Here is a 72,089-nt window from a genome sequence, read left to right on the forward strand (position 1 = left end):
GGTACTGGAAACCCTGGGCTGGAAAGACTCTGGTACTGATTAGTTGGGTAATATTGTTATTCTCTGTATTGTTGTTTCCAAACTGTGCATATCGGGAGCATAACTTCTTTGTTTCACTTGCACACCATGTTGCTACTTTAACAAACCAGACTGATTGCTGGGTGTGTGCTCTGACTCCACTGTCCCCCAAGACAGGGATGCCCCTTGTCATGCTGCCCTTGACCCTAGTAGAATTAGCTGCCACCAAAGATCAGGAAAATAAAAACCAAACGGACTTGCCGTTCTGGAATAAGACCTCTTTGCAGCAAGCCATCTACCAGGATCAGGAGTATTCAGTTGCAGTGTTAACTGAGGGAGTATTTTGTTTTACCCGAAACCAATCTGATCACTATGGGCATCCTGTGGGAAAGAGCTCCTGTGTTATTACACAGTGGGCTGATGGGTATTGGATAAAGACCAAGAGGAGAGGTCATCAGTGTGGGTGTAATGGTTCCTCCCCTTTTGGGGAAACTCTTATGAATAATCTTACCACAAAAGGAGGGTCTGGAAATATAAATTGTCGTCCAGTTAATACCTCCGATGTAGCAGGCCAATGGTGGGTTTGTAGCGGTCCCTATGGCGAGTGTAATTTGAACGGCACAACTAGAAACACCCCCACTTATAACCAATCAGGAGGATGGGAAGCCCCCCTACGGGCATATGAGCTGTTTGGAAAAGCAGCCTTAAATATCCCAGGAATCCCCCTAAGAAACAGTCCTTACTGGGCCCTACAGGGTCACTATTTTGTATGTGGCCAAAAGGCTTATAAGGTGCTGCCAGCCAACTGGACAGGTAGCTGTTATATAGCTCATGGAGTTCCTCATCTTTCAATAACTACCACACTGCCCAAAGGAAAGATTAGAAATGCCCGAGATACCTCTGTTGAGTCACGAGAAGAGACCCTGCACCGACTAACTGCAGCATTAGAGGGCAATGTAAAGAATCCCCTCACAGCTGGAAAGCTTGTAGGGTGCTCTATACTGGGAATAGCGCCACTGTTTACCGGGCCGGCCATGGCATGCATATGCCGCTATACTGTAAGACTTCAAATGGTACTTGAGAAAGTTGCCTTAGAGTTAGAGAACTCGATTAGTGATTTAGGGTCGGCAGTGAAAACATTAAATCAGAGGTACAGCAGCTCAGAACGTATTCCCTCTAAAACAGGCTGGCTTTGGACTATCTCTCGGCATCCCAAGGAGGGGTTTGTGCCTTCGTCGGGTCCCGATGTTGTGTATATGTAAATGATAGCAGTTATGAGGTCTATGACAAGGTGGTACAGGCTGAGGCCCATGCCCGGGCTGGAGCACAGGCTGCCTACACTGCCCCCGAGAGCGATTGGTTGCAAACCTTATTTTCAGGATGGGGGTTGTCTTTTTGGCTTAGTGGTTTATTTAGCCTGTTATTAAAAATTTCCCTTTCTGTATTAAGTGTATTGGTTTTAGGCTGTGCAGTTTCATGTGTTAAGGCCCTTTTGAAAAATTTAGTAAGTCATTCTCTTCAGGGCTATCACAAAGTACTTATGCAAAGTCCCATTGTAAAAAGATAAGTAGCCCAAGTGAGAAAACTCAGAGCCAAGGCTGTTGAGTATTCTCAAAGGAGGGAGTTGTTGGGGACACTGGGCATGGCTGCTAGGTAACTCGAGGGGCTGGAAGACCACGAGTGTCAATGAAGCCCCCTCGCACTGGGCCCAGGTGACCTCAGCTGCCCCCCCCATCCCCCTCTCGGTCTCTCGCCACAGTCATGCTGAGGATTTTGCAACAATTTGTTGCAAACGCACAAAAGCACACTGTCTGAAACTAAATTGGGCCAGATAAGACAGAACAGAAAAATGCTGCACAAACAACTCCATGGGAAACAGATGGTGGGAAGAAAAAGGGGAACTAGCCGGTATACTGAAATGGTTACATGGATACTCAGGGCAGCTTGCTATTGGATAAGTATGCTACAGAACAGAAGTATAAATCTCTGTGTAACTGCCTGCTCTGGTGTACAGGATTTGAGACTGGTGTCTCCCTGTATCTTGAAGCTTCAAATAAACTTCTTTTTGCTTCTCCACCCCGTTGTGATTATTGGGTGACGCACACCGGGCAATGAATCCCGCTGTTGCTTGCCTCGGGCACTCTGTGCCGGCAACATGGATAACAAGCAAATTAGATCAGGTAAAAATCATGACAGTAAATAATCAAATCATCAGTATTTATGCAGCAGGTGAAAGTGATTGCAGTAAAGTTAGGCATTGACTGTCACAACTCCTTTAAAGCAATTATAAATAATTTTTGAAAACAGGAATTACTGTAATATTCACTCATGTTTTTATAGCCACTTTCATCCTGAAGGTTTCAGAGTAGCAGCCGTGTTAGTCTGTATTCGCAAAAAGAAAAGGAGTACTTGTGGCACCTTAGAGACTAACCAATTTATTTGAGCATAAGCTTTCGTGAGCTACAGCTCACTTCATCCTGAAGGATCCTTAGAAATGTTACTAACTGAGATAGGCCAAATAATGCCATGCACATAGAGGGGAGGAAACCCAGAAAAGTATCAGCCAAAATGGCAGTATGTAACATTCCACTTGTGACCACACATTTCTTAGATGCACTGACTGCCCTCCTTGGCTGCTCTCCACAGCACCCCCCATGCCCAGGGGCAGCAGGCAATCACAAAGGGAGTAGCCAATAGCACCATGACTTCTAGGCACTATTGCCATGGATGAGAGGGGTATGTTGGGCAGAGAGCAGGGCAGAGGGAAAGACCATTCACAGGGATGGAGTGGGTTTCCCTTGGATTCTCAGTGTATGTTGGGTGTATGGGGATTCCCTTTGAATCCTCAGGGTCTGTTTGGTTTGCTGGCTGCATCCTTCCCTTCCATATTACGTTACGCTGCAAATCTCTCTCCTTGGTGTTTCTGAAGTACTTTCCTCCTCCTACATGTTTCCCCATAAAAAGAAAAGGAGTACTTGTGGCACCTTAGAGACTAACCAATTTATTTGAGCATGAGCTTTCGTGAGCTACAGCTCACTTCATCGGATGCATGCCGTGGAAACTGCAGCAGACTTTATATACACACAGAGAATATGAAACAATACCTCCTCCCACCCCACTGTCCTGCTGGTAATAGCTTATCTAAAGTGATCATCAAGTTGGGCCATTTCCAGCACAAATCCAGATTTTCTCACCCTCCACCCCCCCACACAAATTCACTCTCCTGCTGGTGATAGCCCATCCAAAGTGACAACTCTCTACACAATGTGCATAATAATCAAGTTGGGCCATAACATAAATGTTCTGGTTTAACTTGGATTTAAACTTGGAAAGTGGTCAGTTTGGATGAGCTATTACCAGCAGGAGAGTGAGTTTGTGTGTGTATGGGGGTGGGTGAGAGAACCTGGATTTGTGCAGGAAATGGCCCAACTTGATTATCATGCACATTGTGTAGAGAGCTGTCACTTTGGATGGGCTATCACCAGCAGGAGAGTGAATTTGTGTGTGGGGGGGTGGAGGGTGAGAAAACCTGGATTTGTGCTGGAAATGGTCCAACTTGATGATCACTTTAGATAAGCTATTACCAGCAGGACAGTGGGGTGGGAGGAGGTATTGTTTCATATTCTCTGTGTGTATATAAAGTCTGCTGCAGTTTCCACGGTATGCATCCGATGAAGTGAGCTGTAGCTCACGAAAGCTCATGCTCAAATAAATTGGTTAGTCTCTAAGGTTGCCACAAGTCCTCCTTTTCTTTTTGCGAATACAGACTAACACGGCTATTACTCTGAAACCTGTCATGTTTCCCCATGGAAGTCAAGCATCAGGGCCAGGCTGTTTGGTGTCAGATTAGCCACAGTACAGGCTATTGATACTTTAAGTAGCGGAAGTGGATGCTTGGTGTTTGGGATCTCTTTGGAGGGAACACGCATCTGGGAGAAGTTTGCAGGTCACTTGATGGTCCCACTGCACCAGCAAAATGCAGTGGTGAGGACAGACTTGGGGTTTGGGTCATTTGTTCCTTAAGAAAAAGATACAGAAATTCCATGTTTGAGTCTTTCCCTCATCTTTAATTGTGCCATAAATAGTTATGTGATGTAAAATGTGAAAAAGCAGCGTTAATTTATCTGTTTGAAAGCTGCAAACTGTGCCTGATATTCTAAGACAAACAAAATTACATATTTAGAAGATATGGGATTTTCTTCACATGCCACATGTAAAGAAAATTAATTCCTGTAACTTTCCACTAACAGAGTTTCTCAGCCTGTTTCTAGCTTCTTGCAAAAGTTTCCTTTAGGCTCTCCAGTGCCTGCTCTTTGGTGATATTACCCCAGTCCTCAGGGAGATCGGCAGGGAGAGCATCAAACTCCTTAGCAAACTGGTGATTGAATTCCTTGAAAACAAACTTCCAGTAATCGGAAGCCGTGATGCTGGGATCTGGCTGGATGCACCAGTCTGGAAAAAATTTGCGATAATCTTTATAAGGATGAGGTTCCCATTTTGTCTCTGAACATGTGAATGTGCCATTGGAAACCATTGCAGAAGAGCATATGTCATAGGTAAGTATCTCTTTTTTGTTAGCCTGGCATTCCCCTAATCCTATAGGTCGATGCATTGAGGCAAAATGCTCCTTGTGTGCAGGGGCTCCTGCATCACAGGGGACTTTACAGAGTGGACACTGCTTCCCACAGCCAAACACTCGCTTGAAGATCTCATCCTGGGGTTTCACTGCAAGTTTGGAGAGATTTGACTCAATGTCCAGATTTTCAAAAGTGGATAAAACTTGTTTTTCCAGGTCAGGAATAAAATGTAATATAAAAGCTGAAAATTGGTCTCCAGTTGCTGTGTTTTTAAATTGTATCACTTCAAAACTGTCCCTGGGAATGACTAGATCCTGCTGCAGCTTTTCACAAAAGTTTTGTAGAAAGACAGAGACGGTCTTAGTCTTCTCACCTATGGAGTTTTTCAGAACATTGTTGAGTTTATTAATTACTGGGGATAAAATCCTTTTCTCCAAACCTCCCAAAGTTGCCTTCTCTCTGTAGTGTGTTAACAAGTGTTTCTCTATCCGGCTCTTGATTAAATCAGCATAATTCCTTGTGTATTGCAAATAACTGTTAAAGTCATTTTCTTCCAACAGCTTCTCCAGAACAAAGAATTGGAAGAAGTTCCGTGTGCTGTACTCAATAGACTGTTCACTGCTGAGAAAGTCATCCACGATTTCTGTCCCAAGTCTCTTGTTCATGTAGTCCACCAGAGCAGGTCTGAGACACTGATCACAGAAATTCCAGGCACTGTCTTGACACACATCCTTCTCTAAGTAAAGAGCTGTGAATGTGGAGAGATACTGAGGGTTCAGTTTCCTCAGACATTGCAGAGGATCATTTTCTTTAATGAATTCTTCATGCATCTTCTGAAATGCACGAGCTGCATCCCCCAAAATGTGAAGCTTTAGGTCAACTTCAAAGCATGCACTGGTGTCAGGGTTTTGAACATTCGCCTGCTGAAGCTGCTCATTAATCATCCGCAACAACTCTCTGCAATAAGTTTCATCATAATCTGCTTTGCCTTTTACCTTTTCTTCAGTGTAACTATTGCACTTCTCTATTAAGGATTTAGCTAGAGTATTTGTTTTATGCAAGTGTTCTTGTGTAATGAATTCTTTCACACCTTTGAACACATTGGCGAATAAGTATTCCTTTTGCATTCTGAAACATTGTGTTTTATAAGTAAGCAAGCTTTTGGCTTCCTCTAATCTCTGCCTTGCTGCACTCCCCCTATTCGCTAGGTCTCTTCTCAGATGAAACTCCATATCTTCACATATTTTGCGTTTCTGCAAAGGAATGAGTGATAATTCAGACAATGTTTCTCTCCACATGTTCTCAAATTCTTTCTTCAGTTCATTATTATTTAGTTTGCATTTGCTTTTCCTGCACTGGTTCAGAAGCCTATCAACTTGCTCTTCAATTTTTCTCTTGTACTCTGACATAATAGCATCTGTTTTGTGCCTTCCTTTTTTAATTTGAATTGTTTCTTGCCACTTGCTCAATGAATAATACTCCAGTTCATTCCTGAGACTATTTACACTTCTACAAAAATCTTCTTTGTACTTTTCTATCAGGTGCAGATTTGCTGCTCCACTTTCAAAATATTGTTTTAAATTATCCAAAATCTTCTCTGCTTCTTGCCTCAGTTTCTCCTGTGCCTCATTCCTTAGTTTGGTTAGGATGTCTTTATCTGATGGCAGATTTTGAATGAAAGTTTCTTTTTCAGATACCCAGAGATGCATCTCCTTCCGGAAACCCCACTCCCACTCTGCATACTTCACAGACAGCTGGTTATAGGCTTCAGCGATGAGGCTGTTTTTAAAGCTGAAGATGAAGTTCTCGTGTTTTACAGCATTCCACAGTCTCCTCACCCATTTGATGAATTGAGGAATGTCCTTGGTGGATCTCTTTTGTGAACAGCCTTTCAGAAATGCAAACACATTTTTCTTTAATTCATAAACCTCTTCACTGTATCCTACATTCACTGGAGCCGTGGGAGGGACTCCAAGCCACAGGCCAGGGATGTACCAATTGTGGTGTTCCAGATCATAATCCATAATATCAGAAAATTTAATCTCCTTGAATTTCTTTTCCATGTTTACTGCAGCTTTGGTCATTTCATCCAGCTGCTCCAGGAGGTGTTTCCTGTCCCTCATGTTTTGTTCATGCGCAGACACATCACTGACATTCTGATGCACAAACTGGCAGTTCGGTTTTTGCCCGATTTCCTCCATTCTGAGAAAAGCATGGACCACAATTTGCAGAATATCCTGCATTTCACTGGCATTCTCCATGGCCATGTTAACGATGGTTATGTCACTCAATCCAACCACCAGTGTGGCCAGCTCATTGTCATGTTGATAACTGTCCTCTAATTTGGCCAGTTCAGGGGCTTTCAGGCCTTCTGTGTCTATCACTAGGATGAAATCACAGCCCAGTTCCTGCTGAAAGTTCTTTGCCACTTTAATGAGTGACATGAAGGCTCCTTTTGTACATCGGCCACTGCTCACTGCAAACTGCAGGCCGAACATGGTGTTGAGGAGGGTGGATTTCCCAGTGCTCTGCACTCCCAGCACCGTTATAACCAGCATTCTGGACCTTCCCCCCAGCTTGGCATGGAGCTCAGTCAGAACATCTGTCACCCACTGCAATGGGATGTTGGATACATCTCCATCAATCAGCTCCATGGGAAACCTTTCCAACATCAGGTCAGCTACGATGCTTGGGAGATGGATGAACCGTCTTTTGCTTTCTGCTAGTTTACCTTCTTTCACCATTGCGTGTTCAGCCTCATATAATTGCCCCAACTCACGCATGAAATGCTCCACCCCTAAGGAACTGGCAGAGATTAATTTGTCTAGTTCTGCCAACTTTTGGGGGTCATGTTTTGAGTTTTTGCATGTCTCTTTATATTGATCCTGTAATTTAGAAAGATTCTCCCGAGCAATGTGATCCAGGTAAAACTTCATCCATTTCAGGAAATAATGTTTCTTTATGGGCGGCGGTTGTCCTATTGTCTTGATAAATGTACTCACACCATCTGTAGGGTGATTTTTATTCTGCTGAGTACGTAACTCTAATAATTTCTCTTTCAGTTGAAATTTGTATTTCTCAAGAGGGATGTCTCCTTGCCTTCTCATTTGGCACAGCTCTCTTTCCACTTCAGCCAACTTTTTCCATGGTTCCCCCTGCAGTCTCAGATTTTCCCTCTTGTACTCTACCACATCTTTTATTTGTACAGTGATTTTCTTTGCATATTTGCAGGTGCTCTGACATTCCTTACTATCCTCATCTACCTGGATGCCTAACTGATGTGCTGTCTCAGCCATGGCTTCTATACTCACTGTCTTGGGAGAAGAATTCATTATAGCTGCTACTGCAGACTGCAGATGTTTTATAAATGCTGCCTTATTTGTGGCCCTTCCTTTCTGCAGCACCTGTGAGTTGTTCAGTTTCAGCACTGGGGCTAACTTTTTCAGGAAACCCAGTGTGTCCTTGGCTTTCCCAGACTGACTGTTAAGGATGAAATAGTATTTAGTGGCTGATCCCTGCAGAGATGATAACCGCGCGTATTGTGTCTCATTGATGCTCTCAGTAACTATGAACACTGCTGAGGAGATCCCTGTTAAAAAGGTGAACTGCAGCCAATGCGACTCAATGTCTCCGCGCAGGTTTGTAACCGCGACCGGCTCTGGGAAAAGATCTGAACTCTCCCTTCCACCGGGGAAATACCAGGAAATCTCGACCAGCCCAGCTGCGATTTCCCGAGGGATATTTCCGAACTCCATGTCCTGATGGACAAAGAAATTGTGCCTCTGCTGGTAGGGGCTCAGAATGTCATTGAGGAGTTTGGACTTGGAGAAGCTGCAGCTCCCCATCCGCACAAAGGAAATGGTTGGCATTTTGGTGAGCACCAGGCTCTCCTCCCTGAACCCTCTGCTCTCTGTCAGGGAGTGCGGCCTCCACTTCCTCACAATATCTCTCATGGCCCACAGCAGTAGGGTGCACTTGGGGGTGTTGAGGGCAGGTAACAGCAGAGGGAGGGCAAACTGGCACGTGGACATTTTGCACAGGATTTCCTGCTGTAGGAAACTGTTTGAGCAAAGCAGAACAGCACAAATAACATCGAGGGGGTGCAGAGAATCATTGGTGACAGTGCCACTAAGAAAAAAACAATCTTCATTAATATCCAGCTCCTCTTTGTCCACAGTTAGTGTTTGATCAATGGGTGCCCTGTGCTCAAGGCTTGTGCTTCTGGCTGTCCCATTCAGAGCCAGGAGCTTCCTCAGGAAATGCCAAGGTAAATCATCTGTTGTCTGAGGAGGGCAGTCCTTTAGACACTCTGGGGTGATTTCCAGGACATCTCTCAGCTTTAGTTTCCTGCTTCTGTATTTCTTCATTTTTAGCTTTGATTCGATGTACTGAAGGGCTTTTGGTCTCTCTGCAGAAAGGTGATACAACATGAACACAGTTTGTTAAACTGAAAAAGTTCTCAGATATAATTGTTACTTTGGTATTAGGGTTGTAATGTGAAGGGAATTGTAATTACTGAACAAAAATCATGGAGGCCCGCATGTTCCTTTTAAGTGACAGCTACTTAAAAGAATCGTGTAGCTGCTATTCCCAAGCACCATTCATTTGGAGCAACTGTCACAGATTGGATCCACTTGTCACACACACGGTCATCCTAACTGAAATGTCACACTTAAGTAAAGCTGGGCAAATTCTTTCAGACAGGTTGTGTATTCAGTGAAAAATGTGGTTTCGGTTGGCCTGAAGCTATTGCAAATTTGCCACGACTAGTTTCAGCCATTCATAAGATGCCCAGAGGAGAAAGAGGAGGTGCTGTTGCTCTTCCCTCCCACCCCATAACATGTAGCCCAGTGGATGTGGGAAAGCAAGGTTTGAATTCCCACTCTGGAAAAGGCTCCAAGTTAACTTTTTAAGTCATCAAAAAGTTAAAAAAAAATTGGATTTGGTTTAATGCAAACCAAATTTTATTTTTGGAACTGCCACAAAACCAAAACCTCAATTATTCATCCAGCTCTGCTCATACTTAGTCTTTCAGAGAGTGAACAAATTCTTCCTTCTTCCCACCTCTGTTTACTACTCCATTAGATTGTTTCCATGCCCCCACCTTTTTTCTCAGTGCATCCTATTGGGGCAGGAAGTGAGGACTGAATAAGAAGTCAACAGTTAAGCTTCTTGGCCCATAGTAGCACTACATTTTACCCAGAAGACATGACTTCCAAACTTCAGTAGAATAGGACTGTAGCTTGGAAAACAGTGACTCTACCCACAGCTGAAGATGAGCTCGCAGGGCAATGCAGTAAAAGGGCTAATGCAATCCTGATATTAATGAACCGTGGAGTGGAGAGTATGCATAGGGAGGTGATTTTATCACTGTATAAAGCATTGGTGAAATTGATACTGGAATATTGTGTCCAGTTCTGATGACTGTTGGGGTCACCAAACTGTTCATTTGGGGCGGAGGGAGGAAATCCAAATCTTTTGTTTCAACATTTTTAAAATCAAACATTTTGATGCTTCAATTCAAGATGACTTTTCTTTTAGAAATTTTGTTTTTGTTTTTATTAAATACAATTCAAAATGGTAGAAATTGCTCCAAATCTAAATGAAACGTCATTTCAGGGGGAACAAAACACTTTGACATGAAACAATTTTTTCTTACTTAGATTTGCCAAATGCTATGCAAAACTTAATTTTCAGTTGTACTTGAAATGATTTCCCTCTCATTTTTCTGCATTGCCAGCAAACCAAAAAATCCATTAATCACACAGCTTTGCTGCTGGGCCCTTCAATTCGTGGAGATAAAGACTCCCCTGGGAGGATGCTCTTTAAAATACATTGAAACAAGTGTGAAATGTGCTAGCACTCACCAGGCAGGGAATATTCAGAAAGCAGATTCAAGCACTGATGTCCATGTTGTAGATAGTTTAAAGTCTCCAGGAAATGCAGACATGTTTCCTCTCCCTGCTGAAGTACTTTTTCTATCACGCGTCTGACTCTCTCCTCTGGCTTGTTAATTCTCCTCCAGGCATTGTGTTTCTTCTCAGAGATAATGTCCTGGGACCATAACTCTCTCAGGAGAGCATCTGGCTCTTGTTGAAGAATCTCAATTAATCTTTCCTGCTCCTTGAAGAGAATCTCTGAGCACTTGGCCCCAGTGGCCATTACTGCAGTATCAGCAGGGCCTAGCACTGTACAAAACAAGAACCCAGAAAGGTTTGTTGGGAAGGAACAAGAAGAAAGACTTAACATGCAAAGGGAAGTTGCTGTGTATGCGGTAGTGCAAAGGGCCTCTGCACTTAGGGCCTTGAGTAGGGAGGAGCAGATGAGGGGGACACCTCACCACATAGATAAGGTTGAGTTGACTGTTGCACCTAAAGCACGGATACAACCTGTTTGTTATGTGTGATAAATACAGCGTATCCCCCGCAGAATTACACCACCTACTCTTTGGGCACTGAAGGAATTTTCAGAGAATTTATAAGTAAATCTGGACATTAATTGAAGAATTAAAATTAAATAAAATATGAGCCCTTTAAGTAATTTATCACACAGAAGTAGAAACCTTCCCCCCCCCCTTTTTGCCCCTAATTTTCACGGTAGCAGAATAATACAGACTCTTCACACTTCCCATATGATTAATCCTTATTGGACTGTTGTTCATGGACTACATTCAAATATGTTTTAGTATGAATGTTAGTTGTTGTTTTTTTAATTCTTCATAATGAAATTTTTTCTTGTGAAGCAAAGGCTGAAGTGTGTAATAGTCTACAGCAGAGAATTCCACTGACAACTACCCTCTATCAAAATGGTTTCCCTCTTTCTTGTACTCCATGGGACAGAAGCCATAACTGCACTCAGTTATTGGCTACTTTTGAAAGGGTTTCTTTCACAGTGCTCTCCAGAGGACTGACTGCCTCCACCTCCTCACAACAGAGGAGACCACCATCTACTTTGAATGCTGCTGTGGCATCAGTCCCATTGAGAAGAGTGGAAGATGGTGGCCATTTGGGAAGGAGGAAATTATCTCTGATAGAAATGTTCAGATATCAAAAACAATGACCATTAATCCCTAATATCTTTTTGAAAGCTACTTCTGGCACCAGAAGTACTCAACAAGTGTGCCATGATAGAAGGGGCAACTATGGTGAATATATTTGCAGGCTAATGTATGGAGGTGCTGAGGAAGGAGAACATAAGAATGGCCATACTGGGTCAGACCAAAGGTCCATCTAGCCCAGTATCCTGTCTTCTGACAGGGGCCAGTGCTAGATTCCCCAGAGGGAATGAACAGAACAGGTAATCATCAAGTGATCCATCCCCTGTTGCTCATTCCCAGCTTCTGGCAAACAGAGTCTAGGGACACCATCCCTGCCCATCCTGCTTAATAGCCATTGATAGACCTATCCTTCATGAATTTATCTAGTTCTTTTTTGAACCCTGTTAAAGTCTTGGCCTTCACACCATCCTCTGGCAAGGAGTTCCACAGGTTGACTGTGTGTTGTGTGAAGAAATACTTCCTTTTATTTGTTTTAAACCTGCTTCCTATTAATTTCATTTGGTGACCCCTAATTCTTGTGGTATGAGAAGTAGTAAACAACACTTCCTTATCTACTTTCTCTACACTAGTCATGATTTTATAGACCTCAATCACATCTCCCCTTAGCCGTCTTTTTTCCAAGCTGAAAAGCCCCAGTCTTATTAATCTATCCTCATGCGGAAGCCATTCCATACCCCTAATCATTTTTGTTGCCCTTTTCTGAACCTTTTCCCACTCCAATATCTCTTTTTTGAGATGGGGTGACTACATTTGCACACAGTATTCAAGATGTAGGCATACCATGGATTTATATAGAGGCAAGATGATGTTTTCTGTCCTATTAGCTATCCCTTTCTTAATTATTCCCAGCATTCTGTTCGCTTTTTTGACTGCCGCTGCACACTGAGTGGATGTTTTTAGAGAATTAGCCACAATGACTCCAAGATCTCTTTCTTGAGTGGTAACAGCTAATTTAGACCCCATCATTTTATATGTATAGTTGGGATTATGCTTTCCAATGTGCATTACTTTGCATTTATCAACATTCAATTTCATCTACCATTTTGTTGCCCAGTCACCCAGTTTTGAGAGATCCTTTTGTAGCTTTTCGCAATCTGCCTGGGATTTAACTATCTTGAGTAGTTTTGTATCATCTGCAAATTTTGCCACCTCACTGTTTACCCCTTTTTCCAGATCATTTATGAATATGTTGAATAGGACTGGTCCCAGAACAGACCCTGGGGGACACCACTATTTACCTCTCTCCATTCTGAAAACTGACCATTTATACCTGCCCTTTGTTTCCTATCTTTTAACCAGTTACCAATCAATGAGAGCACCTTCCGTCTTATCTCGTGGCAGCTTACTTTGCTTAAGAGCCTTTGGGGAGGAACCTTATCAAAGGCTTTCTGAAAATCTAAGTATACTATATCCACTGCATCTCCTTTGTCCACATGCTTGTTGACCCCTCAGAGAATTCTAGTAGATTGGTGAGGCATGATTTCCCTTTACTAAAACCATGTTGACTCTTCCCCAACAAATGATGTTCCTCTATATGTCTGACAATATTGTTCTTTATTATAGTTTCAACCAGTTTGCCTGGTACTGAAGTCAGGCCTACAGGCCTCTAATTGCCGGGATCACTTTGAGAGCCCTTTTTAAAAATTACACATTAGCTATCCTCCAGTCATCTGGTACAGAAGCTGATTTAAATGATAGGGTTGTAGACTACAGTTAGTAGTTCTACAATTTCACATTTCAGTTCCTTCAGAACTCTTGGGTGAATACCATCTGGTCCTGGTGACTTATTGCTGTTTAATTTATCAATTTGTTGCAAAATGTCCTTGTGACAGGTTCAGTCACAGAGAGTCCCCTCGAGACTGTCACTCGATGAGCTGGGACACCACTGAGAACAACCCTCCTGCCAGAACAGGCGCCCCTCCACTCTTGTCTTGCTGCTGCAGACACTCGAGTCAGCTCTAGCACAGACCCAGAGGTTGGGTACGCCTCTCTGCAGTTCACTGTAACTGAGATTCACTCATCCCAGGGGCTTCTCAGCTAACAGGGACTTTCCTAGCACCCAGTGTTCAACCTTTCTGGGAGCCTGAACCCCAGATAAATCTGTTTTACTCTGTATAAAGCTTGTACAGGATAAATTCATAAATTGTCCACCCTCTAGAACACTGATAGAGAGATATGCACAGCTGCTCCCCCCCCCCCAGTACACTTACTCTGGGTTTATTAATAAACAAAAGTGATTTAATTACATATAAAAAGTAGGATTTAAGTGGTTTCAAGAAATAACAGACAGAAAAAAGTAAGTCATGAAGCAAATTAAAGCAAAAAACACGCAAGTCTAAGCCTAATACATTAAGAAACTGATTACAGATATTGTCTCACCCTTAAAGATGTTCCAGTAAGCTCCTTTCACAGACTAGACACCTTCCTAACCTGGGGTCAATCCTTTCCCCGGTACAGTCTTTGTTATATCCAGCAGAAATCTCATAAGAACATAAGAATGGCCCTACTGGGTCAGACCAAGGGTCCATCTAGCCCAGTATTCTGTCTTCCGACCAGTGCCAGTTGCCCCAGAGGGAATGAACAGAAGAGTTAATCATCAAGTGATCTCATTCCCATCTGCTGGCAAACAGAGGCTAGGGACACCGGGTGGTAAGCAGGGGTTTTCTCATGACCGGCAGCCTCCTTTGTCCTGATCCACTCCCTTTTATAGCTTTGGCACAAGGTAGGAGTCTTTTGTCTGTCTTTGGCCCCCACCCCTCCTTCTAAATGGAAAAATACAAGATTTAAAATGGATTTCAGTATCAGGTGACATGGTCACATGTTTCTGTGATCTCACTGCCCATTCTCCATGGGCTGGCCTACATGTACAAAGAAATGGTTTCAGGTAAATAAATCATTTACAACCAATATTCCTGGTCAATGGGAGCCCTCAAGTTGCTAATGCTCCATTGACGGCCCTCAGTTGGTGTGATTGCAACAGTAATAGAAATAAAAGATATGAACTTCTAACTTCAGATATAAGAATGAGACATGCACACAAATAGGATGAACACACTCAGTAGATCATAAGCTTTCTAATGATACCATACAAGTGGAATTTAGTGTAAAGCACATTCCAGTTACATCATATTCATATTCATAAGCATATTTCCATAAAACATATGGAGTGCAACATCACACTCCTCTAATGATACCTCAGTCTGGGACAGTTCCTCAGATCTGTCACCTAAAAAGAATGGCTCAGGTTTGGGAGTCTCCCTCGCATCCTCAGCTGTGAAGACGGATGCAAACAATTCATTTAGTTTCTCCGCAATGGCCTTATCGTCCTTGAGTGCTCCTTTAGCACCTCAATCATCCAGTGGCTCCACTGGTTGTTTAGCAGGCTTCCTGCTTCTGAGGTACTTTAAAAAAAATTTGCTATTACTTTTTGAGTCTTTGGCTAACTGTTTCTCAGATTCTTTTTTGGCCTTCCTAGTTATATTTTTACACTTCATTTGCCAGTGTTTATGCTCCTTTCTATTTTCCTCACTAGGATTTAACTTCCACTTTTTAAAGGATGCCCTTTTGCCTCTCACTGCTTCTTTTACCTCGCTGTTTAGCCACGGTGGCTCTTTTTTCGTTCTCTTACTAGGTGTCTTTAAAAAGTTCCCATGCAGCTTGCAGAAATTCCACTTTTGGCACTGTACCCTTTAATTCCTGTTTAACTAGCCTCATTTATGTGTAGTTCCCCTTTGTGAAATGAAATGCTACAGTGCTGGGCTGCTGTGGTATTTTTCCTACCACAGGAATATTAAATTTAATTATATTAAGGTCACTATTACCAAGCGGTCCAGCTATATTCACCCCTTGGACCAGATCCTGTGCTCCATTTAGGATTAAAGGCATGTCTACACTACTGCAGGAGATTGATCTAAGTTATGCAACTTCAGTTATGTGAATAGCGTTGCTGAAGTTGACATACTTAGCTCTCCTGTCGACTCAACTTGCGCTTCTCGGTCTGGTGGAGTACTGGAGTCGACGGAGCACTGAGTGGTCGATTTATTGCATCTATACTAGCACGATAAATTGACCCCCCACCCCTGGATAGATCATTGCCCGTCAATCTGGAGGGTAGTGTAGACAAGCCCTAAGTCAATAATGGCTTCTCCTCTGGTGGGTTCCAGGACCAGCTGCTCCCAGAAGCAGTCATTTAAGATGTCAAGAAACTTTATCTCTGCATCCCGTCCCAAGGTGACATGTAGCTAGTCAATATGGGGATAATTGAAATCCCCCCCATTATTACTGAGTTTTTAATTTTAATAGCCTCTCTAATCTCCCTGAGCATTTCACAGTCACTATCACCATCCTGGTCAGGTGGTTGGTAATATATCCCTACAGCCATATTCTTATTATTGGAGCATGGGATTTCCATCCATAGAGAGGAATTTGGAGGTGGGCAAGTGTGTGCACAGGTTAAGGTAGGGAGGTGCAAGAGACAGGGGAATTTTAGGTGTGTGCACAGGGAAAATTAAGAGGGTTCAAAGGAATGGGGAATTTGGAGGACAGGAAGAGGGGATAAACTGTGGTGTGCACTCTGGCGGTTTCACACTGCTCTGGTAAACAAAGCAGCTGTAAATGCAGTTTAACTATCTCATGTTCTGGTTGCTTTGTGCTGCTCCAGAATGGGATAAAGCAGCCAAAGTGTACCCTGGAATCTAACCATAAACATTAAAATTCAAAAAAGATTTAAAGGTGATACCTCCTGGCTTCACAGCATTAGAAATATCCTGTGGTACTATTATCTTTGAGAGTTGTGTTTACTTTTCAACTATGAGATTTTTAATTTTAAAACCCCACGAAATTCCTAGACAAAAGCTACATTAAAATGGAGTTACGGTTATGAGCACATATCAGTAATTTAGGGTAAAATAATTTTCAGGGATGATGTAATTATCCCCAAACCAGGCATTACAAATGGAGGAAATTCAGAATTAAGGTTAAACTTAAAAGAAATCCAAACATGTTAACGTCTGGAAATGTAGAATTAGGGTGCATAAGCAACCTTATTTTTGTCCTGTCAAGGACTCTTCCAACTTTCCACATCGTTAAAACTCATGGCATGGGTTATATTTGAATATAGGTAGGATTAATGGCCATTTCCCCCATTATTGTCCTGTAGGAACTGCATGGCAGGGGGAAAAGATGAAAAACATCAAATGTGACTTCAAAACACCAAAATGAGATAATCATATTATTGCATGTGTAAGGGGACTGTTGCCCCCTTACTAACATTCAGTGGGGGTGTTTTAGTTGCTAGCTCCCAGTACTAAAAGGGGGAAGGGTCGATGGGAAACCAGAACCCTGAAACTGACAGTCCCCAGGAACAATGGGGAGAGGCCAATGCTTCAGATCAGCCTGAATGACAGGGCGGGCAGGCTAATCAGGGAGTCAGGAGGCCAGGGAGGTCCCGTCCTCCGTGTGAGCTGGATTTGCCTGGGTCAGACAGAGTGGGGCCGAGCTAAGGAGAAAACAGGGGCCCGAGCTGAGCTGGGGAGCAGAGCTGGGCCAGATCCAGAGGGACCAGAAAAGCAGCCCAGAGAGAGCAGCCCCTGTCCTGGGAGCAGAGCTGCAGCCACCAGAGCCAGAGGGGCCAGAGAATCTGCCCAGGGAGCTGGAGGCAGAGCAGCAGCAGTGCAGAGACCGAGTGGTGGAGCTGGGGCTGGAGCTGTCTGGAGCTGGGTGTCATGAGCAGCTGGGGAGAGCGAGGGGGACCCTGGGCAGTGGGCCCAGCACAGGGAGACGCCTCAGCCAAGGGGCTCTGCAGGCCAGGCTTGGATCATAACCCCGACAGGGCGGGGGCGACACTGGGTCCTGCCACCTAGAGCCTGAGAGCGTGCGGCCACCACCAGAGCGAGTGTCCAACCCACAGCATCCCTGCAGCCCAGCCAGGGCCTGAGAAGAAGGCCTGGGACTTACATAAGCAGACTGTGAACCGCCCTGACGTTCCGGGGACACTGTTTGTGATGTTCCCTGCCACGGGGCAGGGTGACGTGTTTCCTTTAACCTTTCCCATTTTTCCTTATTCTTTTTAAAATTAATTGTCGATGAAATAACTTGCATTTGCTTTAACTTGTATGTAATGGTCAGTGGGTCAGAGAAGTGCCCAGTGCAGAGAGAGTACCCCGGAGTGGGGATACCCAAGCCCCTGTCCTAGGTGACCGCAGCAGGGTTGGGGGTCGAACCCCCCAGGAATCCTGGGCCCAGCCTTGTTGGGGTTACGAGGACTCTGCCAGACAGGAGAGTGGAAGGGGAGTCCTCAAGGGCAGGGAGGCCACTGGGTAAAGGAAGTGGGAGCGAGGACTCGGATCCTTTCGCTAGCCCACTTCACCGGGGTAGTGCAGAAGCCAGGAAAGTTCCCCACAAGAGCGGGACTATTCCCCCGCTTACACATGACATCCTTACAGGGCAGAGTTTTGGCTGAAAGAGTGAATCTTTCAATTATAAATAATAATGGGGAAAAAAAATCTTTAAAACATATTCAAATCTGCCTATAGAGAGGAGGCTGATCTCTTTTTGGTTCATTCCTTACCAACTCCTGTTATTTTGGTCAGTCTTTCTGCCAGTTCTCTTCTTCAGTTGCTTTCAGCTCCTTGAACACCCTTCAGTCCTTCCTGTAGTGGCTGATCAGCGGTCAGGCAGGTCTGAAGAATCCACTTTCTGTAGCTTTCCAGAAGATGTTGTCATATCCTATCTTCAGCTAGTTTTCACTCAATTTGTCTTTGAATCGCTGTAGCCCTCATTCCTCAGCTCTTTTCACTGTCTTCTCCATGCCACTGCCTCAGCTAGGACACTGAGCAAACTTTTGGGCCATCCCAACCAGTGAGTCAGAAAACTAAGTCTGCATCTGTAAACACTCCACTGAAAAAAGATCTGTTTTCAGAGATGAATCAAGGGAGAAAAACTGAAACTTTAGTTTCTTTCTTGCATTCTGTTACCAACAACCCCCCTGTTTTCTGGCTCCCTACACTGATCAACGCTGAGCCCTGCAATTCACCTTAAATCTGCAGTGCAAAATCCTCACAGTCTAATCCAGTTCTTTTTGAAGAATTCTCCATACACTTAGCTCTATCCGTGTGATCGGTGCCCTACTCCGCTGCAGATAGAAAGAGACAGACGGGGGATAGTAAATTACAGAAATGATACTTGTTAGTTTCGTTAGAACAAACATTACGGAGAGTGAAAACAAAGAAAGAAAGAAGAGAATGAAAAAGAGAAGAGAAAAGAAGGAAATACCACAAGGGTGTGGTGAAGGGAGGGTTAGCAGAGTGGATTCTGCCCTGTGTTATCAGTCTCTAGATCTAGACTTTGAACTGTTCCAAAAGGTTATCCCAAGGCTGGTTTGTAAGGAGCCTCATTTATCTCAAAGGAAAAATACATTATACGGGCTAACGTCTGATAATTATCTCCATTTTAAATCTGGAGCAACCACACTGAGGTCAAGGAGTCAGGGCAAGATTCTGATCTCAGTTATCCTGGTGTAAAATCAGAATGACCCCTGCTGCTATCAATGGAGTCAGGGCCAAATTCTGATTTCAAGATAATGAAGAGGGTTATAATCATTTCACTGACTAGAGAGATACTTCCCTGTTCCCAAGCATACAGTGTGTTAATAACAACTCAGCCTTGCATAGGTGAGTCATGGAAAGGCCATAAAAGCAGTTACAGGAACAGGAGGGAGACAGTGCCTGGAAGAAAACTGGACTTTCAACCTAAGTCTGTGGGACTGCCTTAAAAACCCTGAACTGTGATGGGTGATGGCTGATTTTAAATGGAAAGCCTCAAGATATGAGGGAAGTTTTAAATGTGTTATAGGAGTATAGATGGTTTAACTATTGGATTAGGGTTTTATTCTGTTACACAAACAATGAACGAAGTCCAAAAGTGGTTTAGTGTAAATGAAACAGGAGTGGATAGGAAAGGAACCTGGTGATTAACAGATCCTCCCAATGGGGTGTTGAGTAAACAACAGTAAATGTTAGTTATGGCAGGAGGAGGGCATTGAATCATTTGCAGTCCATGTACAGCACTAGCCTATAGAGAGGCTGAGCTCAATAATGTTATGGTCTCTGTCAACAGGCAGGAGGAGGGACTTGTAGTGTAGAGCCCCAATTTGACATTCCTGAGTGTACCCCTGAACTTGACAATACTGCAGTCAGCCATTTTGTATGTTCAACCGCTACCACATGAAACCCAAACATCATGCAGCTATGGTAATCTTAGGCCCTGAGAGGCAAGGTCATACAACTGCACTTTGGCAGTTTTGCTATCAAAAAGAAAGGTTGGCAAAGACTGTTAAGGTTTCATGAAAATAAAAGAAATGTTTGGACAGCTAACCTTGGTTTTAGGCCCCTCTGACATGTAAGTTTTATTGTTGTTATAAGTAAAAATGCTCGCTAATAAAAAAAAATGAATTGGTTTTGGCTGTTGCTAGAAAAATTGTCAGTCTACTAGGGGGCTATTATAAATTATGTGCTTTGTTTAAAAAAATATAAAAAGTTTAGCTGAAAAGTGTTCTTTGAAGCAGTCCCAAAGAGAGCTCCTTTAGGCAAGATTCTGACATTTAAGTTATCCAGCAGCCAAAGAGGAGACGGTCCCCCTGTGACGAAGCGGGACTGTTCTTAATGTTTCCTCTGAATAGTGTGGGGGTGCCTCAGTTTCCCCTATTCAGTTCTTAAGTATCTAGGTGGTGGGATAAGGGTGTATGATCATTGTAGAGCCCTAGAGGGCAGGTATGTGCAGGGGTCTGGACACAGAGAATGGCCAACACCCTGTTCCCTGGCAACTGATGGCCTGGGCCCTTCCCCACTGCAAGGTGAGAGCTAAAGGGTTGGAGAACAAAGGAATCAGGTGCCCTCCTGGCCCGGGAAAGGAACAAAGCCCAGAGGAGGAGGGGCTGGAGGGAGTTTCAGTTTGGGGCTGCTGGGGAGTGGAGTGAAGTGCAGACATGGTTGTCTGGTTCACTGCCCCCCAAAATGGACCCAGCTGAGGGGTCCCGTTCTCTGCACCAGAAGCTCTGTTTTAGACCATGTTCCTGTCATCTAATAAACCTCTGTTTTACTGGCTGGCTGAGAGTCATGTCTGACTGCGGAGTTGGAGGGCAGGACCCTCTGGCTTCCCCAGGACCCCGCCTGGGCGGACTCGCTGTGGGAAGCGCACGGAGGGGCAGAGGAGGCTGAATGCTCCGAGATCAGACCCAGGAAGGTGGAAGCCGTGTGAGCTGTGTGTCCTGAAGACAGTCTGCTCCCAGAAAGGAGACTTCCCCAGCGTCCTGCCTGGCTTCGTGGGGAGCAGTTTCAGAGCATCGCCCAGGGACTCCCATGACACCCCTCACCCCACAAAATCTGACTGTTAATCCCTCAAAACCAGCTCTTAACTTTAGGTAAATAGAAATGTTTTGGGATGCTCTCAACCTCCTGCGATAGCATGTGTGTGTGTTTGCTTATAAATCTAATACAAATAATTTTAAATAAAAGCACTCTTGCTTATATCAATCATATATCAAATTAAAAAAAACCTATATTCCCCCCCATTATTTTATTCCTAACACTGCCTAAAAAAAAAAAAAAAAGTTACCCCTGCTTTGGGTTCTAAAAATCCTGGATAACAGTAGGTGAACGTGACAGTGTCTTGAACTGTCACAAAGTGGATGGGGCTGGGCTGTGGGATTTTGTGCAACCTCACATCAAGAGGAATTGGAAATCAAAAGTGGGATTTTAAAAAGTGACCATTTCCTTCTTCAAATTAGGACAGAGTTGAGTTTGGGATGTGAGGCCCACAATACAATAGAAACATTTGGCAGGCTGATGTACAAAAGCACCATAATGGGGCAAGATTTGCACAGCCCAGCAGGGAAATGGAGGAAGATTATCAGTGGGGATACCCTTCTCTGTCCCCACAGGGGTGGGTAATGTGTGGAATATTTCAGTGTAATGTGTTGCTTTCACTCCAGTGACATCAGTTTTTCTTCACCCCATCTGTTTGCTAAAGATTACACAGTAGGGTGTGGGGAACAGAGAAAAACCTCAGGCTTCTCAATTTAAAACTATAGAGAGGGTTTCTCTCACTGGAAGCACAGACTTCCCACAAGACCTCTTTCTGTCCCAGGCAAGGGCCTTTATAGCGCCCCTCAGATCCCAGGCCAATCCCTGATTGGCTGCTTCAGCCTCCCTCTATACAAACGAGCCACCTGACCACGTCTGCTGAATGTAACGAGGGTGCAGGTGGCCCCAAGTGGGGAAGGCGGCTCATAGGACGGCCAGGTGTCTGGTTTTTGACTGGAAAGTCCTGTTGAAAAGGGGACCTGGCAGTGTCCAGTCAGATGTACTGACCAGACACTGAAAGTCAGGTTGCTATGGGGGAAGGAGCTGGGTCGTCAATCCGCGCCAGCCCCTGCTCAGCTGGGGCCACCTCCTCCCTGCAGGCAGGTTCCAAGTCAGGCTGCAGCAGCTCCTGTCCCAGCCCTGGAGCAGAGGGAGCCCAGCTGGTGGGGGAAGGGAGGTGGTGACAATCCAGTTATGGGAGGTGGAGAGCAGTGAGCAATGGAGAGGAAGGAGTGGGGCACAGGGCCTTGGGGGAAGGAGGCAGAACAGGGGCGGGATGAGGCGGAGCAGGGGCAGGACCCGGGGGAATAGGAGGGCCGGGGTGGGGCCTAGGGGGTCTGGTTTTCAGCCTAGAGAAAGTTGGCAAAGTAGGCTCAGAATGTCCGAGGTGACAGTTAAACTGACATAACCGATGCCTGGGGATCGGGAGGGGGGAATTTAGAAAAGGAGGATGGGGTGGGGGGGGGGAGGGATTCAGGCCTGGATAGAGGAAGAGGTGGGAGTAATTTACAGGGGCAAAAAAGGGAGAGGATTTGAGGGATGGGCGTAGGGGTGACTCTAGAAGGGGCAAGGTGAGGGGCAATGTGAGCAAGCTTGGGGGAAGCAGAGGAGGGAGGATTTGGGGAGTTGATGGGGTGGGGTCTGGGATGGGGGAGGTTTCAGGGGCAGAGGGGAGAAAAGAGTCGAGAGAAGGGGGTAGATGAAAAGAAGGAAACAGGAGGAGTCTGGGGAGGAGAGGATCTGTTTTGAAAAGGAATAGTGCAGTAGGGCAATTTACTCGGGGGTAGGGGGAGGCTATTAAGAGGGTGAGGGGCTCTGTTTCCCCAACTACTTCCTAGCCCCCAATGCTGTGGGGGATGGACATTTTCCCCTCTCACCTGAGACAGTGCTGGGCCTTTACCTGGCCGGGCCAGGCTCCAGCAGGGCCCAGTTCCAGTCTGAGGCTCAGACCTTTCCCAGCCCCCCAGATCTGGCTTCTATTGTGGCTTCCTGCGCCCCGTCCCGTCAGTCCAGCTGGGCCCCTCTGCCCCGGATGGGGCACGGGACTCTCAGGATGGGGCTGTTTGAGCTGCAGTCTCAGCCCCGACTGAGTGCCTATCCCAGAGGAGCTGCTGCCCTGTCCCCCTCAGGCCAAGCAGCCCTGGGCTGAAGGGGAGAAGATGGCGACTGAGGAACAAGCAACCATGAACAGGCTGGTTCTGTCCCTGACCTGGAAATATGGGGAGAGAACTGGGTCATGGGGTCAGTCCCAATCCTGTCCCATCTGTGTCCAGTCACACATTTCTGTCGGTTTGATTTAGGGTGACCAGATGTCCCGATTTTATAGGGACAGTTCCGATATATGGGGCTTTTTCTTATATAGGCGCTTATTACCCCCCAACCCCGTCCCGATTTTTCACACTTTCTATCTGGTCACCCCAGTTTGATTATAATTTAAAATCCTCTCAGCTCCCCTGTAGCTGAGAAAAATCCCACTCCTGAGGTTGAGGTTTAGCTATTTACTCCAACAACTCATTCACTGCTCCTGCCTCTGTGGTGATTGACCTGTGTCCCATTGTGCCTGGGCCCCCCTCGGAGAGTCCATATGGCTCAGATCTCCATGGAATGTATCCACTGCACCAGCAGCCCCTTTCCTCAAGGTGAGCTGGGTATCCCTCTATCTCTATGGTACTGTCTGACTGTGTGATGTGCTGGGGGCATCTGTGGGAACAGCCCACCCTAAATCACTGACCAACCAGGTTTCCTTAATGGCTGTTTCCTTAAAATAAATTGTTATTGGAATTGTATTTATTCTGGCCATCACCATAATATCTGAGCACCTTCCACTAGTTAAAAAATGGACAGTATTATCCTGTCCTTGCCACTTATAGCTTGGTCACATTTTCAAATACAACTGAGCTTCATAGTGCTAATAGGACCCCAAAGTGAGGCTTAGAAACTTTGGGCTTTTTGTTTTATTTTAATGAATCTGTGAGATTAAGGATACTGTTGGAGGAAAGTTTTTGGGAAGAGGGTTTTGCATTTAGCTTCAGATTAATGATCACTCTTTTTTCTTCTGGCAGGGAGCTTCTAGTTCTTGTTCCAGCTCCAGTGAACGGCCCATGTCCCCAGATTAATTAAACAAGAGCTCCATGGCATTGATTTATAGGGGTAAGTATGTGCATGTGAGCCTCCTCTCCACAGCTTTCTCCGCTATAGTACATTGGAAATGAAGACTTGCCTACAGCCACATTGGAACCAGTTTAACTAAATGTGTGTTTTTAAACTGATTTAATTAAATTAGAGCAAGTGTGGGACTAAACATTTTTAAATTTGAGTGGCTTATTGTAGTATAGTTTATGGGCTAGTCTACACACAACTATTCTTTATGCTCAAAGAGTTGTTATACTTTGCTGTCAAACTGGGAGGACGTATCTAGTGGGGTCATGCAGTGGTCAGTCCTCGGTTTGGTACTATTCAATATTTTCATTAATGACTTGGATAATGGAATGGAGAGTATGCTCTTAAAATTGGCAAATGGGATGGGTTCCAAGCACTTTGGAGGGGAGGTTTAAAATTCAAAATCACTTTGATTAATTGGAGAATTGGTCTGACTTGAACAAGATGAAATTCAATAAAGATAAGTGCAAAGTACTTCACTTAGGAAGGAAAAATCAAATGCATAACTACAAATGGGCAATAACTGTGTAAGCATTACTACTGATGAAAAGGATCTGGGGGTTATAGTGGATCACAAATAGAATATGAGTCAACAACGTGATGCAGTTCCAAAAAAAATGGCTAATATTCTGGGGTGTATTAACAAGGGTATTGTATGCTGCTCTACTTGGCATTAGTGAGGCCTCAGCTGGAGTACTGTGCTCAGTTTTGGGAGAGATAGAATCCAGAGGAGAGCAACAAAAATGATCAAAGGTTTAGAAATCCTGACATATGAGGAAAGTTAAAATAACTGGGCATACTTAGTTTTGAGAAAAGAAGACTGAAGGAGGACCTCATGACAGTTTTCAAATATGTTAAGGGCTGTTACAAAGAGGACTGTGACCATTTGTTTTACATGTCCACTGAAGGTAGGACAAGAAATAATGGGCTTAATCTGTAGCAAGGGAGATTTAGGCTAGGTATTAGGAAAAACTTTCTAAGTCTAAGAGTAGTTAAGCTCTGGAATAGGAAGTTTGTGGGATCCCGATCCTTGGAGGTTTTTAAGAACAGTCTGGACAAACACCTGTGAGGGATAGTCTACTTGATCCAGTCCTGTCTTCGCAGGACTTGATAGACTTGATGGTTCCTCAAGGTCCATTCCAGCCCTGCATTTCTGTGATTCTTTGATTTTAGGACCTTGGAAAAAGCCACCTGGGAACTGTACAGAAGATCAAACAACAACCAAACATAGCATTTTAGAATTTTATTTTTAACTGTAAATGCACAAATAGACTGATTAACCCATGGCTTCCTTTGTGTAACTGGAAAATAAAACACACAGATATAGTATATATAGAAAAATCTAGAAAAGCTTTCATAATATTGTAGGAATTGCACCATGACAAACCTAGTGTGCATTTCAAGCAATTTGAAAAATCTGTCTTAAAATATTAGGGAAAAAAAAAAAGGGATCGTGTGGGTTTTGCTGCTGTGGGAACCTGGGACACAGTTTCACCCTATAGTCAGAATATCTGACACTGGACACCATTTAAATGAGAGTGCAACATCTATTCACTCCATGCCTTGTCTCTTGTTCTTTGTCCCCTTTGGGATAGGTAGTTAGCACACCACAAGATGATAGTAGGGAATAGTCCTACACAGAGAGCTCAGGGCCTGCATCTAGGGCCAGTACCAGTACAAATAGTGCAAAGTGAAATCCTTAGGCCCCACTTAGGTACCGTGTGGGCCCTGTTTGTATATTATTTTGTCTGGAGATTACCCAGGTTATACTAATATTAAAATGTGTTTTTATACCTTGATGTAGCACAAGTGGATAAATTATCTATTCTTGGGGCTAACATCACAATTGGAGCACTTCTCTGGGCGCCAGATGACAGTTTCTTCCACTGAAACTCGGCTGCCGAAGACAAATTTTCTAGATGTATCTAAGGTAATTCGATGAGTTCAGAAATCCCAATTTTGAATGCTTTACTTGTTGTTTGTAGAACAAATTGTCATGAAAAAAACCCTTTGTGTTTCTATTGAGCTCCATTTGGAAGCTGCAAACTCAAATTGAGTTTTCTCACATGCTGTTTAAATACTCTGTAGGAAATATATCTCACTGTTGTAGGTGTACCAGCATATACATCCCATTTAAACAGGCTCTCAGTATATTGGCTTTTTCATATTGAAGACTTCCTCCAGGCTCTCCAGTGCGTGCTCTTTGGTTATTTCCCCCCAGTCTCTTGGGAGATCAGCTGGTTCAACATCATACTCTTTAGCAAACTGTTCATTGAACTCCTTAAACACAAACTTCCAGTAATTGGAAGCACTGAGGCTGGGATCTGGCTGAATGCACCAGTCTGGGTAATAGCAGCGATAATCTTTGTAGGGATGAGGTTTCCATTGTGTGTCTGAATTTCTAAATTTCTCATTTGAAACCACATCTTCAGAACATGAGGAATGTTCAAGCCTTTGTGTGTTGTTACTTCCATCATGCCATAATCCTTTAGGCCGATGTACAGTTGCAAAGTGCTCTTTATGGTCAGTACCTCCTGCTTCACAGGGGACTTTACAGAATGGACACTGCTTCCCACAGCCAAACATTCGCTTATAGATTTCATCCTGGGGCTTCAACGACAGCTGCGAGAGTTTAGTCTCCATTTCCAAACTTTTAAATTGAACTAAGATTTCCTTTTCCAGATTAGGAAGAAAAGACCGAATAAAAGCAGAGAACTCATCCGTATTTTCTGTGTTTATAAACCGTATCCCAATTAAATTTTCCTTAGATATGATCAGGTCTGTCTGCAGCAATTGACAAAAGTTGTCTAAAAAGGCAGAAACTGTGTCAATCTTTTTTATTCTGGAGTTTTCTAGAGCCTCCATGACTTTTTTTATTATTTTGGACAGACTTTCTCTTTCCAAATCTTCCAAACTGTCTGTCTGTCTATAGTGATCTAGCAGGCATCTCCATACCCATGTTTTGACAAACACTTCATAGCTTTTAATATATTTCACATAGTTACTGAAATTCATCTGCTTCAGCAGCTTCTTCTGCATAGTGAACTGGAAGGAGCTCCGGTTGTTGTATTCAGTGGACTGTCCCCTCCTGAGAAAGTCTTCCACTATCTCTACCCCTAGTCTCTTGTTGACATAGTCTAGCAGGGCAGGTCTCAGACACCGATCACAGAAATCCTTGGCCCTTCTTTGGCAGGCATCCTCCTTGTGCAAGTAAAGGTCTCTAAATCTTGAGAGATAGTGAGGTTTCTGTTTCTGCAGATGTTTCTGAGGATCATTTTCATTGACAAAATCTTCGTGCATTTTCTGAAATGCATGAGCCACTTCCCCCAAAATGTGAAGCTTCAGATCAACTTCAAAGAGACCGCTAGTATGAAGTTTTGAAACATCCTCCTGTTGGAGCCTCTCATTGATCATGTACAACAATTCTCTGCAATAGGTTTCATGATAGCCGAGTTTGGAATTTACAATTTTTTCACCATAACTTCTGCATTGGTCCATTAAGGATTTGACAAGTTCCTCTGCTTTATAGCGGAGTTCCTGTGTCAAACCTTTTCTTCTGGTTTTCAAACCACGTGTGTCTATATATTCCTCTTTCATCTTGAAAGAATTCATTTTATAATTCAACAAGTTTCCTGCTTCTTGTAGCTTCTTATTCACTGCACTTCCACGATTCCCCAGGTCCCTTCTCAGCTGGAACTCCACATCCTGATAAATGTCACATTTTGGTAAAGAGAAAGGGTTTAACTCTCTTAATGATTTTTTCCACATTTTTTCAAATTCTGCTTCCACTTCTTTATTGTCTAATTCACATTCCCTCTTCCCATGATCTTCCAAAATCTTGCCAACTTTCCCTTCAATTTGTTTCATACATTCAGTCAGGATATTGTCTATCTTGTGTTGGCCTTCTTTAATGTGAATGGTTTCCTCACACTTATACATGGAATAACGTTCAAGTTCTTCTTTGAGGCTTTTTGCACTCCTGGTGAAATCTTCTGCATACTTTTCTATCAAGTGAAGATTTGTTGCTCGACTTTCAAAATACTGTTGTAAATTATTCAAGATCCTTTGTTCACCACACAGTAACTTCTCCTGCATCTCATCTTTTAAGTTACCAACATGCAGTTCATCAGGGGTATGATTATGAATTAGAGTTTCTTTTTCTAATACCCAGAGATGCATTTTCTTGCGGAAACCCCACTCCCACTCTGCATACTTGGCAGACAGCCGGTTGTAGGCCTCAGCTATGAGGCTGTTTCTGAAGCTGAAGATGAAGTTCTCGTGTTTTATAGCATGCCATAGACTCTTCACCCATTCGATAAATTGAGGAATGTCTTTGGGAGCTCTGTTGTCTGAACATTTCATTAATTCATACAGATATTTCTTTAATTCGCACACACTTTCACTGTATCCTATATTCACTGGAGCCATGGGAGGGACTCCATGCCACAGGCCAGGGATGTACCAATTGTGTTTTTCTGGCTCATACTCCATAATATCAGAAAATGTCATTTCCCTGCTTAGTTTTTCCATCTTTGCTGCAGCTTTGGTCATTTCGTTCAGCTGTTCCAGGAGGTGTTTCCTGTCCCGCATGTTTTGTTTATAAGCAGACACATCACTGACATTCTGATGCACAAATTGGCAATTACGCTTTTGTCCTATTTCTTCCATTCTGAGAAAGGCATGGACCACAATTTGCAGAACATCCTTCATTTCAGTGGCATTCTCCATGGCCAAGTTAACAATCGTTATGTCACTCAGTCCAATCACCAGGGTGGCCAGCTCATTGTCATGTTCATAACTATCCTCTTGTTTGGCCAGTTCAGGGGCTTTCAAACCTTCTGCATCTATCACCAGGATGAAATCACAACCCAATTCCTGCTGAAAGTTCTCTGCCACTTTAATGAGTGACATGAAGGCTCCTTTTGTACATCGGCCACTGCTCACTGCAAACTGCAGGCCGAACATGGTGTTGAGGAGGGTGGATTTCCCAGTGCTCTGCACTCCCAGCACCGATAGAACCAGCATTCTGGACCTTCCCCCCAGCTTGGCATGGAGCTCAGTTAGAACATCTGTCACCCACTGCAGTGGGATGTTGGATGCATCTCCATCGATGAGCTCCATGGGAAACCCTTCCAGCATCAGGTCAGCTGCTATGCCTGGGACATGGAGGAACTGCCTTTGCTTTTCTGCCTTGATTCCTTTTTTCCCCATTGAGCACTCTGCTTCATAAAACTGCCCTAACTCACGAATGAAATGTTCAACACCTAAGGTACTGGCATCTTCCTTGAGGTTATCTCCTAATGGTTCACATTTTGATTTATATTCAGCCCATAGTTTAGAAAGATTCTCCCTAGATATACAATCCAGGTCAAATTTCATCCAGTTCAGGAAGTAATGTCTCTCCACTGGAAGTAACTCTAACCCTATCCCATGAAGAAACTTACTCAAACTATGAGTCAGGTTGAATTGATTCTGCTGTGTTCTTAACGCCAATAATTCCTCTCTCAGCTGAGATTTATATTTCTCTGTGGGGGTGTTCGATTGCCGTTTCATACGGCACAGTTCTTTTTCCACCTTAGCCAGGTTTTTCCATAGATCTCCTTGGAGCTTCAGCATTTCACTCCTGTACTTTGGCAAATCTTTTACCTCCTTAGTTATTTCTTTAGAACACTTTCTTGCATTCTGACATTCCTCACAGTCCTCATCTATCAGGATTTTTAATTCTTGGGCTGTCACAACCATGTCTTCAATACTCACTGTCTTGGGAGAAGAGTTCATTATGCTCCCTATAGTGGATTGCAGTGATTTAAGAAAAGCTGTCTTATTGCTGGTCCTGTCTTTCACCAGTAGTTGTGATCTATTCAGTTTTAGTATTGGGGCTAATTTATTCAGGAATTCCAGGGTTTCGCTGTGTTTCCCAGGTTGGGCCTTGAGGATGAAGTAGTATTTAGTTGTTGATGCTTTCAGAGAGGATAACAGTTTATATTCTCTTTCACTGACTCTGTCAGTAACTATGAACACTGCTGTTGAGACCTCTGTTAAAAAGCGAAACTGTAGACCGTGAGACTCAATGTCTCCACGCAGATTTGTAACCGCAATGGCTTCTGGGAAGATATCTGAATTTTCCCTTCCTCTAGGAAAATACCAGGAAATCTCTACCAGTCCATTGGCGATTTCCCGAGGGATGGTCCCAGACTCCATGTCCCGATGGACAAAGAAATCCTGGTGCTGCTGGGAGGAGCTGAGTAGCTCATTGAGAAGTTTAGACTTGGAGAAGCTGCAGCTCCCCATCTGCACAAAGGAAATGGTTGGCATTTTTGTGAGCACCAGGCTCTCCTCTCTGAACCCTGTGCTCTCTGCCAAGGAGTGCGGCCTCCACTTCCTCACAATGTCCCTCATGGCCCACAGCATTAGGGTGCATGTCGGGGTGTCGAGGGCAGGCAGTAGCAGAGGGAGGGCAAACTGGCACATGGACATTTTTGACAGGATTTGCTGTTGTAGGAAACTGTCTGAGCAACACAGAATGGCACAGAGAACATCGAGGGGGTGCAGAGAATCATTAGTGTCAGTGTTCAGAACAGTGAAAATATCATCAATATCCATATCTTCTTCATCCTCATTGGTTCCTTGATCATCAGATACCATCTGCACTAGACTTGTGTTTCTGGCCGTCCCATTCAAAGCCATGACCTTCCTCAGGAAATGCCATGGTAAATCTCCTAAAGTCTGAGGAGTCCAGTTCTGTAGACTTTCCAACCTGATTTCCAGGACATCCCTAAGTCTGAGCTTCTTGCTTTTGTGCTGCTCCAGGTTTAACTTGGAGAGGATGTTCTGAAATGCTCTTCTTTCTACTGAAATATGTTAAGACATGAAAATTAATTTCAGAATAATTTGTTATGCATACATTTTTTACACATTTTTATTTTGACAATGTGGTTGTTACTTAAGGATTATATATACCATTAGCTTGTAAATGCCAGCTATATTTAAAGTTGCTTAACGGTTGCCACTAGCACCCATATTTAAAGTGACCTACAATTATTAGGGTGTACATATGGTGTTCTCCATATCCCCAGTATATCTGAAGAATTGCCCATGGAAGATTTTTTTAAAAATATGAAACTGTGTAATTTTTATATCTCTGATAACCTTGTCATTTAATCATTCACTGGTTTTATGTTACCTTTTCACAAAGCTGCATGGGAAAACTTCCATATCAAGAGAGGTTGAAAAGATGAAGCTTGTGTGCTTTAGAGAGGAGGTGAATAAAAGGAGACGATAGAAAGTAATTCAGTGCAGGGATTGTCTCTTTTATATGCTTGTACAGTGTTCAGCGCAATGAGGCTCCAATCGCTATAGTGACCTTTGGGCACTTTAGTAATTTAAATATTTAATAATAATGGGATGGAAAATAGTTCCTGTTGTAGAGAAGGTAGTTCAGGCACTTTTATTCACCCTTTCTCGTAATACAAGAAAAATGGGGATGGTTAAATAAACTGAAAGGCAGCAAATTTAAAATGTATAAAACAAAACACTTTATTACACAACGTATAATCAACCTGAAGACCTCGTTATGGAATAATGAATCATTCCATAGTTAAGGATGTAATTAAACATCAAATATAGGCTGGATTCTGTGCCTCCTCCACACACACACACACACACACCCTTTCTAAAATCCACCAAAAAATCGTCATTTGGTCTCCAAATTCATAGGTTTTGGTCTGGGCATAAAGTAGTATAGTCTGTTAACTCTGAAGTGACTTGAGGGAGTGGTTCTTGAATTCTGACATCCTGATCACTAGAATGGCCAAAACCACAACAGCTTCAGAAAGAAGGAGAGAAACAACCATCCTTTCCTGGTCTCCACTACCTGAGATCTAGTGTTCCAAAACTTTGGTTGATCAAAGTCAAATTTTAAAATGTAGCTATGGTATGTTAGTACCTACTAGCTAAGTATATAATATCAAAGGGGTTCTGAAGACCTAACTTTGTATTTAAAAACAAGTAAGTTCCTACCCTTTTCCTTGCAAAGACAAAAAAAAAATAATTCCTGTCATGGGGGTGAATTGTCAACAGAACAAAAAATGAATTTATTCCCCTAAAAGGTTCACAGACTTCATAACACTCGTGCAGGTCTAAGTACCTGAGAAGACTACTAAAGATACTGAGGGTTAATAGCTTCTACAGGTCTCAGGAGGGTTTTGGGGAAATATCTCCCCAGCCTTCTCCCCTGCAGCCCAGCCCCTGGTCCCTGAAGGCCTCCTGATGCCCTATGACAATTCTGTGTGGCTCACAGCTCCTGGCAAGCCCCTCATGCTCCTGTCATTCTTCTTCTATGTCACCCTTTCCTCCCAAGACTCAAAAACTAAAGCAAAAATATTTTAAAGTACATCAGAAATAGACCACCTGCCAAACAACCAGTGGGGCCACTGGACGATGGAGATGCTGAACGAGCACTTCAGAGAGATAAGGCCAATGCAGAGAAACTTAATGAATTCTTTGCATCAGTCTTCATTGCAGAGGACCTGCGCTTATGTTGGTGTAACTTATGTTACCTGGGGGTGGGGGGAGCTTATTCACAACCTGAGCAATAGAAGTTATACCGACATAAGTGGTAGTGTAGACATAGCCAAATATAAAATTGCAGAACTATCAAGTGTGGTATGTAATCTATAACTTAAATCAGCTTCTGTACCAGATGACTGGAGGATAGTTAATGTGACATCATTTTTTTAATGATGGTGATTAAAATGATGATGATCCAGAGGTGATCCCGACAATTACAAGCTGGTAAGCCTAACCTCAGTACCCGGCAAACTGGTTGAAACTATAGGAAATAAAAGAATTATCAGACACCTAGATGAACACGATTTGTTGGGGAAGAGTCAACATAGTTTCTGTAAAGGAAAATCATGCCTTACCAATCTACTAGAATTCTTTGAGGGGGTCAACAAGTATGTGGAAAAGGGGGATCCAGTGAATATAGTGTATTTAGATTTTCAGAAAGCCTTTGACAAGGTCTTTCACCAAAGGCCCTTAAAGAAAGTAAGCCCTCGTGGGATAAGAGGGTAGGATCTCTATCATGGATCAATAACTGGTTAAAAGATAGGAAACAGAGGGTAGGAATGAATGGTTAATTTTCCAAATGGAGAGAGGTAAATAGTGGTGTCCCCTGGGATCTGTATTGGGACCAGTGCTGTTCAACATATTTATAAATGAGTTGAAAAAAGGGGTAAACAGTGAGGTGGCAAAGTTTTCAGATAAAACAAAATTACTCAAGATAATTAAGTCCAAAGATAACTGTTGCACTTACAACAGGATCCCACAGAACTGGGTGACTGAGCAACAAAACAGTGGATGAAATTCAAAGTTGATAAATACAAACTAATGCATAATGAAAAACATAATCCCAACTATACAGACAAAATGATGGGGTCTAAATTACCTATTATCACTCAAGAAAGAGATCTTAGAATCTTAGACTCACAGGACTGGAAGGGACCTCGAGAGGCCATCAAGTCCAGTCCCCTGCACTCATGGCAGGACCAGCACCATCTAGACCATCCCTGACAGGTGTTTGTCTAACCTGCTCTTAAAAAGTTCCAATGATGGAGATTCCACAACCTCCCTAGGCAATTTATCCCAGTGCTTAACCACCCTGACAGTTAGGAAGTTTTTCCTAATGTCCAACCTAAACCGCCCTTGCTGCAATTTAAGCCCATTGCTTCTTGTTTTATCATCAGAGGCTAAGGAGAACAATTTTTCTGCCTCCTCCTTGTAACAACCTTTTAGATACTCGAAAACTGTTATCATGCCCCCCAGCTCAGTCTTCTCTTTTCCAGACTAAACAAACCTCATTCTTTTAATCTTCCCCCATAGCTCATGTTTTCTAGACCTTTAATAATTTTTGTTGCTCTTCTCTGGACTTTCTCAAATTTTTCCACATCTTTCCTAAAATGTGGCACCCAGAACTGGACACAATACTCCAGTTGAGGCCTAATCAGCATGGAGTAGAGTGGAAGAATTACTTCTCATGTCTTGCTTACAACACTCCTGCTAATACATCCCAGAATGATGTTTGCTTTTTTTGCAACAGTGTCACACTGTTGACTCATATTTAGCTTGTGGTCCACTGTGACTCCTAGATCCCTTTCTGCAGTACGTGGTCATTTCCCATTCAGTATGTGTGTAACTGATTGTTCCTTCCTAAGTGGAGTACTTTGTATTTGTCCTTATTGAATATCACCCTGTTTACCTCAGACCATTTCTCCAGTTTGTCCAGATCATTTTGAATTTTCATCCTATCCTCCAAAGCACTTGCAACCCCTCCCAGCTTGGTATCATCTGCAAACTTTATAAGTGTACCCTCTATGCCATTGTCTAAATAGTTGATGAAGACATTGAAAAGAACCGGACCCAGAACTGATCCCTTTGGAACCCCGCTCGTTACGCACTTCCAGCCTGACTGTGAACCATTGATAACTACTCTCTGGGAATGGTTATCTAACCATTTGTGCACTCACTTTATAGTAGCTGCATCTAGATTGTATTTCCCTAGTTTGTTAATGAGAATCTTAACAAACTAGGGAATCTTAGAGTCTTAGTGGATAGTTCTTTGAAAGCATCCCCTCAATGTGCAGTGGCAGTCAAAAAAGCTAACAATGTTGGGAACCATTAGGAAAGGGATAGATAATAAGAGAGAAAATATCATAATGCCACAATATAAATCCATGGTATGCCCGCACCTTTGATTATTGCATGCAGTTCTAGTTGCCTCACCTCAAAAAAAGATATATTAGAATTGGAAAAGGTGCAGAGAAGGGCAACAAAAATTATTAAGGGCATGTGTCAGCTTCTATATGAGGAGAGGTTAAAAAGACTGGGACTTTTCAGTTTGGAAAAGAGACAACTAAGAGAGGATATGATAGAGATCTATAACAACTTGAACAATGTGGAAATGAATAAGAAAGTGTTGTTTACTCCTTCACATAACAGAAAAACCAGAGTTCACCCAATGAAATTAATAGGAGGCCAGGTTTAAAAGAAACAAAAGGCAGTACTTCTTCACACAACACACAGTCAAGCTGTGGAATTTGTTGCCAAAGATGTTGTGAAGGCAAAAAGTACAACGTGGTTCAAAAAAGAATTAGATAAGTTCATTGAGAATAGGTCCATCAATGGCTTTTAGATGGTTAGGGATTCAACCCCGAGCTCTGGGTGTCCCTAGCCTCTGACTGCCAGAAGCTGGGAATGGACAACAGGGGATGGATCACTCAAAAATTGCCCTGTTCTGTTCATTCCCTCTGGGGCACCTGCAGTCAGAAGACAAGACACTTGGCGAGATGGACCACTGGACTGTTCATATGTTCTTAAGCACCTTGTTGTTTGTGGAGTATTTAGGAGCAGCTCAGCTGGTGCAGGAGGAGAAGATATAAAGGAAGCAGTAACACTAGGCACACTGATGTGTTGCCTGGGAGTGCCTTCTTCATCTGATTAACCTGCTGTGGTCTGTAGGAGCAGATGAGCCATACAAGATGAGTCATACAAGATTCACTGGAAGGAAAAGGAAGGAGAAAGTGCTAGTTTTTCACCATTACTTTCTTCTCCTCCTCCCCACTTGGACCTTCTGCTTCTAGCAGCTCCTCCCGCTGAAAAACCAGAGGCTATCTGGTTGGGTGAGACAGGAGGACATGGGAGGAAGCTGGTCTCTTGTTGAGTGGTATGGGTGTCTAGGCAGGGAGGGAGGTGCAGGAAGAGACAGTGAGAGAAACCATTAGCATTTCCCTGCCTTTTTAACATGATAGACATACCGTGGTTCTTCAGAAGAGAGTCCCACTGCTGTGAACCACTGGAGGTTCCCAGGTATAGAAAGAAGGGAAGCAATGCCTTCTTGTGCAGTGTTAAACTGCTGCTAAGCAGAAGCTGTTCAAGACAACCTGTTACACTAAGTAACACTTCAGTATGCTGTCTCCCACACCATACATATTTGTCCTGGCTGCTGCTCCATCACGTCAGATGGGTGGCAAGGCCAAATCTGCCACTCTCGGCAGCTGCCTAGCCCAACTGTAGTTAGAATGGCTTCTTCTATTAAGATACCCCTATCTAGCCTGCTCTGCTCTTTCTAGCACCCAGTTGCACTCAACCAAAGGCCACTCTTTGCCACCAATACTCCCTCCTAGTCCTTCTTTCCCATATAACTCCCTCAATCACATAGAGCCCACAAATACAAGATCCATGGAGGTAGTGGATTAGTGGTACAAAGCTCCTAAAACTTATAAGTATTGGGGGTCCCATTAAGCCTCGTAAGTCTTGTCAAGATATTTATGCATTGAACCAGGTGGAGTTCTACAGATCTTAGGACGTTTGAAGCCATGGTAGCACAGGTGGCAGAACTGTCTAGCTGCCTCAGTACTATCCCACCTGGGATCCTGGTTACGTACTCAGCCAATTGGCCAGTGCAGCCATTTTCAGTGAGCTAGATCAATCAAAGCTAACTTGGGTCTGTCTACATGAGTTGCATTTGCACCTCCTGAATGCACTGTACACATATCCTAGAAACTTTTGAAATCCCCTTGCCCCCACAATTTATTTTTTAATCCAACTAAGCTCTTGGCTTCAATAATATCTCATGACAACTGAATACATTCTTTAAGGTGAAGTTACATTTGCTGGCACCTACAGTATATAATTAAGTGCCTTTTTAAGATGCACAAATCTACAGAAATAATAAATATCAGATTGTTTTCAGAAGCATCATAGAGCCAGCTATTAAAGGTGTTTAGGCACCTAAGGATGCAGACAGGTGTCTACTGGGATTTCAAAAGTGGCTAGCAAGTTAACGCCTAACTCCCATCGGTGTATCTTTGAAAATCTCGTCCCTGGGAGCCTAAGTCTCCTTGCAGGCTTCCTCGAGTTAAAGAAACTTCTATGGAATATTAATTAATTGTTCATTATGGGTTTTCTTGCACTGGTACTGGTCAGTGTCAGGCACAGAGTACCAGACTAGATAAAACATTGCTCTGACCTGGTGTGAGTTACAAGCTTTCAAGCTACATGGAGCTCTTCTTCAGGTCCAGGAAAGGTACTCTGTGACACTCGGAGTACCTTTCCCAGACCGGAGGAAGAGCTCAAAAGTTTGACTGTCTCACCAACAGAAGTTGGTCCAATAAAAGATATCACCTCACCTATTTTGTCTTTCTAATATCCTGGGAGTGACACAGCTACAACAATACTGCATACTGACCTGGTATGATAGTTCATTTGTTCCTAATATTCCCATGTGAGGAGAGAGGTAGTAGGACAAGAGTGCTGAGAGCTGCAGAGAAATCAGGGTGCTCAAAGAGCATGATGCATGACATAGTTTAAGAACCTTAATGAAACAGAATTCATGAACTGGTAGTCACTTAAGGGCTGATATGAGCAGGGAATGTGGCAAATGGGTAACATTAAAGGAGATGATGTGATGTGGTGGAGAGACAGAATTCAATTATGGAAAGATCAGAGAGGGAGCAGCGCTGAGTGAAAATAAGGTCAAGAGAGTGGTTATCATGGTGAGTTGATCCAGGGTTGGAAACCAAATGAAGAAATAAAGACGAGAAGTTAGGAGGCAAGAGGGTGCATGGGACATTGATGTGGAAGGTAGAATAATTCAAAATGAAGGTTGGAGACTGAGATGAGAGGAAGTGGAAAAGCCAGCTATCAATATCAGAGAAAAAGGTGTTTATAGTCGAGTCCTGGAGTATTAGATAATAGCTATATGGCAGGAGATAGGATAATATAGTTTGAGGCAGCGTTGTTCAAGAGAATAACCAGTATGTCATCAGAATGCACACAAAACTCTCCAGCATTTTTTCACATATTTTTCAGTTTTGAGAACAGAAAGTATGTCTCACCCCATTCATGCTCTGGCTCATTTCGTAGAGTATTTGTAATCTTTATTTTCAACGTTGGTGGAATTTCCTCTGAAGACTCTTCCCCACTAGCCATTTCATCCAAACTATGAATTCTGAAATAATTAAATCAGAGGAAAAGTGTTTGTTTATGAGAGCAAGATGATGGATTTGTGAAGTAGCCAGAGTTAGATTTAATTGACCTGGTTGCATTATAGGGAAAGAACAAGTGAAAAATATTTAGATAGATCAGATGTATTCAGGTTGGCAGGGACTGATAAAATTCATCCTTGGATACCTAAGGAACTAGCTGAAGCAATCTTGGAACTCTTAGCCATTATTTTGGGAACTCATGGAGGGCAGGTAAGGTCCCAGAGGACTGGAGAAGGGCAAACATAGTATCTATCTTTAAAAAAGGGAACACCGAGGACCTGCAGAATTATAGACCAGTCAGTCAAACTTTGATACCTAGAAAAATACTGGAACAAATTATTAAACAATCATGTGGTCTGGATGAAATTACTATAAAGTGGGTGCACCTAATGGGGTCCTGCTGGGGCTAGTGCTGGATCTGATACTATTCAATAATTTCATTAATGATGTGGATAATAATAGAGTGGAAAGTATGCTAATAAAATTTGCAGATGACATCAAGTTAGGAGGGGTTACACTTTGTAGGACAGGATTAGAATTCAAAACAACCTTGACAAATTAGAGTACTGGTCTTTATTGAATTTCATCTTGTTGATTTCAGACAGTGCAAAGTACTACACTTACGAAAGAAAACTCAAATGCACAGCTACAAAATGGGGAATAACTGGCTAAGCAGTAGCATTGCTAAAAAGGATCTGAGGGTTATAAAGGATCACAAATTGAATATGAGTGAATAATGTGATCCAGTGGCAAAAAAAGCTAAAATCATTCTGAGGTGTATTAACAGGATGCTTTATGTGAGATATGGGAGCTAATTGTTCCACTCGGCACTGGTGAGGCCTCAGCTGGAGTACTTTGTCCAATTCTGGGAGCCCCACTTTAGAAAGATGTGGAGAAATTGGAGAGAGTCCAGAGGAGAGCAACAAGTACAGTAACTCCTCACTTAACGTCCTCCCGCTTAACATTGTTTCAAAGTTAGGTCACTTCTCAATTAGGAAACATGCTTGTTTAAAGTTGTGCAATGCTCCCTTATAATGTCGTTTGGCTGTCTGCTCTGTCCACTGCTTGCAAGATTCTGTGGAAGAGCAGTGATTTTACAAGGGAGCATTGCACAAGTTCCTCTTCCCAGCCTTCTCCCCCATCCTCCGAGCGCTTTCCCCACCACCAAACAGCTGTTTGGCGGCGCTTAGGACTTTCTGGGAGGGAAGGGGAGGACCGGGGAAGTGCCACATCTCTGCTTCTCCCCCTCCATCCCAGAAAGTGCTAAGCACCACCAAACAGCTGTATGATGGCACTTAGGACATTCGGGGGGGGGGGGGGCGGAGCGGGGACACGGTGTGCTCCTGAGAGGAGGTGGAGTGGGGGTGGGAAGAGGTGGGGATGGGGTGGAGTGGGGATGGGGATGGGAAGAGGCAGGCCTGGAGCATCCCCCAGCAAAGTTGGCACCTGTTCTTCTCCGGGAAAGCTGCCGTTGCTGCTGCGAAGGTGCTTCCTAGTGTCCTTGCCTGCAGCAGGCTGTGCCTGTGTGGGGTAAGCCAGGGGCACTTCCCAACCACAGTACAGTGCTGTACAGTATATAATGCCTTTTGTCCACCTCAAAAAAATTTCCTTGGAACCTAATCCCCCACATTTACATTAAATCATATGGGAAAATTGGATTAATTTAACATTGTTTCACTTAAATTTGCATTTTTCAGGAACATAACTTCAAGGTTAAGTGAGGAGTTACTGCATGATTAAATGACAGGTTTCAGAGTAACAGCCGTGTTAGTCTGTATTCGCAAAAAGAAAAGGAGTACTTGTGGCACCTTAGAGACTAACCAATTTATTAGAGCATAAGCTTTCGTGAGCTACAGCTCACTTCATCAGATGCATATCGTGGAAACTGCAGCAGACTTTATCATGATTTTGCATGATTAAAGGTTTAGAAAACCTGATCTGTGAGGGAAGGTTAAAAGGAACTAGGTATGTTTAATCTTTAGGAAAGAGGGGGGACCTGATAACAGTCTTCAAATATGTTAAGGGCTGTTATTCAGAGAATGGTGGTCAATTGTTCTCCATGTCCACTGAAGGTAGGAGAAGAAGCAGTGGGCTTGATCTTCAACAAGGCAGATTTAGGAACTTTCTAAATCTCAGGGAAGTTAAGCTCTAGAACAGGCTTCCAAAGGAGGTTTTGGAATCCCCATTACTGGAAGCTTTTAAGGACAGATTGGACAAACACCTGTCAGGGATGGTCTAGGTTTATTTGATCCTGCTTCAGCATGGAGGAGCTGGACTTGATTAGCTCTCAAGTTCACTTTCAGCCCTACATTTCTATGATTCTATAATTATGGGAATATCAAACCATAAGAATTGCCACACTAGATCAGACCTGAGCTCCATCTACCCCAGTGTCCTGTCTCTGACGGGTAGCCAGCACCAGCTGCTTCAGAGGAAAGCGTAAGAACCTAGCCAGAAGCAGATGTGGGATAATCAGGCCTCCATACTAGGTTTCATCCTGGTGTCTAATAGTTACAGATTGTCTTAAGCCCTAAAGCACAAGGCTTAATAACCCTTTCAAAATTGTATAATTAATTATGATAACTCTCATTATTGTTGATATCCATATAAATGTCCAATTCTATTTTGAATTTTGCTAAGACTTCCACAGTCTAATTACATGTGGTGCAAAAAAACTGTAAAAGAAAACTTAGAGTTTCATAATCTAAGCTCCATCTGAAGTAAGTTTATTGTCTATGATGTTAGTTCAGGGTGGTTGCCATTATTATTTTTTATTAGACAAACAAGGTATTAATTGAATATTACTAATTGCCACCTCAATAGTATAATATTCATTCTATTAATTAATTATTTTACACCAATAACGAAAAATGCTTTGGACCAAATTGAATTTTTTTCACCCATTATTGGTTGCTAGTGTCAAGTGAAGTTTCATTGCACAGACTTTGTCCCATCTGCTCTGTCTGGAAGTTTGTGTAGTGTTGTATATTTATAAAAATAAATGAAACATTTTAAAAGAAAACACAAAGATTTTATTAATGACTGCAGAGGGGACCCTACCTTCAGGAACTCAGTGTTGTCAACCTAAAGCATTCCAAAGTCATGAGTCAGACTCCCAGATATCACAATTGTCTTCAAAATCATGAGTTTAAAAATATCAAAATTATGGTTTATAAATGTTATTTATTATTTGCTATTTGCCATCTGGGTTTTGACTTTTCAGAGGAAAGCTGTTCACCGCAGTGTGTGTATGTATGTGATCATGTCAGGTTCAAAATTCAACTTGAAGTGAATGTGAAAATCTGAAATTTATGTGGCACCATGGCCTCTGAGGATGGATCGAAGACCCGGTCATTTGCTGGAGGCCTCTGGGCTGTGACTGGGCCCTGAAAAGAAGTGGCCTCTCTGCTGATTCCTCTTACTTTTTCCTAACCCCTGGAGTGACGGAGCTGCCATTCCGTCTTTCTCCCACCCCCTCTCCCTGTCTTTTCACTCACCATTGTGTCTCCCTCCCTATTCCACCTAGTTCACCCCACTACATGTTCTTCCTCCATGCTCCTCCACAGGTTCCTGTTCCCAGCTTGTTCCCTATATTCACCTGCCCTCACATGTTCCCTCTCTTTGCCTTTACAGTATTCTACTCCTCACATTTTCCCCTCTGCTATCCTCTGTTCCTCTGCTTCTCCTTGGTCTCCCGAGCCCTCTAAGCATCCCTCATGCCCCCTATGCTCTCTTTCCTCCTCAGTCTCTCTCCTATAACACCTATGTTTCCTTACACTGCTTCCTTCTCTCTCCTAGTCACAGTAACTGTCCGTCTCCTGATTGTTTCCTGTCAAGCCCCATCACCATACAGTGACAGCCATCTTTCCCTGAAGACAATGGGAGATAGTGGCCATCTTTGCTGAACAGCCTGACTTTCACATGAGAAAATGGCAGACATCTTAAGTGAGGGCAGTTTGTCTTCAGCCCTGTTGAAACAATGCAATATGGTGGCCATTTCAAATCAGAAGAAATTGGCAGATTTTAAGCCAGGAATCTTGAGATCATGGGGAACTTTAAAAAATACTGTATATTGTGAGACTCGTGATAAAATCTTGAGACTTGACAACACTGGGATCTTCCAGTATGATCTTTCTCTCTCTTACACACACGTACACACCCAGGGTTGGGGGTGAGTAAGGAGTAGGAGCTGCCAGTAACTGTAGAGAGCGGGTGAGGCCATGCAGACCCCCTGCAAGGAGGTCCTCTCTTTATACACTTTTTATTAATATGGACACTATTGGCCTGGTCCAAACTCCTTTGAAGTCTTTCTATTGTCCTTTTTGATCAGGCTCTGTCTGACTGGTTGACTCCCCACCCCTATACTCTATAGGATTTTGTACTGACCCTGAATCTATGGCATTTGGTGAGCAGGGTGGGAGGAGGGCACACTGGAGTTGTGACATCAAAGCAGGGTGGCTGAGGTACCTGGACAGAGGGGAAGGACATTGTCTTTGATAAGCGTAGGGGAGGAGGAAAATAAATTAACAAGACGTGCAGCACATACTGCCTTGGACATTTTGCTTATGTGGTGTTGTCTATTGTTTATCCACCTTGATTATTTAGATTGTAAGCTCTTTGGGACGGGGCTGTCTCTTCTTGGGGGCCTGTATGGTTCCTAGTACGTGTTAGGCACAACCACAACATTAAGAGTATTCATTATTATTATTCTCTATTAAGATGAAAAAATGAAACATGGATCTGAAGAATGTGAAAAATATGAACCAAAATGATAAAAAATCTGGGGAGGTCTATCCCACCAACTCCTGACATCTCTCAAAGTTCCCCTCACAGCACAAAGGCCATTTTGAAGCTATGTTCAAATCAAGCATATTTAGCAAATCATCAGTTCTAGATAATAAGCAGTAAAGTGCAGATGAAAAGACAGAGGGTGCAAACCTGACGGAAGTGAATTCAACAGGGTTTTTGCCCAATTACACCCAAGTTTTCTTGCCTGAAGGGGGCTGCTGTCCTCTCCTTGACATAGTTTCTTACCAGCTTTTGTTGCCTCAGTGAGTCCATCTGCTAGGTCCCTCAGGGTGATGGCTCAGCACATCCACAACAATATTCTCACCATAGTTATTCACACAGCAGCTGACCAGCCAGGCTTTCCCGTCTCCAGTTTATTCCAGGGGACTGAGTTATACTATTTTTCAACCTTGATCTCATTCAGTGTGGACTTGTACTTCCAGAGATCTGTCTCCCCCCACTCTTCCAAGGTCTCCAGCAGATGATTTTCCACTCTGTTCTCCTGTGCCTCCTCGGATATTACCTGAGCTGACTCCTGGAGCAGAAGAAATCAGGAATCTGCACCTGCAGATAGAGATTTTTTTATGTAAATGAAAGCCTCTCTCTAATGCATTCTAGCTCAAAGCAACCTCCTCCACCATCATATCCCACAAATCTGAGCAGTTCGCTTAAATCCCAGAAGCAAGACCCGATACCCAATGCTAAACCAATTCCATCTCTTATTTGCAGGAATTTACCAGCCTCAGTATTATCACTGCCCCACTCTTGTGCAGATGGAGAGAGAGAATGGAGATTTCAAAACAGAGAGATGATATTTGTGCAGATCCATTGGGGAAAAATCTAGGAGAAGAGAAAGGGAAGGAGGAGAAAACTGGTGGAACTGCCACTGGGAGTGTGGTAAAGAGACTTAGCAAACAGTTGATTCCAGACTTTGAACTGTGAGTACAAGTTAACCTTCCTTATCTCTGAGTTGTTTTGCAAGGAATATCGGCTGCCTGGGAAGAGTGAAAGCTGAAACTATTAGAACTGTCCTGGACTCTACGTGTGTCGGTTTCCCCCCACCAACATCTCTGTTTTTCTTTACTCCACCTTCAAACCATGGCACACCTCTCCTGAGCTGGTCTGCAAAGCCTCTGCCCTCTCTCCTCCCATTCAGATCCCTCCTGTAAACCCACATTTTTTGCAACCCCTTTAGAAACTTCCAGAGAAGTAGTGCCTCACTATTATTTTATCTCTTTAAAAATAAATCTGCTCATCAAGCTCTTCTCGAGTCTTCACTTAATAATGTTGTATTAATTTAGATGTAATATACGGGCCCAAAGCGTCAAAGGTGTTAACACGACCCTATAATGGACCAGTGTTAAAAAAGATTTGGGGTTTAGTATAGAGCCCTCAGCCTGCTTATTTTCATGGTATATACATCATTTAAACATCTTTTTAACCTTTTATTAAAGACACAAAAAAGAAGGAAACCATTAAAGCACTTGAAATGTGAAGTATTAATAAGGCTTTCATTTTAACAACATCCCTTGTTGCCTTTCCCTTTAGCTGGAGGCAGTTTTTAGAAGGAACCTCCCCTGCCCCAGCTTTCCCATTGGCCAGCCCTTTAGAAGATGATATTAAAGATAAATTGAAATGTGTTGGACCTGTTATTGTTAAAGGCTGTTGTTGTTAAAGGCTGATCCTGTTTCCTAGAAGACAAAACAAGACAAAAACGTAAGAGAGAAGAGAAACAACAGCAAAGATAGAATATGCAGTTTCTGTCTCTGATGTTGACTCTTCTTTTCAACCTCACTGCTGGAGAAACACATGTTCAGCACAGGGTCTGATCAGCCATTCTGGGGCCTGGCAAACTTGTACTATCATGGGACTGTCTAGGGGGGCATTGCTTTTAACTGCCTCTTTCTGGTTACAGGCTCACAGGAATGTTGCAAAGTATACAGACTTGGCTGGATAAGCCCAGGCTCTCCTTAAACAGAAGGCAAGAAAAGAAATAAGGTGAGGAAAGAAAAGAACACACAAGGGTGTGTTTGTGTGTGTGTCAGTGAGAGAAAGAGATAAAATCTCACATTCCCCAGCTGGTGTGCAGCAGTTAGTCGGAAATTGTATAAACACATAATCTAGGAATTTCTTCCAATGTATATTACCTCACCAGTGATAAATTTCAACATTCCATTTCTTCTCTTGTTAATGGAGTGAATTGTTCTGTTGGTTGTGCAAATCCCAGTTGAGAGGGAAAGAACATCACACCACATGTAATCCCCATTAGAGTTTGTGATCAAATTGCTGTGTCTCCAGTCAGACAGTCGTGCCTCTTGATTTAGCCAGAGTGACGTTAACTGGATCAGAACCTCAACTGGAAGATAAAGTAACAACAAACATGAATCGAGTTCACAGAGTGAAATGATCTCTTTTGAAATTACCCCAGCCACACTTTATGCAAATTAAGTCTCCAATTTATCCTCAACAGCAACTGCTGTTAACTGACAAATCTTTTGAACTAATCACACACATAGTCATCATGCTTTACATTTTAAAACCCATTTGTTCTCATCAGAAAGCTTTTATGCAGTAGCATATACAGCTTAGAAATTTTAGAGGTTAATTTTCAAAGAGGCAAATGAGGATTTTAGCATCATGGGTGCCATTGATGTTAATGGAAGTCACAGAGCTACAGCTGTGTTCACAGCTTTGAAAACTGATCCCCGTGGTTCTACATACACCCAATAAGGAAGGGGCAAAAAGGGTTTAAAGTGGGGTTGCTTTTGTAGTCTAAACTAAAAGCAACAGGTGCAGGGAACGTTTAAAACATGATTGAGGAAATAGATTGTAAGAAGATAAAGCTGCTGGTTTATGCTTTTATGACTTAATAGTTTAGTTGAAAATATAAGGACAGCAGTCCAACGACAGGAAAATGGTGTAAATGAGAAGTGAATGGCTATCATTGACTCTGCAGGGCCCCCAGCAGTCATGCAGGTCTGGAAAGGTTCATGGGCTCCATATTCAAACAATCAATCAGAAATCCTATGAACCAAAGTCATGTATATTCCAGTGCCCTGTGTGGGAATCCCCTGTATTGGGGATGAATTGGAAAGGCTTGGGATAAAATGCCTCAAAAGAGGCTGTTAAGGAAGCAGTGATCACAGGGTCAGAGTTAAAGCTCTGTATTGAACTGATATCTGGTTTGGACATGGGGATGGGAGGCACTGGCTCCAGCTGACCTATTGGAGGTTGTAGGTGTGATTGACAGACAACTGAGGCTTTCCCCATCTGGTAGTTGGGAGTGTTTGAAGGATGTTGGGTTTCTGAAGGTTCATGTCACAGGTTGGCTGGCCCCTTAAGAGTAGTTTGGCTCAGCCACACCTATATCAGATTAGCTACCCCTCAGCTGGTCCTGGTCAGCTGGGTGATTTCATTAAAAGGGCTGAGAAAACTCAGTTTGAGTATGAAAACATAGGCAGACAGGCTCCTGTGAAAGGACCTGAATGCAAACCAAAAGAAAGGAAAGTATGAGTCCAGATGTAGGAGAGTGTCATGGCAGGTTGGGTGTTTCCTATTGGTGAACAGAGGAGAACAAGATTTGTATTATAAAACTTACCTGGTCATGATGTTCAGAACCCTAATATTTCTATAATCTAGACCTACATCTATCAAACCAAGAGGTTTACTGGAACCTGAGAGCATCATGCACAGCCACACTAATTGTCTTACGGAGATCCTTTGCCGTTTAAATAGTCCTGTGTGGTTTATTGCCCAGTGCTTTGGGGTGACCCTGTGTTATCTTGGAGTGGTTCTGGGAGTCTGCGTATGGAATAAATGGCCAACTCTCAATGTAGGACTGATGTTAATGCTATGTGGGAAAGAGAGGGGAGGTGATGCAGTTGATATGAATGGTTGTTTTAAGTCTGCCCACACAAGTGGGCCTTTTAATTTTTAAAGGGCTGAGGGCCCTTTTACCATTTCAGCTCAAGTATTCCAGACTCCCCTCTTCAAATCATAGAATATCAGGGTTGGAAGGGACCTCAGGAGGTCATCTAGTCCAACCCCCTGCTCAAAGCAGGACCAATCCCCAATTTTTGCCCCAGATCCCTAAATGGCCCCCTCAAGGACTGAACTCAAACCACTGAGCTATCCCTCTCAGGAGCTCAGGAACTCCAGTAGTTGTTGCAGCTGGGGGGGAGGAAGAGGGGTTCAGCTGCTATCAAGCTCCCTAAAGCTTTAGGATAATAGGGAGAAGGGAGAAATGCCAGAGATCTCACTAAGTCCACTAGGGACCTCTACATTGAACATCTGTCTTACGTAGGAGGTGATCAGATACTATGGTGATGACTGGCAGTACCAGATAGAAAGATAAAAGATGATACATAGAAAGTGTCTTATATCTCAGCTAGTTAAACTCTGAAGCACTTAATGATTTAAATGTATAAATGCTTAATTGTTCTTGTGTTTAAGTGGCAGAGCCTTAATTCAATTTGTTTCTAAACCCATAATACAGGAAGATGCTCAATAGGGTAAAGAACTACCCATAGCTGCCACTGTGTACAGGGCTTATCAATTTTATAGGGTTTGTGGTCATGGATTTCTTTGAAAAAACAATTTTTAATGTCTCCTTATATAAACTGCCATTCAGTCCTCACATATACACAGTCAGGAGATAAATGTTAAAAGTTGTTTTCTATTTGGAAAGACATCCAAATAGAAAACCATACCTTAAAAGAAGGAATGCAGTACCAGCTATATCACTTTAGCCCTAATTGAATTTTTGCATGAAAAATATTGATTTTTTTTTCTTTTTCATCAAAATTTGCAAAACCCATTTTCCAACACGTTCTACTTAATCAGCCAAATTCATTACCCGCATGCTCTGCAATCCCACTGAAGCCAATGTAATTTCCTGGGGTGTAATTCAGAGCTGAATTGGATCTATTTTCTTGCCACTTCTTTACATGTAACATCTTAAACCCTTTCCTTCCTCTCCACTCCCTCATCAAAACCATGGTTGACAATGCAGTTACCTCACCTGGACTATTGGAACCTTTTCCTCTCTGACTTTCTTTTATCTCCCCAGGAGTCCATCCAAAATAGTGCAGCTCAAATCCTCTTCTCCCATTGCTTTGACCATGTCATGTCAACTCACCCCTTGAATTCCCTCACTGATTTCCTTTCTGCTTCAAGTTCAAGATTCTCCTCCTCCTCTTCCAAGTCCTGCACAGGTTCAGTGCTCATTTCTTCGTCTCTTGTTCCCATCTCCTTTAAGCACTTTCTGTCACAGTGCCTGCTGTCCTTAGAATAACCCCCACGTGATCTCCCTCTCTTCTTTCCATTCCCTCATCAGATCCACTTCTCTTGTCTGGCTTTTCATCACTAATCAATATTGACTGTGCCCACTCCTACTCTTTTTAATTATATTTTTGACCAGTTTAGGTTGTAAACTCCATAGGAAAGAGACTTTGGGTGAAATTTTCAAAAGTGCCTAAATTACTAAGAAGATGAAGTCCCATTTTCAGAAATGAATTAGGCACTTGATCGGAGGTGTCTACATATCTTTAAAAAATCTGTCTCTAAGTCACTTTTGAAAATGGGATTTAGGCATTTTTGAAAATTGTCCTCTTTCAGTAATCAGTAAAGTGCCCTGTACGGTAGATCTATGATTCTGTATAAATAGTCCATCATAATAATATAACCACAATTTAACGTTAGATGAGTTTCTGCATTTTAAAAAGTAAAACCAGAGATGCTAAGTAGAATTACTTTTTAACCACAAACATTCAGATTGTTCCATCGGTTATACACGTAGCTGCTCTTTCCATATGGTCACTGCTCAGTCTCTGATCTTGGCCTGCCTGTGGTATATCTGAAAGAGCCCTTCTTTTGCAACACTCCGACTGCAGTGGTTTGCACTTCTTGACAAGTCTCTGATGTCAGAAGCGAGAATCTCATCTCTGGCCTTTGACCACACGGAGCAGAAAAACACGATGTTCTTACTATTTATTCTAAACCTTTTCCTATGAGTCTCTGATCTGCCAAGAGATGGCCACCTACTTGTACAGGGGCACAATCAAAAATGAACTCACTGAGATCAATTAACTGAAAATATCAGTGGAGTTCTATAGGGCCAGACTGTGCCATGAAGGTTACAGCCCTGAGCAGGGGGAAAGTGTGGAGCTGCCCTGCACCAGGAGGAGCTCTGGGAAGCATTGTTTGTCACAAAAACAACTGTGTCACTACTTAAAAGGACAGTTCTGCTGACCAAGAGATGTGGAGGGACATGGGCATGGAAGTTCCTTGTTTCCTTCTTATCTTCCCCAGGTAGTAAAATTATCTGTATTAGTTTTAAAAATACACCCATACATGGCTGATTGAATCAGTGAAATTTGACTTTTTTTTTTTAGTTTCAGTCCCATTTTTACGACTCTATTCAGCATGCAAAAGTACTACATGAACAGAACAAATAAATAATTACTAATATAAGGGTTATTTACAAAATATCTGGGATTGGGATTCAGGATTCACTTAGTCCCCAGTATTCATAAATCATTCACAAAAATTGTTTTTCATTACTTGATCGGCCCCAATTAAACATAATAACAAGTCCTACAAAGAAACTGCAAGTGCTGAATGGGATATTATTCAGAAAAAAGCATTATGAGTAATCTGAATAGTCAGTAGAGTAGCATTGTGCTAGGTCTTGAAGCTACCAGAAGAGAAGACCTGATTTCATGTGTTGAAAATACTTGGCTAGAATTAGAGGCCTTATTTCTTATTTTTTGAACGGACCTACCAGATAACTCAGTAGGGTTCCATAGCAATCATCAAAAAGGAGAGGAGTGTGATTGTGCGTCTTGTAGCCCTAAAAAATAAGAAGAAAAATGTATCAATAATGGGTTGAAAAACAAAACAACACAAAAAACTGCTAGCTTGGCTGAAACTGGGGATTGAACCGGAGACAAACTACTGAGTTGCTACAACTATAGAAACTGGCTCTGTAGCTGGGGCTGTTACAGACTCACACCTTCTATAGAAATGGGTGCACAACACACGTTGGCAAGTACATTACATTTGCCAGGTGGAATCACTTAATTAGGATATGATTGTGACGGGTTCCCCCCGGGGGTGCCACTTGGAACTGGGGTACCACTGACCCCTCTGACCCACCAGCATGGGCTCCCTTTCACATTGTACTGCTGTGACAAGCTGCCAAATCTCCCAGCCTGCACTTTCACCAGCATTCACCCAGGGAGGGATACACCCAGCTGCAATTACATGCAGGCTCTCTAACCACCAGTTTCCTAGCCTACGACCCCAGAGAAGTACTGTCCTGCCCTGGTCAAATCTGGCCAGTATATGGGTTTAACACCTAGTCCTCTTTTCCCTCAATGTGACGAGGACAATGCACACCTGTGGTAACCAAGCACTCCAGTCAAAACTCACTGGTTTAGATTAAAACATAAACGAGTTTATTAACTACAAAACCAGATTTTAAGTGATTAAAAGGGATAGCAAACAGATCAAAGCAGATTACCTAGCAAATAAAAAATGCAAACTAAGCTTAACATACTAGATAGATTGGATACATATTAGCAGATTCTCACCGTAAGAGATGATACAAGCCGTCTGCAGATTCTTAAGGCACAAGCTAATTAGCTTTATAGGCTGAGTGTCTCAGGTCTTCATTCAAAGACTAGAAATCCAATTAGCCTGGGTTCGGCACTTCCCCTAGTTCAGTCTTTGTTCCTCAGGTGTTTCCAGGAGTCTTCGTGTGTGGGGAGTGAAGAACCCAAGATGATGTCACTCCCTGCCTTACATAGCTTTAGCATATAGCAGGAACCCTTTGTTTCAATACTTGGTTCCCAGACCAGTGTGTGGACATTTACAGACATCCCAAGATGGAGTCTAGAGACATGTGATTTGGTCACAAGCCCTTGCAGTGTTATAGCACCCATTGTTTACAGGCTTTCTGGAGCGTTCTCAGGAAAGCTCACCAGGCAGAAGATAAACTTCTCCTAAGGCCTATTGTTTTCCCTAATGGCTCATCACCATAAATAGGTCCTTCCCAGCCAGCTCTCTAGACGGAACGCATTGCCCAGGTGTAACTACATGTGAAATACAGATACATAGTCAATATTCATAACTTCAGATATAAAAATGATTCATGCACACAAATTGAATAATCATATTCAACAAACCATAACTTTTCCAATGACACCTCACATGACTTATCTTGCATTTGAATCAAAATTTTAAGTGGCAATTTTTAAAAAAACCCAACCCAGCAAAACAAAAACAGAATTTTTTTTTTGGTTTTCAGGCAAAAAACCTTCAGTTTTCTGACAAAAAGAATTAAAAAAACTTAGAAAAATAAACTTTCTATGAAAACATTTCTTTAGTCAAAAACCAATTTTCCATCAGTGACAGATACTGCAACTACATGCAATATCTTATAGAGACCATATTGTATTTTATGTTAAAAGCATGAAATCCTCACAAAGACATTATACTGGGATGGGCCATACAGTGTGAACTGTACAACGTTCACAGCCCTCTGTATCAATACAGGTGATGTGTATTTGTGTGTTCCTGGCTCCGGGGATGGGGGCGGAGGGGCACAGCTCAGGGTAGAGTAGAGTTTTCCTACAAAATCCCAAGGCTGGCTATGTAGATTCCGCAGACTTTGAAGCTTGACATCCTAGAGAATATGGGGAGGGACTGGTTTTACCCGTTTGTAGGAGGCTGGGGACAGTTAAGCAAGTTAAGCAGTGGCTTCCTTTTGATTCAGCAAGTGGACAGGACCTTCTGTCCAAGGAAAGTCCCCAAACCTTGCTGAATGATTGGAAGGGACATTGGCTTTTCAGAGTCCCCATGTGGAACACGGATGGTCATTGGTATGCTTATTAGTAAATGTATAGGAATGTTTTATTGTTTTTAATGTGTTTTCTCTGTAATGCTGTTTCTGCTCTAAGAATAAATGTATTTTGCTTTGTAAAGGCTGGCCGGTAACTGGCATACTGTTGCAGCCCCTGAAGAAAAGTTAACTACAGGTGCTGGACCCCAGTCAGACTTGCTGACAAATCACAGTGTGGTGCAGAGGGATTGCAAGCTGAAAGACATATCTGGAGGGGAAAAGATGTAGGTCTCCTCCCAAGAGAGGTAATAGCTGAGAGACTTAAACCTTCAGGAAGACCGGGGGTCAGGGAGTGTCAAAAATGCATTTCCCCTGAAACTGTGACACCATCTAAAAAATGTTTCAATGGAAAATTTTTGACTAGCTCTGGAGATAGATAAATAGATATACATATACATATATATACACACACAAGGTTGTTCCTGTATATATATTAGTTAGATAAATATAATGACAACATTATAGGAGCATATGAATGCCCATAGCCCTGATCACTGGAATCTAGCCAACATGTATGTGTACCCACAATTTACAGACTATTTTTGGCCTTCTTTCTCAGAAAAAATGGAATTAAACTTAGGACCCTCTGTCACTGGTTCCTTATGAAGAATAAATAAGGACTTTAAAAAAAGAATTATGCATGATTCTAACATTAACATTAAGCTTCAACTAATGTAAGGCCTCAGTTCAGGAATGCATCCCTTTTTAGGGCATAAGTTAAGCAAGTGCTTAAAGTTAAGTACTGTACATGCTTACGCATTTTCCTGAATCAAGGCCGAAAAAGAGGACATCAGATTTCACAGTAGTTGTAAAATTTCAGGGGTATCTGTTGATAGTAGATTGTGTAGTGAATATCGCATTAAACTTTCAACTCCTATTTGGATTAGTGTATCTGCCAGTCTACCAAGATATGTATTAACCACACACAGAGATCTTAAGAAAGCAATAATTGCTAAATATGGTTTTTCTTCTCTTCTCCTAGCTGATGCAGTAGAATACACCCATTTTCTGTAAAGATATGCTGGCAATAAAATCTATTCCGAAAAGATTGACTGTTCCACCTGTTCCTTTTACAAAACCATGAATTTCATTTTTCAGAGTGTTAATAACACAGCTAGATTGAAAATATGACATCCAGTACTGATAGTGTTTCCCTTGCAGTGTCACTGCTATGTATTTCAAGCTTCTCGAGGTGTGTGGCATATCCTTGCCAATCCAGTCTGCCAAGCCACCACCATTCAAGTACATCTTATAAATGTATTCCTTCTATGAAGCCTACAAGAGGTGAGGTCATAATTTTAAATCACTGTACTAAAAGCTATAAGCTAAAAGCCACCTCCTCCTCCAGCCATATTATGAATGGGACCTGCACCTACACCTATCTGATTGGGTCCCACGGGTGAGATAGGCACTCCTCCGCCTGTCTTCCCTCAGTTTGAGGATTGCAGTGGAGCTCTGGTGGGACATAGATGTCCAGGTGCCTAGAGTGAGGTAGCAGTGAATGTTCCCAAAGGAAGAAACATGGGTGCCTAAGGAATTTTACAACTATATTTTAGATGCTGAATGAGTTTAGGCACATACAGGGTTAGGCCGCAGCTGTGAGGTGTTTTGTGGATCGTACAAATGGGGATTTAGGCACCTAAATCTGGGGCTTAGATGCCTACATGCTTTTGTGGACCTGAGCCTTGATCCTGGCTCTCCCCTGCCTTGCCATCTTGTGTCACCCATTAGACTTGCACAAAGTGGATGTAAAATGGTACCACCTGTGAAAATGGATGGGGAATTCTGATTAGGTAGCATTCTGCAGCACTTTGTAATTAAGTCCACAAGATGCAAAGAAGGGGATAATCAGGCCCTTTAGGGACTGGACTTTGATGGCCAGAGTAAGGACTAAAACCTAAATCCTGGAATTTGCAGAAGTGGCAATGTTCTGCAGTGTGGGAAGGTCACAGTGTTCCACAGTGGTGCCCTCTGTGCCACCACCCAGATGGCTTTGGAGGTCAGGATAGGCCATGGGAGAGGCAAAAGTCCACTAGCCAAAATCCCCCATGGAAAGGAGGCTAAAGATGCTGTTGCAGTCCTAAAATGTCACAGCAGGGAAAGGGGGAGTCTGTGCATCTCTCTCCCATGGGGAAACCTGCACAGAGCTCGTTTATTTGGGCTTTGCTCAGGGGTCATGATTTTGCCCAGTACGAATAAATTTACTGAATGTATAATGTTTTAAAAACATATAAAACAATTCTCCAAGGCTCCTGCCTATGCTTTGGTGTTCTAAGCTCACAGAGGTGAATGAGGTAGCAAAGAGATAAGTTCACATCTCAGTGGGGCTAATGGTGTGGGGGGAGGTTTGAATTCACACCCTTCCTGCTGCTATTTTCAGCTGGAGGCTAGTTTTCTTGCAGTTGGTTTAACTGGATAAACATGCATTGGTTAACACAATGGAGTCCTGGGCAGGAAAAAGCTACAAAACTTCATTTTTTTAAAATGAAAGAAAACTTAAAATTATCTGAAAAATGTCTATGATAAGACTGGGATTTTCAAAGGAGCATAAGGGAGTTGGGTACATACATAACTCTCACTACATGCCTTGGCAAATGTTTTATTATAGCACATTTTTGGCATTCAAATAGGTCAGAAGTAGCTGAAATTGAAGTGTCTTATTATCCTTTCAGGGCTTGTCTAGCCGGAGAGTTAGCACACTGTGGGATGTAAATCTATACTTCACTAGCCTACCATGCACTAACTTGTCATGTAAAACATGTTGCTACACATTAACTGTTCTCAAGTGCATCTTCACCTATTCCTATTTCAAACAGCAGTAGATCAATGCAAACATTAGGTAACTTTTAGTGCATGGTAGCAGGGTCTACACAGCCAGCTAGTGCATGGCAAACTCTCCATCTATTCAAGCCCTCAGTTACACTGGAGTAAAAAAGTTACTTCTCTAAAGTCAATGGAGTTATACCAATGTAAGTGAAATCATGATCAGGCCTTGAAACTTTAAACATACTATAAACTTCCTCAGCTGATGTAAATCATCTCAGTTGATCAGTTCTGATGATTTATACCAGCTAAGGATCCGGCCCATGATGTGTTTAGACCCCAAAGTGAAAGTCATTTTGCTGAGTTTGAAGAAATTTGATTCAGTAATACTATAGTTACTAGGGCTCATTGAAAGTTTTCTGTAAAAACTTTTTACTTCTACAGTATAGTGGGTTTTTGATTAAACAAACTTTTTCATGAAAAATGTCTGCTTTTGCCAAAAAAAAAAAACCACCCAAAAATGGAAATTGTTCTTGTTTTCAGCCAGAAAACAGAAAAAATTCAGACAAAACCAGGGAAAAAAATGGCATTGAAAAGCCATGGTAGTGCCTCATGAGAGATCCACCATCTGACTGCATCTCCCACAGTGCACTGTGATTAGGGACTCCCATGATGCACCACATCAGTTCAGCAAGAACAGAGATCATGATGTATCCTGGGAGATGTACTCTGGCCATGGAGACTGACCCATAGAGAAGAATGGGATCATGAGGCATTCCAACTACAACTCCCATGAGGCATCATGGTGACAATTCAAAATAGAAGGTTTCGGTCAAGAGTTTTTGGCTGTCAGCCAAGAATGATCAGTTTTCAATTTTTTGCTGAAAATTTGACATTTTCTTTGGAAAAAATTTCTGACCAGCTCAAATAGTTGTGCAAGGTTAAAGTTCTGGTTTTACTTTTGGCTGTTTTTTTAAATTTTAGAACTTCACATCTTCATAAGAATTTATTGCTGCAGATGCAATTTCACATGAAAACTTTGATACAAAACCCATGCAGTTTAAGTGTTTGATTTTATATATGTACATTTTTTCTGCTCATTCTTATTCTGTCACTTTTTTATTAAAAATCAAAGGAAATACTCTCTCTCTCTTCATAGACACCACTTCATCCATCTGTCATCATCTTATCTGCTGATTTTAGTAGCAAAAATAAGTTTTTCCTACTTTTCACTTCTCCTAGCTTTATACAGCCAACACAGCTATGACAGAGTAGTCAGATTCTAGTCTGGCTTCTCCGCAGATTTGTTCACTGAGTTTCACTGGCAAGACCAATCGGATACACCTGTGCAAACCCACTTGTGACAATAGAGATGGCACTGGTGCCATTGAGGGCAGAAACTGAACACAGAAGGAGCCTGTGGAGAATTTGGCCTGAAGAATCTTTATTACTTGTCATAATGTGTAAGAAGAAAAGACTTGAGCTCAGAACCCAGGGAAGTTAAAAAAGCTGAGCGCATTTGATCTGGAGTCCTTGAGACGCAAGAAACATGGAACTGAACAATTACATTTTACAGTCACTTTTTGGAGCAGAATTGGATTTTAAAGTTGCATTAACATAGCCTTTTGCATTTAATTCTTTTAAGGTTAAAAACATTTAGAGTCAGTTCTTGCAGGCTTACCTTGATTAATGCCCAAGTCTATGAGTTATCCCTTTGAAATCAGAGGCACTGCTCATGGAGTAAACTACTACTCAGGGCAGGTAGGGGTGGCAGAATTGGGTCCTTAGCATTGGGTTGAGCCCTGCAAGCATTTCATTTGGGGTTTTTTCACTCTTATAACTCCTCCCAGGAGGAAACGGAGATGCTAAACTCTTCTCTCTACAACCGTACTTATGGTAAGGATTTCAAAGTGATAACACCCACTCTTGAAGAAATGTATTTTTTTGTGTGCGTGTCCATTCTGCATCTTCTCAAAACTTGCTCACAGGAGACCAGTAAGAGATTCTTTTAAAACTCACATTTTGATTTTACATACTGTCCTAACATTGTATTATATTGTGCATTTTTAATTTATTTATATGAATGTGTTTAACCTGATCATTTACAAAGATTTTAAGAAAAATTAATCTTTTGTATATAAATAGCTGTTATTTTATCATTTTCTTCTACAGAGCTCTACATAATAGTTTGTGTGATATTTAAATTTTCTTTTACTGAGGTGGCCAGTCAATGAAGGTGAAACATCATATTAAACAGAGTGCTAAATGAAAGTCACATCGTTCCGATTAAATTCTGACAAGGTGCTTGAGGTAAAACCTTTTATTGGACCAACTTCTTTTTACCTTACCCACCTTGTCTGTCTAATATCCTAGGACTAACACAGCTACAACAACATGAAATTCTGACAGGTAGTTTAGCTGTGTATACTGGTATATTTTACCAATAATATCAAATTCTGACTATCTAATGATGACTCCTCCCGCACTTTTTTCTATTTTACTACATTTGTAATGTAAATCCTTCTTGTGAATCAGATGTATTTTTTTCTTCACATGCATAAACAATTATATTAGTGCTTTGTCCAAATATTTTCAAGAAGTAAGCAGTTCTTGAACCAGACAATATTCTAACTCCCCAGAAGCACTGACTTCACAATTTCTCTTCTGAACCTAATGTGCGCAAATGATGGGAACTGAGAAAAGAATTTTTTACGGATAGAATTCTTAGCTTAAAAAAAAGATGAAATGGTCTAAAAGAGATCTAAGAAGCTTTGCAGAAAAATGAATTGTATTTTAAACAATATTTATTTCTAATAAAATACCAAATTGATTTCCCTTAGTCATTCTGGGAACCACATACTTTTCATTTGAAATACTAGGATATTGATTCTGATCTCAGTTATCCCTGTGTAAATCCAGAGTGACTCCATTAAAGTTAATAAGCTAGGACCAGAATCTGATGTCATTTACACTGGTACAAATCCAGAGCAACTCAAGTGAAATCGTAGGAGTTATATAGGATATATAGTAGGATAAATAAGAACAAAATCTTAGTTTATCGTCTAGCAGAGTATATAGCTGATCCTATATATTGCAGAGATCTCTGCAATATATAGGTTTTTAAAGGTCTAGTTTAAACTGAAGTTGAAACACACTTAAACAATATTTTTGAGAAAACCATTTCATATCTCTAACATTTCTGTGAGGAGAACTTTTGTACCTAGTTGTTGATTACATTGCATGTCTGAAAAGTAAATCCAAACTACTTACAGTCTGCACCATAGCAAGGTTCACTTTATTCTTTCACAGCTATGGCAAAAGGGTCAGATTTTCAAAGATATGTAGGTGCCTAAAGACGCAGATAGATGGCTAATGGAATTTTCCAAAGCTTTTAAGCAGGTTAGGTGACGAACTTCCTTTGCAATTAGAGGGAGTTAAGCGACTTTCTGCACCTTTTAGGCACCCAAATACCTTTAAAAAAAATCTAACCCTAAGTGCTTTAACTGAGGAAATACATCCCCAAAGACATTTGTACAAAGTCAGTTTTTGAGTGAGACAGTTATGTGAGGGAAGCCTGTATTATGAGCTCTGGAGTTGTTTTTTTTAAAGACATTTTAAAATGATAAGGAGTACTTGTGGCACCTTAGAGACTAACCAATTTATTTGAGCATAAGCTTTCGTGAGTTACAGCTCACTTCATCGGATGCATACTGTGGAAAATACAGAAGATGTTTTTATACATACAAACCATGAAAAAATGGGTGTTTAAAGGTTTTCTCTCCCCCAATCCTACTCTCCTGCTGGTAATAGCTTATCTAAAGTGATCACTCTCCTTACAATGTGTATGATAATCAAGATGATGGCTGTTACTCTGAAGTGATAAACACCCATTTTTTCATGGTTTGTGTGTATAAAAACATCTTCTGTATTTTCCAGAGTATGCATCCGATGAAGTGAGCTGTAGCTCACAAAAGCTTATGCTCAAATAAATTGGTTAGTCTCTAAGGTGCCACAAATACTCCTTTTCTTTTTGCGAATACAGACTAACATGGCTGTTACTCTGAAACCTTTAAAATGGTAGATAATATTAACAGAAAAATCTTTCAGATACATTGGGAATTGAGAAATTCATTCTGAAAGCCATCCACAACAATCATTTTCCAGTGAGCCTCCTGTTGGAAATTACATTGTCCATTTAGCAATCCAGAATTGCATCAATGTGAGCCTGTATTGAACCAATTTCTCCATAGGCACATTTGAGGATTTTATTAAGGTGCATTGGTGGGGATTGTTCTCTGTGTGTGTTGTGAAGATCTTTGGCTGATGCTACCTGTCCTGTACCCACTCTGGAAGTACCCAGAGAGTTCACTCCCCAGGGCATGTTTACCCTGCTGCTGTCCAGAGGGTTAAGTAGATTCAGTTTCTAAGAGCTGCCAACCTGGCACCTTTCATCTGTTCTAATTTCACTCTAAACTACTGCATAAGTTAAAACTCCCCCCAAACACCTGACATATCTTTTCCCTCCCCCTTAGCTCAAGATGATTGTTCATTCTCAGTTGTGCAACAGCCCTGGACTGTAGTGGTGGAAGCTGGAGCATCTGCAGAGATGAATTGTACATTAGTACCACCCAAACCTCTAAAGAATCCTGACATTGTATCTGTCTGGTACAGCAGGAGAATAGGGAATGACATGAGTGGGATGGAGAAAATCACAGAGACAGACAGACTGAAAGGCCGATTCAAGCTCACATGGATGGGAAATGTCTCTTCCAGCACCCTGCACATTCATAACCTGAAAGAAAATGACATGGCCATTTACCACTGTCGGTTCTTCATCTTCCTCTTCAATCCACCCTGCATTTTAGATGGGAACGGGACCAGACTGAGTATTACAGGTACTGTAAGTTTGGGGTTTTATTGGGTCACACTCACTGTTCAGAAGAAACTATTTGAAACAGATGCATTGCAGGAGGCAGGCAATCTTTGATGTGACTCCATTGACTTCAGTGGTGTCACTTCCAGTTAACAACCATGTTGATGAGATCAGAATACAGCCCTAAATTTATTGACTTCAGTGGGATTGCTTTGCAGTTACACCTGAGATCAGAATCTGGCCCTAACCACTTTGACTTCAGTGTCTGCACTTCAGATTTACATTAGGGTCACTGAGATCAAAATCCATACCTGACTCCATATGGGTCATTCTTGTTATGTCTCCAGTTACCAATAAGCCAAATAAATTCCTTCCATAAAACTAAAATAACTTTAACAAGAGTAAACACAACAGGGACACAACAAAAAAAGGCTGCAAATGAGAACAGGGGAGTCTCCTTGTTAAGCTACTTTCCAGGGCACACCTAGCTTCAGTCTCCTCACAACCCAGCTGACTTCTAACTTGCAAATGTTGAGCTCTGCCACCCTGAGAGAGCTGCAGAAGTTAAAGGTACAGGAGCAAAAATAAAACCATCATATTTTCATAAAAGGTGTTTACACCACAACTCTCAGATCCCAGTCTGAGTTTGCAGGGCTTCTTACAGAAGAAAAGGTGTTTGTTTTTTTTAAAACTTGTCAACTAAACACATTTGATACAGAATTACTGAGACACAATAAATGTGGAGCCCCACAATGTCATCTTCACAGTAATTTTTCGGAGTAGAAACACACTTTAAAGCGGGACATTCATTGAGCAATCAGGAAGAGAAAGAACATTATTAAAATGGGCGGGTGATTCTCAGGCTGTGTCTATGCTAGCAAATTTTGTAGTTGTGATTCACCTTTGGAGTATCTTTATTAGCGGTAGCAACAATAGAGGTTGAAGTGCAGGCAGGGCTCAGGTGGATTCAGGCTCAGAGCAGGGTTAGACGGCATGGTCATAAAAATGTATGAGCTGTGTCTAAACTACGCTTGCTGGCAGCAAGGAAGCTGCCTAGTGGTGAATTAAAGTTACAGGTGGAGATTTTAAAAGTCACAGAGCTAGGTGTCTAACTGCAGTTTGTACATTTGCAAACCTTCCCTAAACTACTGAAGAGTCAGGGTGGTGTAAAAGGGTACGTGCCTAGGGACCCAGGTGGGACTGTATTCAGGTGGCTCGCTTGTTCTGCTGCCCATGCCACTGCAGGTACACTTCATTTTTAGTGTGCTGTCTTGAGGGGTGCCAGTGTGCATATGTTTACCGAAGCTGTAAATTACACCTAGCTGCAGCATAGATGTACCCTTAGTCAGTTATACTAGAATTACCTACAGAATTGCAGCTGCAAGGCTCATTGCATACTAAAAGGAGTACTGTTCACGATACAACTTTCCCCTTTCATTTTAAATTAACAGAGTTTACAAACATTAATCCCGGCCTCCCATCAGGTAGGTGAGTATTATTATCACCCCAAATGGGAAAACCAAGGCAAAAAGAGAAGACAGGGCTTGCCCAGCACAACCGAGGAGTCCCGTCTCCCAGATCCCTCCAGGCTCTAATCACTAGACCCCACTTCCCTCCCAGAACTGGGTATTTAACCCAGGAATCCTGACCCGCAACCCTCCACACTCTAGCCTACAAAAATCCATTCCCTATCAGAGCTGAGAATGGAAACCAGGACTCCTGTCTCTCAGTCCTATGCTTTAGTCACAAGACCAACCAAGTAAAAGTGATTGAAAGTTGAACGGGAACTGGTTCTCTAATTTACCTTTTCTCCTATAGAAAGTTCCACTCCAGAAAACACAACACAACCCGAATGAGATAGCAGATGAGATGCCTCTCTATTGGAACATTCTGTTGGTTGTGATAACAGTAGTAATTCTTACCATGGCATTCCTGGTGTGCTGGCACAAGGGGAGGAGAGGTGAGAACTAGCAATTAAAGTTTAAAACTCTGTCAATGAAAAACTTTTCTATGGAATAAACTGGAATATCTGGGTTTAGAACAGTCTGTTTAATATTAGTATGGTGAAAAAAAATACAATGGGCCTCATTCTCCTCTCATTGACTGTTGTAACTCGATTGACTTTGGTGGCGTTATTCTTGAATTACATTGCTGTAACCGAGATCAGAATCTGACCCTACCTCCATCGATTTCAGTGGAGTCATTCTGGTTTCACACCTTTGTAAATGAGATCAGAATACGGCCCTAACTCTTTTTTATTTTCAATGTAACTAAATGTGGTATCGGAGCTACTGTGACATTAGCTGTTCTACAGTTATAACACTGATCAGTCCTAACGCTGCAGATTTACACTGGTCTTGGTCACCAATAGGTACGTTTTTTCTTCTTCAGTGGAACATTATGTCACTGTTACCTATGTTATGGAGATTTACAACCCGCTTTGGAACATCCATTCATATGGGAGATAAGATACCAGACTAGATGTTCTATTGGACTGGTCCAATATAACATGAATACTGGACGAGATGAGTCACGGATCTAATCTCCCCATATATAGGTACACAGATGTTAAGGCCAGAAGGGACCATTAGATCATCTAGTCTGGCTTCCTGTACATAAGTCTCCCCAAACGCCGCTGCTGTTAGAGCCCCGGTGCACCATCCATCTATCAGCTACTAAGACACCTGTGCTCCTTCTCATGAAGCCCAGGCCAAAGCACAGGAGAAGTGCATATAATGCAATTACTGCCAGGGGGAGCTGCCTGTAGAATAAATTTTCAGAAAGGATTAGACTAATCCACAATCAGAGCATCTTTTGGTCACAGTGAGAGATCTTCCTCTTCAATGAAGCTTTCCTACCTTATCCAGAATGTCCTCTAAGTCAAAGACTGCCCCTCTCAGCTCACCACATCTCACCTTGTCCATCAAAAAATGCTATTCTAAACAGTTTCCTGTACCTGAGAAGGAAAAAGAGCCAAAGACTATGATTGATCTAGGTGATAGGCCAGTAGTTCTCAAACTGTGGTTTGGGACCCCAAAGTGGGTTGCAAGTCCATTTTAATGGGGTCACCAGGGCTGGCGTTAGACTTGTTGGGGCCAAAGCCCAAGCCCCACCAACTGGGGCTGAAGCCTCATTGCTCAGGGCCGAAGCCTGAGAGCTTCAGCCGTGGGTGGCGAGGCTCAGATTACAGGCCAGCCGCCTGGGGCTGAAGCCCTCAGGCTTTGGCTTTGGCCTCACCACGGGACAGTGAGACTTGTGCTTTGTCTCTGGCTCCAGCTCTCTGCCCAGGGCAGTGGGGCTTGGATGGGCTCAGGCTTCAGTTCCCCCTCCTGAGGTCAGGTAGTATTTTTTGTTGTCAGAAGGGAGTTGTGGTGCAATGAAGTTTGAGAACCCCTGTGATAAGCATTAGTGCAAAATCGTTAGATAGCAGCTGGTGCAAGGTGGGTTGAGAGTCAGGGCTCCTGGGTTCTATTCCAGAACTGCCACTAATTCCTTTGAACCCTATGCAAGTCACTTCCCCTCTGTGTGTATGGGTTTCCCCATCTGCTAGGTGGAAGATAATCTGGTGGGATTAGCTTAATTAGAGTTAGCTTGTACAAAGCCCCTTCTAGACTACCTTTTATCTTAAGAAGCCACTAAGGAAAAAAATTAGTCCCTCTCTCCCCCCACTCCTGGAAGGCTAGTGCCTTTCATATATTTTAAGTCTAGAAGGGCCCATTAGATCATCTAGTCCAGTGTTTTTTCAACCTTTTTGATACCAGGGACCGGCTTGCTGCCTTCCTAAACTGTGTCAGGGCAATCTCAGGAACCTGTGTCCATGAACCGGTCATTGAAAAACACTATCTGACCTCCCATATAATGTGTGTCAGAATTTCACCCAGTTCCCCCTGCATTGAGCCCAATAACTTTTGTTTGGCTAAAGCATCTTCCAGAAAGGCATCTGATCTAGGTTGGAAGCCACCAAGAGAAGGAGAATCTACCACTTCCCCTGGGGGTTGGTTCCAGTGGTTAAACATCCATGCTGTTATAAATTTGTACCTCTACATTCATTACAGGCTGTATCAGTCTTCTGGAAGATAATGGTTCCAATTTTTCTATTTTCCATGTAGTCCAATATAACTTGCCATTTGTTTGAAAACAGGTCTTGCATCTGCTATAAGACAGATGTCATCCACTCTAAGAGAAGGTGATTCGACTGATTCCACACCTCCAAAGATGGAGGTGAGTCTGCAGTTCACATCCTCATTATAAAGTGTTGGCTGTCGTCAGTGGATACAACTCCACAGGACTGGCTCACCCTATGGGCACATCGTCCTGTGTCTGCAGGAGTAGGTGCACCAGAGGGGAGATTTAGCCCCTGGCAGAATGGTGTCAGTGTTGTTGCCAATCTTTTCCAGGGATTTCCCCTCGGAAAGGACAGCCTCATTTTACAGCTAGGGTCCAGAAGAGTTAAACTTATGGAAGTGGAAAGGTGCTGAATTCAACAGGTCTCCCATCCATCTTGGCCAAACCTGATTCTTGTTCATGTTAGAAAGAAAGAATGCTTTCTTTCTCTCCATTGTCAATATTCAGTGATGAGCTTAATTGTTTCATTCTTTACTTGTGCACCCCTGTAGTGGGGTGGCCACCCGTTACTGCCCGGAAGGGCTTGAAATTAGCCCTGGGAGAGGGCTGAGGTGGTGAGAGGGCTGCTGCTAGGAAAAGCAGCAAGCGTCAGCTGATTGGGGAACCAGCCACAGATGCGGCCACGCCCCAATCAGGTCCCAGCTGGCCCTTATAAGAGGGCAGTGGGCCAGGAGCAAACGTTCACACTCTCTCTCTAGATGTGGAGAGGGGTGGGCCTGGCTGCTAGGAGCTAAGCAGGGTACCAAGACTGGAGCAGGGCTTGGGGAAGGCCAGAGGAACTGGGGAGCTTCGGCCTTGAAACCCCCCAGGCTGCAGGCCCTGTTAAAGGCCAAAGAAAGGTACTGGGGTTGCAGAGGGCAGCCCAAGGGTAGGCAGAGGCAAGAAGTCCAAACCCCCGTTGCCAGTGATTAGTAGCATTTACACTGCAGTCTGCCCCAGGGAATGGGGGCTAGTTGATGACTGGCAGTGGCCATAGACAGAGGAGAGATGGGGATAGAGGGTGGGGGTTCCCCGGGGAGCGGAGACCCAGATCTGTGGGGGTACTGCCAGGGGGCAGCACCCTGGCCTGAAAGGGGCACTGGGGTCCAGGAGGGACTCAGGCCCAGTGGCAAGTGGGACACTGGCCTGCAGAGGGTGCTCCAGAGCCTGGAAACGCTAATTCCCTGGAGCAGGAGGTGCCGCAGGGGTGAGTCCCGCCCTGTTACAAACCCCATCAGTCTGTCTGTATCCACCTGCTGGCTCTTGTCTCATACTTAGATGGTAAACTCTTTAGAGCTGGGATTGTCTTTTTTGTTCTGTATTTGCAGTGCCTAGCACTATGGAGTCCTGATTCACCACTAGGTCTCCTAGGTGCTACCAAAATATACCTAATAAATACTAACAACAAATAACGTCACAGGAAGTTTCATTTTCAAAATTGAAAAATTTCATTTTCAAAAATTTCTAATATCTCAAATCATAGAAATGTAGGGCTGGAAAGGACATCAAGATGTCATCTAATCCAGCTGCCTGCACTGTGGCAGAATTAAATAAAATGAAATTAAACTTTTCTGCAGAAAATGAACAATCGAGTTCTTGCAAAATACAACAGGAAGAAAAAATCTTTTTGCGTTTGCTGAAGTTTCTGCATCTTTTCACCTATTTTTCCGGCCAGCTTTAGACCTGACATGAAATGTTCAAATGGTTTTCAGCCACCCGTTCCAGTTTCTTTTATTTTCAGATTTGCCACATTTGGGTAGCTTGGTTATATAGTCACAGGAAGCTCTGATTGTGAAACCAAATTCTCTGTCTTGCAGGGATCCCCACCTGAACCTGGAGAAATCATGTATGCAGACCTCAGTTTCCAAACAAGGATGCAAAAAAAGACTGAGGCAGCAAGCTACAGAATTAAGGAAACAGTTGGAGTGGAATATGCAGAGCTAAGATATTCACAGCAGCACAAAGTATATCATAATTAGGGGACACATTGTGAAGAAAGAAGACCACAATCCCAATCTCCTTCCACTGTCCCAGAGAAGCATCTGATGCTTTTTTGTCTAGGCATATTAGCCTTCTGCTACAACACTTTCACCCAGTACAAGTTAGTTTTACAGCACCAATGGCAGAAAAAAAGAATTAATGTAATATTTAATTAATTTGCTAGTCAGTATATAGTATATTAGTCAAATAGAGTCCAACCAACTCTGGAGCTGGTGCAATACGGCAAAAAGTATTCTGAAAATAAAGTACTAAATGAAAATTGCTGCAATTAGGTGACTAACATACTTGCTGAACACATTATAATATTGTTCATCAATTCTATATAGCAGCAGGTCTAAATCCAGGAGTATCACCCTCCACAAAATTGCTTGTTCTTTATTTCTTCCAAATAGATTTCCCCCCCACTGCTACTCAATCTGTTAAACCACATTTCAACTTTCCAACCATTATGTTTAATCTACATCATTAGACACAAATTTATAACACTCCTGGATTTAAAACTATCTTCTTGTATGAAGCCTTCAGACAATAAATCACCAAGGAAAGAAGTGTATGATTGGAAAGAAAATATATCTGTATTAGTATTGACAATCATGTTATCATCTGGTGCATTGGAGGTGAAATCATGGCCCCATTGACTGCAAAGGAGTCAGGATTTCACCCTGTGTGTCAAAGCTGTTCTGTCTGTCTAGTTTAGATTGTATGTCTCTTGGGGGCAGGGGTAGTATCTTCTTCTGTGCCTGCACGCTACTGAGTACACTACCGGTGCTCAATAAATAAGAACAAGAAGAATGTTGATGATTAATCTGTAAAGCATTTAGGCCCTATCTGTGTTGGTTGACAATTTTCTGGTGTTGACATGAAGAAGACCGAGAAGCTATTCCAATAGCCACTTTTCCCAGCTCTCACTGCCTCAATTTCAGTTACTTCTATTAGATATTTTTGCTTTGATTAGCTATCTATAAAGTTTTTCTGGCTTTCTTCTAGCTGTGCTGTTCATATGTCAGATAGCTACGTGATGTAGCTATCAACTTTTACATTTTGTTGGGCCCAAACCTGCTCCCATTGAAGTCATTGGTAGAACTCCCATTGACATCAGTGGACTGGACTCTCAAAGTTCTGTGGAATACCCCTGATTCAGTCAAAGCACATAAATAGTCCCAATGGAGCCAACAGGACTTAGCACTTGCTGGCATTTCCTGTATGTTATTCCATCAGTGCAGCGTCAACTTCAAAAGAGCTCAACTGTTCTTCTCCCAAAACATACAAATCACCTGCAAATCTACATGAACCTTACAGGATCCACTGGCGATCCCATGCCTCTGCACTGGTTCCAGGGTTGCTTGGTGCCCTCTGCAGCTCCAACCCTCAGTGAGCATTTCACAGTGCAGGGAGGACAGGAGCAAAATTCAACACTGACTTTAATACCAACTTTTTCATGGATTCCCTCCAGGAGTGGTGGGGAGATGTGGAAACCAACAAGTCCTGGCTTCTTCCTACAGATCTCTAACCTTGCAGAGAAGCTGTCCACCCCTGCAAAGGGGCTATTTGGGATACAGGAAAAAGTCAGAGGGTTGGTCTAGTAATTGTATCTACAATAAACTTGAGAATGATTAGGCAGCTGATGTGCTCAGACCACAGCCCGTCACGTTGACCAACACTGTCTCATTGTTTTTTTGTACTCTCCATTGGTCTGTCTGTCGCGACCTGCTGTCTCTTGTTTTATACATTGATTGTAAGTTGTTTGGAGCAGGATCTAACTGTTTGTTCTGTGTCTGTACAGCACCTAACACCATGTGGTCCTGGTTCAAGACTGGGGCTCCTAAGTACTACCAATATAAAATACAAACTAACATAAGAACAGCCGTACTGGGTCAGACCAATGATGCTGTGGTGACAGGAGTTAGAGTGGGTTAGTGGGACTACTGGATAAGTATTATATGAGGAACAGTGTGGCCTATAAGGTACTGCCCTAGCTTATGTTTGAGGTGACCTGGGTTCTACTCCTGTCTTTGCCTCTAGCCTGATAGGTGACCAGGGCAAATCCTTTCCCCTCTGTAAAATGAAGATAACGATCCTGCTCTCCTTTGTAAAGCACTATATAAATATTTATTATAGATACAATTTCCACCTAAGGCATATTTTGATAAAATATGTATTTATTGCATGTTTTTGATGCTTTAGGCAGGGTGTTGATTTCCCTGCCCTTGCCCATGAACAGACTTGGATGCAGTGGAAGATGTATCCCTGATATCAGACTCTGCTGAGGGCAGGAGTTCGGGTCTCTTCCCCTGGAGGCTGGACACATTTTGGGGATGGTGCAGCTGTCTCCCTCTCCCCTTTCTAAAAAGACAGGCTGCATCTGTGTAGAGGGCGTTTGGAGTGTCATTCCCTGGACTACTCGCTGCTGGAAAGGGCATAATTACTTATTCACTTCTTTTATTGCCTCAAAATACACATGACTATGAAAATCCCTTCACAAACACGCACACACTGCAGATCTGTGCTCAAAGTCTATAGTTCACCCTGCAATTCCTCAGAGATAAGACTGGGAAGGTAGGGCAGCTGGCACTGCCTAATAGATGCAGCCTGAAGACTGTCCACTGAGGGAAGAATAAAAGGTAAGTCTAAAACTTAAGGAAACCATCTTTTTATTATTTTCGGAAAGTTTGAATTGGCCTCTCATGGTCCCAACTTTCATAGTGCTAAAGTTTTCTTTCTAGCTATACTTTATAACAAATTTACTTGTAGTTTCACTTGCTAAGTAACAAATGCAGTTCATCTCCAAAGAGTGAGCTACTAATGGTCTATTGTGTTCTAAATGGATGACAAAACTTCTTTTTTCCCCCTCCTTGAAGTTTGGCTTGCTTTGGAACAAGATCTGGTTTCTCAAATGAGTGTCTGTCTGTAGGAAAGACCCACTCTTTAGTATTTTGTTTGCAGATTTGTTCAGATGTTAACAAGACAAATGTGGGTATGAAAAGTAGGAATAAGAATATTTACTTAAGTTATAGCTGGCACCAAACTATTTGTTATGAGGACTGGCTAAATAATAATATGTTATTTAAATTTCACTAGTGTGTATATATATATATATATATATATATATATACACACACACACGATAAAAGAATTAAATTTCAACTACATTCTTAGCAGTTATATAATATATTAACAATGACTAATATTCTATAACAATTAATTATATGAAATAGTGGATATTTCTTCCTAGTATACTAAAATAGCAATGCATCATATCTATTAATAACAAGTATAATATTAAAATCTCACTAGTATATACACACACACACAAAATCAAATATATTCAAATTTCAAATATATATATTATGTAATATGAACAGCAATGACTCATATTACACAATACTTCTTCATTGTAATTACTGGCTGTTTATACCCAATATACTAAAATAGCACTATTTTCATTTCACTAGTGTATATATATATATATAAAATCAAATAAATTCAAATTTCAAGTATATTAGCAAATTGTGTGTGTACGTGTGTGTGTGTGTGTGAGAGAGAGAGACAGTGACATGCATAACATGACCAGATTCTGATGTCAGTGCCAATACACATATCCATTCTCCCTCTCTCTCTGGCATTTACCATATAAAGCAGTTTTCACTCATATAGCATTTTATAAAAATTAAATCAAATCATTTTAGACACATCAGTTTCTCACAATTAATATGTATGATTCCATTAAAAATCAACCCTGTTACAAGAATGCTAATGTTGAATAATTAAATATGCAAAAGTCTGGAAACATCAATGTTAAGATTGCATCCTCAATCAGGAGAAGGATGGGAGTGAAGTGGAGTGGGGGTGCGGTCACTTTCTACCAGGTCTGGTTTCCTCAAAAAAACCTGGAAATGGATTTGGTCAGGTTTGGAGTAACTAAAAGTGTCTCAGAGTTTGAACATTTAGCTAAATTGTCCTGTATAGCTTACCATACTTTCAACTTCGAAAGTTTTGCAAAAAATAATAATAAATTATAATAATAATATCCATTGTACGATGTATGCAGAGTGCAGTTTTGAAAGGCTCAAAACACTGTAAAATCCAAACCAGTTTTCACAGGAATACTCAAAGGGCTTGATTCCAGTGGAAAGACTCTAATTGATTCTGGTGAGGTTTGGATTTGACCCACAGCCACATCTCACTGCCAAATTGTAACTTTCTACCATCTCCATTTTCAGAGAGAGAATTTTAAAAAAGATTTTTGTTTTGTAATGAGAAAAAAATGTATCCCCCCCCACTCTCCATCAAAAAATCAGGAGAGCCACAGCTCTTCATGGTATTGGGTTTTAAACCATGACTAAGGTTAAAAGGAGCGAAACAGTTTTGAATTGTGTGATCTGAAAAGTTCAAGAGGAATAAAGGCAGTAAAATATCTTCTGTCTCATAAATTACTACAAAGAAACTGTCTGATGTTTCTGCATGATAGCAAAAGCAGCTGAAGAAGGAAACCCGTCTACTTCCTGACTCAGAAAGCAAAGAAGAATATAGGGTGAGAGGATTTTAAATTAAAAAAACCCTACCAAGATTAGTTTCAAAGGCTCTGAACCTGGAAAGCACTTAAGGACATAATGATACCTAAACATGTACGCAAGTGCTTTGCTCAATAGGCATGAATTTAAGCATGTATTTAAGACTAACCATATGCCTAAATGCTTTCCTGAAGCAGGCCAGAGTGCTTAGAGCTGTGCTTTTATTACTTCAATGAAATAACTTGCAGTTGTAGGTACTATGATTGGTAGTAGTTGTAGGATAGGAATTCTAATTTGTTTGTGTGCGCGTGTGTATGTATATATTCTTTTAGGGTTAAATCCCAAGGCCTTTTAATTATTTTTTTTCCTCATTCAGGCAACTGAATTGCTCTCTCTTTCTCTCTCTCTGTAATTTAGTAAATCCCAAAGGTTTGCATCACAGTCTCAAACTGCAGCACAAATGTTTATATGTCTGAATATTTGCACCTGAAAATGAATTGCTTATCATTTGCTATAGGCTATTCACCATTAATCAATCTCTTGTTTGGAAAGGTTCCAGTCATTCAGTCAGGAAGCAGACTTAAATCATGTTACTTCGATTAGCAACCACATGCCACAAAGAGCAGAGAGTCAAAGTGAACAGCTCAGTCACAGGCTGAAAATCATTCTTGAAAACAATTCAGTGAATAGTTACGAGTAAAGCAGATTACAAAATTCCAGCAAAAATGAAATGTCAGCAAAATGCAAAAGTGAAAATGTTGGTGATTTTTTTGTTCTTTTTTAGTTAAAAGTAATGAAGATGTTAGCAATGAAGATATTTTGGAGTGAATAATCCAACCACCTCTACTCCAGCTGTACCCTAATCTCAACAGCAGATCTGTTACACATAGCATTTAACATGAAAGAATACTAGACAATAAGCATTTGTGGTGCTCTATTCTACCCCATTGCCTCTGTTCATCTTACTTAAATATGTATACGTATTTAATTCAAGGTATTTTAAAATATTTATAATTATTTATTTTATAGCAGACTCTCTCTCTCTCTCTCTTCAGCTTTCATCACACTTCACCCTTCTTTGAAGATGCCCCGGCTGGCTTGGTGGATACTCTTTCTGGCATGGGCCACTCCTTCTGGTGAGTTAGAAATGGTAACTCCATCCTGGTGGGTCAGTGACCTGCTTGAATCTGAATCCAAGTTTCCAGAGGCTGAGCTTAATCCTTTCACATTTTTCCCCCTCAGCTGTTCCTCTTCCAATTAGTGAAACACCAGAGTTTGACTCAAAAGCCGGAGAGGACGTCACTCTTCACTGCAGATTCAAGATAACCGCAAGCTTTGAACTGCGGAACGTTCGGCTCTTCTGGCTCCTGTTCAGAAATGGGAAGAGAGCCACAGTGCACAGTTACTACGATGGAGCAGACAGACCAGAGGACCAGGAAGAGGAGTTCAAAGGTCGAACTCAGCTCTTTCTCCAACAGCTCAGTCAAGGGGTGACTTCTCTGACTCTCAGCAATGTGAGACCTTCAGACAGTGGGCTCTACAGGTGTATAATTGCAGACAACCAGGATGCGACTATCAGAGAGACTCTTCTGCAAGTAGCAGGTATGAACATGTCACAATGGGCAGAGACTTGTGGAATATGTTGATATACAGATTTAGTACCTCTGACAACAGGATGACAAACTGGCTTCAAACCAAAATCAGCACAATTCTATTTTGTGTTCTAATCTAGGTGTTTTGATGCCCTTTAACAAAGGGCTGTTTCTTACATTTATTGCAAAGGGCTCTCTTACCAAAGCAAATGACAGGGGGAATAAGGGACAACCCATCTTGTACTTCTAAACAAATTAAAAGGAGGAGATTGATGACCATTAACCAAAGCAGACTCGCAAGAATGATTATAAAGGGCCATTATGCCCATAGAAAACTAAT

At 42.3% G+C, this 72,089-nt stretch overlaps 2 protein-coding genes across 2 annotated transcripts; both read right to left on the reverse strand.

Moving 5' to 3' along the window:
• Positions 1-4,285: 4,285 nt before the first annotated feature.
• Positions 4,286-10,757, reverse strand: LOC140912407 (up-regulator of cell proliferation). The gene is made up of 2 exons (XM_073346740.2): positions 10,463-10,757; positions 4,286-9,003 (listed from the first exon to the last, which is right to left on the reverse strand). Exons 1-2 carry the CDS (start codon positions 10,755-10,757, stop codon positions 4,286-4,288), a joined length of 5,013 nt encoding a protein of 1,670 aa, XP_073202841.1.
• Positions 10,758-26,315: 15,558 nt separating this feature from the next.
• On the reverse strand, positions 26,316-31,238 carry LOC140912418 (up-regulator of cell proliferation). The gene is made up of 2 exons (XM_078853039.1): positions 31,223-31,238; positions 26,316-31,021 (listed from the first exon to the last, which is right to left on the reverse strand). The coding sequence occupies exons 1-2, from the start codon at positions 31,236-31,238 to the stop codon at positions 26,316-26,318; spliced, it is 4,722 nt and encodes a 1,573-aa protein (XP_078709165.1).
• Between the last annotated feature and the right edge of the window lie 40,851 nt (positions 31,239-72,089).

This window comes from Lepidochelys kempii, chromosome 6 (genome assembly GCF_965140285.1).
Source record: "Lepidochelys kempii isolate rLepKem1 chromosome 6, rLepKem1.hap1, whole genome shotgun sequence".
Classification (NCBI taxonomy): Eukaryota; Metazoa; Chordata; order Testudines; family Cheloniidae; genus Lepidochelys; species Lepidochelys kempii.

Coding starts and splice junctions, on each gene's coding strand:
- LOC140912407 (XM_073346740.2), bottom strand. CDS start 10,757: ATGGCCACTGGGGCCAAGTGCTCAGAGATTCTCTTCAAGGAGCAGGAA. Junction 9,004..10,462: donor TTCTGAATATTCCCTGCCTG/GTGAGTGCTAGC, acceptor ACCTTTCTGCAG/AGAGACCAAAAGCCCTTCAG.